Source organism: Pleurodeles waltl, chromosome 10 (assembly GCF_031143425.1).
Source record: "Pleurodeles waltl isolate 20211129_DDA chromosome 10, aPleWal1.hap1.20221129, whole genome shotgun sequence".
Classification (NCBI taxonomy): Eukaryota; Metazoa; Chordata; class Amphibia; order Caudata; family Salamandridae; genus Pleurodeles; species Pleurodeles waltl.
Genome location: NC_090449.1, coordinates 341,091,017 through 341,163,105, shown reverse-complemented (window position 1 = coordinate 341,163,105; position 72,089 = coordinate 341,091,017). Strand labels below are relative to the sequence as shown.

The 72,089-nt window shown below is 45.3% G+C and overlaps 1 protein-coding gene across 1 annotated transcript; it reads right to left on the bottom strand.

Moving 5' to 3' along the window:
- Positions 1-14,089: 14,089 nt before the first annotated feature.
- On the bottom strand, positions 14,090-57,112 carry ANTKMT (adenine nucleotide translocase lysine methyltransferase). Its single transcript, XM_069210556.1, has 5 exons — positions 56,951-57,112; positions 38,392-38,496; positions 34,927-35,067; positions 16,332-16,382; positions 14,090-16,195 (listed from the first exon to the last, which is right to left on the bottom strand). The coding sequence occupies exons 1-5, from the start codon at positions 57,110-57,112 to the stop codon at positions 16,007-16,009; spliced, it is 648 nt and encodes a 215-aa protein (XP_069066657.1). The 3' UTR covers positions 14,090-16,006.
- Between the last annotated feature and the right edge of the window lie 14,977 nt (positions 57,113-72,089).

Here is a 72,089-nt window from a genome sequence, read left to right as displayed (position 1 = left end):
GGATTGTCAGGAATCCCTGGTGGAGTGGAGACTGGTAAATTATACCTTTGAATGTGCCACTAAACCTAAATGTCTTTTTTGCTTTTAGTTTAGCTGCTGCTAATGTGTTTTCCACCTTTTTCATACCTACAAACTTATAAATAATTTTATATTTTGTTTTATAGTGGAAATTTGTAGCATTGTTGTTTCTCTCGTATAACTAATAGTTTAAATGTTTTTTGTCAATACAGGATTTTTTCTCCATATTTTACATTTCTTTTTCCCGTGTTTGTTTGTATGAATGTATTCTGTTGAATGTAAGATTACAGGTTTCAATCTCCATCAAAATGTACATAATGTTATGGTGCATAGAGTCATTCAATTGTTGCGAGATTTTATTGAACTATCTGCGTTAAGGTGTTTTCTACAATTTACAAATTACTTTGGGCAAGCTGCCATGTGATGAGGAGCGAAAGTATATGGAACTGTGATTTAAGATGGTCAGCTCGTAATAATTTTAAAATAACTATAATGTAAATAGGTGCATGCTTCACTGTACCTTGAATGCTGTGTTTATATGATTTATTTGTAGCCAGTGATAAACTATTAATGAAATAAATAACCCCACAAGGATTCTTTCTTCAGGGCAATACACTTCAGGTGCAGCAGTACAATCACGCTACTGCTTTGAAGAAGCCACCCCTGAAAACAAAGCTCAAGCAGGGCGGATGTCCAGCTTAAAGCACGGAAAGTTCCAGCACCCGTATTGCTAAAAAAAAAAAAAAAGAATCTCTGACAGACCGGCCATGGTAACGTATAAGGAGGCCCTGAAGTGGCCTACTAAAGGTGACATGGTCCCTGATACAAGCAAGCCATGCAAGAAAGGGAAAGGGCACCTCATCCCCTATTCTGGTTAACTATTTTGGATCCGGGGGGGTCCTCACACCGCTGGACCCGGGCCTGCGCTGCACCTGTTGCACGTTCAATAGCAACGCCCTCGAGACCCCATTTCTGGAGCTGCAGTATCAGCTTTTACTTACCATAATTTATCTTTACAAGCATTCTTAAAATTATTTTCTCGGAGTTGTTGCAAAGGAGCACCTCTTTTTAGGTGCCACTAGCTTGCCCTGCTGTCATGCTTTCAAGATTTCTATTGAGTAAGCATCCACACAAAGACATACTTTCAGTATCTCTGGCTGACAAATGAAGAACTTTAAACTTTAAAACTATATTTATTGAATACGAAACAAAATCAAACTGTCAGACACGAGTGAATAAATATACTGTGCACCTTATAAAGCATATGAAAACATAATGGGCCGTATTTATACTCTGGTTGCGCCGAATTTGCGTCGTTTTTTTCGACGCAAATTCGACGCTAAACTAACGCCAACTAACGCCATATTTATACTATGGCGTTAGACGCTTCGGGCGCCAAAGTGCCCGGAGTGTGCGTCATTTTTTAGCGTGAACCCCTTCCTTGCGTTAATGATATGCAAGGGAGGCGTTCCCGTCTTAAAAAATGACTCCCAGGCCTTTACGTGGTATTTATACTCCCGGGCAAAAATGACGCCCGGGAGTGGGCGTGGCCAAAAACGGCGCATTTGCGCCGCTTTTTAACGCCTGGGTCAGGCATGGCGTTAAGGGACAAGTGGGCTCAAAATGAGCCCAGAGTGCCCTCCCCTGCCCCCAGGGACCCCCCCTGCCACCCTTGCCCACCCCAGGAGGACACCCAAGGACGGAGGGACCCATCCCATGGACATTAAGGTAAGTTCAGGTAAGTTTTTTTTATTTTATTTTTTGTGGCATAGGGGGGCCTGATTTGTGCCCCCCTACATGCCACTATGCCCAATGACCATGCCCAGGGGACAGATGTCCCCTGGGCATGGCCATTGGGCAAGGGGGCATGACTCCTATCTTTACAATGATAGGAGTCATGTTGATGGGGGATGGGCGTCGAAAAAAAATGGCGCAAGTCGGGTTACGACGATTTTTTCGACGTAACCTGACTTGCCCCATTTTAAGACGCCCATACGCCATTTTCCCCCTACGCCGGCGCTGTCTGGTGTACGTGGTTTTTTTCCACGCAAACCAGGCAGCGCCGGTCTGCTTGCGCCGGCTAACGCCATTCCATAAATACGGCGCCCGCATGGCGCTTCAGAATGGCGTTAGACGGCGCTAAATTTTTTGACGCTAAACTGCGTTAGCGCAGTTTAGCGTCAAAAAGTATAAATATGGGCCAATATAAGGTCAGTGCGAGTTATTCACCACTTTTTATATGAAAGGGGTCAGCTTCTCCCGCCTCCTCCCCCAGATACACTCTGCTGTGCAACACTGGAATTGCCGTGCTGTTACCAACCTTTATCAGGGTAACAGAGAGGCTAAGGGAATAAAGAGGATTAACAGGAAGCAAGGCAATGTTCGGTGATCTTTTCATGGGCGATGTTTAGTGCTCTGTACTTTGATAAAATTCCAGTTGCATTAAACCCTAATTTGTCTGTACAGTTCTATTTTGAAACAGAAAGATGTGAAGGAAAACCTAACCAGAGATTATCTCCTCCAGGTCTTGCCTATGCGATATGTACAGTAGTGTAGCTGCTGTTCAGCATGGCTAAAAGTAAGTGACGCAGAGGGGGGTGGGGTGGATAGACTATCGTAGACTTTGGTAGAGTCGAATAGGGTAGATAGGGGTAGAGTGGAGTGGGGTAGATTGGCATAAAGTGGAGTGGGATTACAGTGAGGTAAAATGGAGTGGGGTAAATTGACGTAGGTTAGAGTGGTTAGACTGGAGTGGGGGAGTTGGGTAGATTAGAATGGGGTAGATTTAATTGGGGGAGATTGGGGTGGAGTGGGGTAGATTGTGATGGCATGGTGTAGATTGGAGTGGAGTAGATTGGGCTAGATTAGAGTGGGGGTAGATTTTAGTGAAGTGGGGTAAATTGGAATGGGGTAGATTGAAGTGGAGTGGGGTAGATTTGGGAAGAGTGGAACACAGTGGATTGGGGTGGACTGGAGTGGGGTAGACTGGAGTGGGGTAGACTGGAGTGAGTGGGGTAGACTGGAGTGAGATAGCTGGCAGTGGGGTAGATTGCGGTAGACTGGAGTGGAGTAGGTAGTCTGGAATGGAGTATGTTGGAGTGGAGTTGGACGGAGAGGTGTGGGGTAGACTGAGATGGGGTAAAATGGACTGGAGTGGGGTAGAATGGGTTAGGGTGGGGGTAGACTGGAGTGAAGTAGATTTGATTGGAGTAGATCAGGGTAGACTGGAGTGGGGCAGATTGGATGGGGTACACTGGAGTAGGTTAGTTTGGGGTTGAGTCGGGTTATGTGGATTGGAGTGGGGTAGATTTAAGCGGCATTTAGGAGTATGGAGTGAAGTGGGGCAGATTAAGTAGAGTAGAATGGAGTGTGGTAGACTGGGGTAGAGTGGAGGGGGATATATTAGGTGAATAGACTAGGTTAGAGTGGTGTGGGGTATACTGAAGTGGAGTGGGGATGTACTGGACTGTGGTGGAGTGGAGCTGGATAGATTGGAATCGAGTTGAGATTGGAGTGGAGAGAGATAGGTTGGAGAATAGTGTAGTGTAGTGAGAGAGATTAGGGTGGAGTGGGTGGGATTGGACTGGGTGGATTAGAGAAGAGTAGATTGGAAAGGAGTGCAGCAGTTTGGAGTGGTGTAGAATGCAGAGCGATGTCTGGAGTGGGGTAGTTTGAAGTGGGGTAGATTGGAGTAGACTGTGGTAGACTGGAGTAGGTAAAGTGGGTGGGGAAGATTGCAGTGGAGTGGGGTGGAGTAGATTGAAGTGGGGTAAATTGAAATGGGTAGATTGGGGTGGAGTAGGGTGGAGCGGGTTAGACTCGAGTGGGGTAGATTTGAGTGGAGTGGGGTAGATTGTAGTGAAGTGGAGTGAGTGAGTAGAGGTAGACTGGAGTGATGTGGGACAGATTGGAGTGGGGTCAAGTGGGATAGATTACGGTGGAGTAGAGTGGGGTAGACTGGGTGGATTAGAGTAGGGTAAACTGGATTGAGTGGGGTAGATTGGAGTGCAGTGGGGTGGCGTAGATTTCAGTGGGGTGGGGTGAACTGGGGTAGAATGCTGAGGAGTGGAGGAGATTGGAGTGGAGTAGATAGGGGAAGATTGAGGTGAGGTACACTGAGGATGGGTAGACTTGAGTAGGGTAGATTGGGGTGAAGGGGAGTTAGATTGGAATGGAGTGGGGTAGATTTGAATGGATTGGGGTATGTTTGGGTAGAGTGGAGTGTGGTAGACTGTGGAAAATTGGAGTGGGGTAGTTTGGAATGGAGTGAGCTAGACTAGAGTGGAGAGGAGTTGGATAGATTGCAAAGGAGTTTGGAATGGAGTGGGTGAATTGAACGTGGGTAGATTGGAGTGGAGTAGAATGTAGATTAAAGGGTAGTAGATTGATTAGTCTGGGGTACACTGGGGTAGGATGGAGTGTGGTGGGTTGATTGGGGTGGGTGGAGTGGTTAAACTGTGTGGGGTAGATTGGAGCGGAGAGGTGTGGGCTGGAGAGGAGCAGGGTAGACTGTGTCGGTTTGGTTGGGGTACATTGGGGTACACTGGAGTGGAGTGGGATATACTGGAGTGGAATGGGGTACACTGTAGTGGGGTAGAGTGGAGTGAGGTAAGTAGTGGAGAGTGGAGAGGCATAAAATGGAGTGGCATGTTGTGTCATGGAGTGAGTGGCGTAGGATGTAGTGGCATGGAGTTGAGGGGGTGGTGTGTTACAGAGGCGGTCATTCTGACCCTGGCGGTTGAAAACCGCCAGGGCAGAGTGCCGCGGAAGCACCGCCAACAGGCTGGCGGTGCTTCATGGGCAATTCTGACCGCGGCGGTAAAGCCGCGGTCAGAAAAGGGCAACCAGCGGTTTCCCGCCGGTTTACCCCTGCCCCAAAGAATCCTCCATGGCGGCGCTGCTCGCAGCACCGCCATGGGGATTCCGACCCCCTTCCCGCCATCCTGGTCCTGGTGGTAAAAACCGCCAGGAACAGGATGGCGGGAACGGGTGTCGTGGGGCCCCTGGGGGCCCCTGCACTGCCCATGCCACAGGCATGGGCAGTGCAGGGGCCCCCTAACAGGGCCCCATAATGATTTTCAGTGTCTGCCTAGCAGACACTGAAAATCGCGACGGGTGCCACTGCACCCGTCGCACACCAGCAACTCCGCCGGCTCCATTCGGAGCCGGCTTCATCGTTGCTGGGGCTTTCCCGCTGGGCGGGCGGGCGGCCTTTTGGCGGTCGCCCGCCCAGCGGGAAAGTCAGAATGACCGCCGCGGTCATTTGACCGCGGTGCAGTCTTCTGGCGGTCTCCGCCCGGCGGGCGGTGCCCGCCGCCCGCCGGGGTCGGAATGACCCCCAGAGTGTCTTAAAGTGGAGCAGCATATTGCAGAGTGTGGTGGAGTGTCATAGAATGGAGTGTTGTTGCATAGAGTGGAAGGGCACAGATGGAGTGGCGTAGTGTGGAGTATGCATGGTGTGGTAACGCTCTGCCATTACAGAAAGACATTTCAATTGAAATAACCATTACATTTGCACCAAAATACAGTTTTATTGTGCACAAACGATGTGTGAAAATGTCATCACCTAGTGTATTGCAGTGTTTTGATCGGATTCAAAAATTTGTTTCCACCACACTTTAGAATTAGAAAAAAGTGCTTCATTTATAATAATTCGGATATATTATGAAACGTCAGCACAATTCATTTTTTTTTGTTATGTGCTAGAAAAATAAAGAACATTGCTTCTCATCTTACATGGGTACTCAGCAGGATTGTCACATAAATCCTCTCACTTTGAAGTTAGATAAAGAGAAATGAACACCAAGCTCCCTGGAAGAAAGAGCCTGACATTTTGTCTATATCTTTGAATGCACAGCAAATGTGACAAGATGAGAACAAGATTTAAAGGCCTGTTTACAGAAAGCGAGCTCATGGAAGAATACAGTAAACAAGGTTTGTGCAATGGGAGGAACAAGCTGGACAGCCTAAAGTAAATAAAAAGCCAGAAAATATGAGTTACAGATGATGAAGCCAATGGTAAGCAACAGGCAGTATGCATTCCTAGGTCAGTTTTCTAAATGTCCCCAAGATGCCTTTAGCAAATCCGATAGACGACATAAGAAATGAGTGGCTAAGGAAACCCAACGCCTCTCAGTAGAGGATATCTCTCCTGGCAGACCAATGTTTACTGGGTATGGAGACTGACCACTATCTCACTCATTAGATTAGAATTTTCCTGATATGCGAAAGTTTTAATGCTTACAGATACAGACTACTCTCTCACCAAAGGTTTCGGCTCCAGACACCAAGGTTTTAATGAGTATGAAGGTTTAAAGGGTATGAAAACGGATGTCTTTCTCACTGGGGGCATCCCAAGAGGTCAACAATTTAAACTGGATGGAGAAAGAACTCTCTTACAGTTAATAGAGTGTATCCTTCCTGAGAACCCACATAATGCATGGATAAGAAGGTAGAATCTACATTTGCTTAGTACAGACAGTCCCACGAGCCCAAGCATAATGCACGTTAGCACACTGTTCTTGGAGGAATAGAAGGGTTCTGTGTCCCATACCCATTGCCTGCCTGCAGCTTATGCTGTTCCTGCCCTAGTGAAAGGGCTTCCAGTCTAGCAGCTTTTATCAATGCTAACTTCACAAACAATACATTTCAGGAAAACCTGCACCACATAAATATATAAAGAATACAACCATATTAGGAAACTTTGTTCTAAGATAAATATGTTTTATATATATATATCTCTATATATGTACATTTTTCAGGACACCTATACACCACCAAAAACAAAAATGTTGAAACAAAACAAGATTAAAAAGTGCAGTAAAAACAAGCAACTGACCGTTGTACAACTGGGTTGGGATCTGCTTTCTAGATTAGTGACTTCCATTTTTTTAAAACTCGGAGTGTGTGAACCCAAGGAACTCTGTAGGAGGTGATGGATTCGTAAATGACCTCCAGGGTGTTTTCTGTACGACGAGTTCCCAGAGAGTTAATTCTTTTCAGCAGGAAAGCAATATGTAGAAGTACCGCTGCTATTTTTACTTTAAAACTAGAGGCGGGTATAAGATGCCCCTCCAATCACACTGATGTTTTGCATAATATATAAATATGTTTTAATAAGCTTGTAAAGTTTTGCAAAGCTCACAAAACTTCACTGACCTATGAAATTTCTTTTATAAAGGTTTCTGCAGAAACGTTCGCCCTGCGGAATTTTTTTTGAGAATTTCCTTTAAAAAAGCTCTTTGCTGATCATTTCTCCCCCCAAACATATTTTTGTTAGATTTCCCCAAATGTAAATGTTATAGCCTTTATGAAATTCGCAATAATTTGATAAAACGTTCTGAAATGTTCTCAAAGTTTGTGGAGGAAAGTCTCTGCACGTCCCTTTTCACGATAGCATGTGCAAACTTCTGAAGTAGAGAGTGATCATGGGACTAAGCACTAGATTTAATTGCAAAGATTCCTAAAACGTTCTCAATTTTACTTTCAACCAAGCTAGATTTACTAGCGATAGAGGGTAGGTGAGCAGTTGCATTCTTCACAGGGATCTGATGTTCGGGTAATCTACTCCTCAGGGGGCTCCATCTGGTGCCCATTGAAAGCCTTAAGGAGGTAACAGAGAGTCTTGGTAAAAGGCCTCGCTGCACCATATTGTCCCGATCTTCCTGGGAGGGGTCGCACTGGGAAGCTTTCTCAGTTGCATGAAGATCTAGAAACCTATAGAGTATTGTTGTAGGGGACTTTCTTTCAAGTATATATTTAGCTTGAACTGCCCATTTGACAATTAGCTCCTAAAACGGGTAGTGGAAGTTCATGGGCTAGTTCCACATAAAGCAGACAAGACATTTTGTTATACTTTCCGTAAAAATGTACTACCAATAGCAAGGAATTTCTAAAACTTGATCTCAAGAGCAGAAGTGCATTGCTTCATGCTTCCGCCACATAGCTGCAAGGACAAGAGGTTACAAAATTAGTGTTTTCTATAACTGTATCAATGCAACCTAACACTAGCTATATTAACAATTTCTTAAAGAGTTTATCATACAGCACGTTGGCCATTTGTAAGTGCTGTAAATAACTACTGCTAGTATTACTCAATATAATGGTGCTGAATCTACCGACCTGGAAAGGTTGAAAGCAGAGCGATCCTGCTGTGATTTGAACTTGCAGCCTGCTGATTGTCGCATATTTCTGCAGCTAGCATTCACCTTACTGAGCTATCCCGTCGGCTACTAGGGTTAGTCAACCATAATCTTTACCATTACAGATTCTGTAACTCTCATGCTTCCTGAACTCAGGTGCTATCCCAATTAGATTCCTATCCAGAGAAGCATTTTTAATCAGAATTCTTACCTTCAGTTGGAATACTTGCATTGGTTGCACTACTAATTGTTTCTGTAACCCTAAACTTGACTGATATGTTAACCATAATATTGAACTGTAAATGTAATCATAATCCTGGTCTTAATATTAATCCAGGCTGTTACTGTAACTATCACCATAAAACGTCCTGTAGTCCTAAATTAAGCTCAGTGTTAACTCTCATGTTAACCCTCAACAAAGATTTTATGACAAGACCGGAGACTCCTATTATGCAGTTGTCTTTTCTTTATTTTCAATAGCAGCTCCAGTCAAGATTCACTACAACTCTCATAAGGCAAACCACAAGTAGCCAATGGGAGAACAACAGTAGTCCATAACAGTGCACCAATCACCGTCGATTCCACGGAATAATACCCATCTTGACTGAAAACAGCCCTCTTTTCTTGCTGCTCCTCAGTCAAGATAAGTATTATTTCGCGTCGTACGGCCGCGCTCCGGGGATCGCTGAGACTTGTCGGAGCAGGCTTTTGGATCAATTTCACTTTTGGATCAATTTCATTTTGGATCAATTTCACTTTTGAATCAATTTCATTTTCCGGCTTCCTTTCTTTAGGTCAACTCTGCCTGTGGACAGGGCTAGATATCTCTTTTTCCTCTCTGGGTGAGAGGTTTAACCCTTTCCCTTTCCGGCCAGATACTTTCTTTTCTCTCTGTGTGAGAGGTTTAACCCTTACCTGGTTTTGCTGAGGGAGGATTGTGTTTCATCTTGTTACTATGGATAGTTCTCAGCCTCAGTTAACTTATGAGGAGGAGGAAGATGTTTTAAAGGAACATTTAAATGATTTTATTCAGTCTTCTGTGGATCAGGCTATGGCTACCTCTTGGCAAAAACTGTCAAAAAATTTGGAAAATTCGGTAGTTAATATCGTGTCCAAGACCATGCTGGCCCATTCTGCGGGGGAAAGCAGAAAGCGTCCAATCTCCTCAAAAAATAAAAAAGAGACGCTAACTGGAAGTGACAAGGTTTCACACATGGTGGAGGACGTGGTTCCTCATGGGCCTCCTAATAAGGAGGGGTTAATAGCTAAGTCTATGAGAAAATGCATGGTTAAAACCAAACACATTTCTTCTCCTATCAGAATAACAAAGATTTTGGACACGGATGAGGAAGAAAACGCTCCAGAGTCGGATGAGGGTAGTTCAGATGAGGATGTTGGAGGGTTACTTTTCCCTCCTCCTCTTAAAAAGCAGAAATATGTTTCGGAGTCCTCAGCCATTCTGGATTCTGAAGGGGTGCCTATGTTTGATCCGGGAGATATACAACATCCGAATTCCACAGAGTGGCTTCCCTCAGAACATGTGGCGAATTATGTCACTGCAAGACTTCGTACTCCCTTGGATAAACAGGTCCGGGCGAAGTTAAAATCGGAGTGTCCCCGCCCGGCTCTGTCTTCTAAGATAACGGCGACTCCAGCGATTGATTCTTCGCTCCTGACTTTCTTTACCAGATACGGCAAAGATCCCCGTAAAGGAGTGGATAAGGCCTGGTCCACATGTCAGGATAAGCTTTTGGACATCGTGGGTCCCTTGACACGTATTTTTGATATAGCGGAAGCAGCTCGGCTGGAACAAGTCGCTATTGACCCTGAAGAGCTCTCTTTATGGGCGCAGCGAGCTGTTTGTTTGTTAGGAAATGCTAATTCCTCTATTACTCACGAGCGGAGGAAAGGACTCTTGCTCAAGTTGGACCCAAAGTTGGTTAACTTAGCCGGTTCGGATCCGGGGGTGAAGGCAGAAGGATTATTGTTTGGTGATTCCTTCATTAAACAGTTAAGCAAGTATGTGACCACTTTTTCTTCGTTGGATAAGGCACAGCAATCTTTGAAGAAGATGTTCGCTTCTCGGGTTTTCACCAGGGCCGGCAGAGGTAGGAACCGCTTTGCCGGCCGAGTTTATGCCAATCAAGGTTCCCGCGGTGCCTACCAGAACACCTATCAGGATTACAGGCCTCAATTCTATCCCCAAAGAAGCAGGGGCTTCAGGGCAAAAGGAGGACGTAACTCCAGAGGTGCGACCCAACTCGGTAAGTCAGACTTCCTTTATTCCGGTGGTGGGGGGCCGCATTGCGCTATGTCTATCAAAATGAACTCTTGTCAGAGCCTTTTCAAGAGGTTTTTCCTCCGCCTCCTCAGTTTTCAGATCAAATGACAGATTTAATTTAGTTGGAGATTCAATCTCTACTGCAAAAACAAGCTATTGTTCCTTGTTCTCTAGATCCTTCAGGTTTCCTCAGTTCTGTTTTTCTGGTTCAGAAAAAGAACAAGAAAATGCGTCCGGTCATCAATTTGAAACAGTTCAATCAGTTTGTTCTTTATCAGCATTTTAAGATGGAGACTATTCTTCATCTCAGAGATACCCTTCTTCGGGGCGATTGGTTGGTGAGGTTAGATCTTCGGGATGCTTATCTGTCAGTTCCCATTCATGCCGTCTCGCAGAAGTTTCTCCAATTCCACTGGGCAGGTCAGTATTTTCGTTTCACCTCTCTTCCTTTCGGCCTTTCCTCCGCCCCGTGGTGCTTCACAAAGTTAATGAGGCCAGTGGCGGCTTTCCTCAGAGCTCGAGGCATTCGTCTGGTGATTTACTTGGACGACATCTTGATCATGAGTCAGACTCGCAATTTGCTTTTGTCACAAGTGCGTCTAGCTTGCGCTCTATTGGAAGATCTAGGTTTTATCGTAAATTACGAGAAATCTTCTCTAGATCCAGTTCAGCAAATCGAGTTCCTAGGCTTTCTGGTAGATTCCATATCAGGTACTCTCCTTCTACCGTCATCAAAGATCAAATCCATAAAGTCCGAAATTCTCTTAATTCTTCGCAGTTCTGTTTTATCCCTCAGATCTTTAGCAAGAATCGTGGGTCGGCTTTCGTCCTCAATTCAAGCGATTTTTCCGGGTCCCCTGCCTTATCGGGCATTGCAAAGACTAAAGATTCGGCATATCCAAAAAGGCCTAGCTTATTCAGAAGTTATAGATCTGGATCAGGAGTCTAGGGCAGAACTCCAGTGGTGGATAGACCATTTAGATGCCTGGAACGGCAGAACTATCTTTGCATCAGCCCCAGATCTTGTATTAGAGTCAGATGCAAGTCTGACGGGTTGGGGAGCCCGGTGTGGTGCAATCTCGACTGGCGGTTCATAGTCTCTAGAGGAGTCAAAATTGCACATAAACTGTTTAGAGATGCTTGCAGGCTCCTTTGCAATCAGGAGCCTCGCAAGAGACAGGATTTCTTGTTCAGTTCTGCTCAGAATGGACAACATTTCGGCGGTGCGTTACATCAATCGGTTAGGAGGCACAAAATCCAGGCCTTTAGCGGAATTAGCGAAAGGGTTTTGGGAGTTCTGTCTTCAAAACAAAATCTCGGTTCAAGCCGAATATTTTCCGGGCAATCTCAATTTGGTAGCGGACTGGTACTCCCGTTTCTTTCGGGACTCCAGCGACTGGATGCTCAACTTACAGGTGTTCAACGCCCTACTACACAAGTGGGGACCCTTCCACATAGATCTCTTTGCTTCACGGTTAAACACTCAACTTCCACGATTTTTCAGTTGGCTTCCAGACCCTCTAGCTCTAGCCTTCGATGCGTTTACTCAGGATTGGTCGTCTTCCCTCAATTACGCCTTTCCTCCTTTTATTTTGATTCCCAGAGTTCTGGCACAAGTCAGACGTCAGCAAGCTTCTCTAGTTCTCATAGTCCCTTTTTGGCACTCCCAGGTGTGGTTCCCTTCCCTCCTAGAACTGTCAATCGAATCCCCGATTCTGATACCCTCCTTTCCAGATCTCCTGACCAATCATCAAGGCCTCCGTCACAGTTTAATTCTTCAAGAGTCCCTGATCTTGTCGGCGTGGAAAATTTCGGGGAATCTCGATCTAGCGTTTCAATTTCGACAGAAGCTGCAGCCTTCATTGACCGGGCTACAGCTCCTGGGACAAAGAAGGCTTATAGATCAGCTTGGTCTCTCTGGTGTTGCTGGTGTTTGGGAAGACAAGTTGATCCCATTACAGCGGATGTGTCTTTGATGGTCAATTTTCTGGCATCGGAAGCCAGTAAAGGTAAGTCCTTTCGTACTATTAATTTATATAGATCTGCGATTTCTTCGACTCATGATTACTTTCAAGGTAAGCCTATTGGCGAACATCCACTGGTTTGTCGTCTATTAAAGGGAGTAAAATTTTCTAACCCGCCAAAACCTAAATACAGTTGTTTATGGGATGTTAATACAGTTTTAACGTTGTTTGTCTCTTGGCCCGACAATCCTTTGTTATCTTTGAAGCAATTATCGGCTAAGCTAGCTATGCTTTTATGTTTGGTATCTTTTAAACGGTTATCCGATGTTAGAGCTCTCGACGTTACTGCTCGCTATTTTACTCCCTCCGGAGTTCTGTTTAATGTAGTGAGACGTACCAAAACTAACCTTTCTTCAGTTTTTTATCCCTTTTTTCCTGATCATCCCAAGCTCTGTGTGGGTCAATGTTTAAAAGTTTATGAACAACGGACAGCCGATTTGAGAAAGTCTTCTTCTACTCAGTTATTGATTTCTTTTAGGAAACCTTACAATCCTGTATCCTCTCCTACTTTGGCCCGTTGGGTTCGCTGGATTATGACTTTAGCTGGTATTGATACCTCTGCTTTTGGTGCGCATTCAGCTAGGGGAGCCATGGCATCTAAAGCTTTTTGGGCTGGTTCTCGTTTAGAGGATATTCTCAGATCGGCTGACTGGTCTAATGATAATGTATTCAAAGTGTTTTATTGCAAACCGATTCAGCATGCTTCATTTAATGTGATTGATTCGCTTTAAAATTGCATAATAGGAGCCTCCGGTCTTGTCATAAAATGTAGATTTTCCTAGTAATTTATGAAGGAAAGTCTTAATTTTATTAAAGACACAGAGGCGAGTATTATCCCACCACTATAAATTCTAACTCTGTGTTTTATTGCCCTCCCTTTTAGCTTCTACTTCAACACAGCAAACCTCTGCATAGAGATCGTTTAGGTGCGGTGGCTTCCCTGATGTTTCCTTTCAAGGAATCTCAAGCGACGAGTCGACAAGACCTGCCGGTTTTCCTCCAGAGACTTATATTTTATCTGCAAGAAGTTTTCTCGCTTTGTTTGGCTTTTTGTGTTTGTTGGGTTATTATTCCATTGTTTACTTCTTATTGAGTTTCGCACAAGAAAAGAGGGCTGTTTTCAGTCAAGATGGGTATTATTCCGTGGAATCGACGGTGATTGGTGCACTGTTATGGACTACTGTTGTTCTCCCATTGGCTACTTGTGGTTTGCCTTATGGGAGTTGTAGTGAATCTTGACTGGAGCTGCTATTGAAAATAAAGAAAAGACAACTGCATAATACTCGCCTCCGTGTCTTTAATAAAATTAAGACTTTCCTTCATAAATTACTAGGAAAATCTACATTATTGGCATAAATGTGGTGCCGTTTTGCCTATGGTATATTAACTGACAGTCCTAACAAGTGCTTCTTTCTGCTGATGCTGCAACAGATGCGTTCAGGGTTTCAGAAGGTCAGATGCCCAGATGTAATGAAAGAAAGTGTTGACTTGTGTCTCTGTACCAGATCTGTCATAGATTCACACCCGAGTATACTCCACCTGCTGCAGAGGCTTTTATACCTTGACACATTCAGTTCAATGTAATGCCTTAGTCCATGGCTGCATTTCCCGATTTTGTTTTTTTTGGTAAAGGAATTATATTTACTAATTAATGGGTGCCTAATACATTTTTGGAAATAGTGGATTTCCATTGGAAATTTTTGCTTGCTGACAATTTCGGACCATCACGTAAAATCATCTCTAAAGGTATATTGAAAACAATGAAGGATTCGGCTCAAAGCTTGCCTTCTGATTCCAATACAGGGCGATTAACTATTTGTGAATGGTTTAAAAACAAACCAAAGAAAGTCAACTGCTGCCTTGCAAAGACAATTCAGTTCGGTACGTCTGGCTATCCAGTTTATGAATAAATGAGAGCAACTGAGACCTCTGACGTCACTGCTACCCAAGTAGGATTAACATTAGTATTAGTACTGGGACATGGTATCCGTACTTTTTCATTTCGGACATACTTGAAAAAAACAAACTACCCAACTGTCTACACTTGGGGTATGCTAGGGATATGGCATCTTCTTGAGTTTGTAAAGTGGCAGGGTACGTTTTTCACTGTTGTACAGTTTAAACGTAGGGATATCACTTTCTGCTTTCCTCTTCTTTCAATACCATCCTAATCTGGTTTATTGGATTATATTTTTTAAAGACAGCACATTTTGCCCCCCATATCTATATGTTCTTACTAAAGTGGTTTTCAATTTGAAAACGTGTATTGGAAAATATGTCCTGACAGGTCCACACATATATGTGTATGTTCCACCTTTTTCTGTGTGTCAGAGTGAGCCTTGTAATAGAGAATCCCTGTTAGAGGTAAGTAACTACATTGCAAAGTAGGTCAAAATGTGACGTTAACTGCTAAGGGCACATTGGGATTGATCTGCCATTGAACTGATGGGTAGATCGATTGTCACGTTTTTTGATGGTGCATTCCTGACGTACCAGAAAACTATAAGGCTCATAACAGCAAAAGTTGAAGTTACTTATATTGTAGCTGTCAGATTCCAGACAGACACCACAGGACCACACTGAAGCCGCTGAAACGTCTTGTTTGTCTTGTCAGTGTTCATTTCAAGAGGGCATGCGATGCAAGCATATTAACTATCTAGATCTTGGGAATTGGCTCCTTTTACAATCAATGAAGCCATTAAGGCCCAGTTTGGCCTACTGCAATATCTCCATCTTAAAAACATAACCAGCGAGGATGTTTGCCAAGACTGGGCTACTGCAATATCATCATCCTAAAAATGTAACAGATGCTTGTCATCTACAATTGTTAAGTGCAAAGTAAAAAACACAGTTATGAAGCGAACGAAAGTGAGGTGAGTCTCCCTTATTGTAGAGGACTACAGACAGGCATGTACAGTACTGAGACAAACACTTCAGGTTGGCCTAACTACTGGCACTGAGGCACATTCAAAAAGATAATGGCCTGGAACGTGGTCCCAAGAGATCACCAGTGGCTGAGACTAATTGAAACATTCCCTCCATCGCCTTATTTATTGCAGTGGATGCCATCAATGAGACGTGGCTCCTGTGTTCACTGTGTCAGGTAAATCAAGCTATTTCTCACTGAAAAGACCTACATTGGTTGAAAATGGTTAATTGAGTTGTCCCCATGATGGACCTGACCTGGCAGTCTAGGGTATATTGTTCTTATTGGAGCAGGACCAAGAATGATGAGCATATGGCACGTTTCTATCTAAAGTGGCACAGTGTGCAAAAAAAATACAATGGCTTGAAATACAACCTGAGCAGTAGCCACTGACTACGATTAAATCAATCATTCCTTACATCACCTTGTTGTTTGCTCCATACAAATGGAGAGAACTCTGCAATAAAGAATACAGTATCAGAAATGAAAATAAAAGTCAGATGAAGCCTGGCTCAGGCACTGGATGAGAAAGACCTAAATTCATTGAACACAACTCCTTTATATAACTTCTTTCAGAATCCTGGGCTTGTTCGTTCTTTGGGAAAGGTTCTAGGTGTCAGACCGCTGTCTCTGCAGGTTGGCCCAACCCAGCTTGCCGTACCGTTTGGATATCGTAGGCCCAGGCTCTGTCTACACCATCTCCCAGGATGCTGCTTGGAACCCAGGTTGGGAGAGGGAAGCGCCCAGTGACCACCCGTGCACCGTCTGGGAGCTCCGCCAGCAGTTTGGACTCCAATAACCCCAGCTGTGGGACAGAAAGTAACATAGATTTGTTTATGAATTATTTGAAAATCTCCAAGATACAGCTAATATAATTCTGGGCAGCAAATCACAGTTTTTCCATGTTATCTCTGGTGGAAAGGAAAGGAAGTCTAACATACCACACTGGGAGCCAGGAACACTGAGATGTTGTTACAGTCGTGCAGTCTGACCTGTAAAGAAACAAATAAATTGTCACCAGTGGGCAAAAGGTCTTGTGCATCCGTGGAAGGAAATGGAACAATAAGTTAAAGATTCTTCACATCCCTGGCATTAGATTGTTTTTGGAATGCAAAGCTTCTACCTGGAATTGTAGTACTAAATCAAGACCCTCTGCCCTATCCAATAGATTTTACAATTCAAATGTGAAAATAATGAAATCATATTTAACCGTTTTTAAAGCAAGAACACACAAAAAAGGTTGCACAGGCAATGCTCTCCTGACACTTTCAAGCCAACATTCTGCAGCCCCCTCAATGCTAGGAACCAGACAACGCTCAGTTCTGTAGAAGTTCCCAAGACACACTGTAGACTTGATTGACAAACGTGAGGTTGGATAGGTGTTCATAATTAAAGAAGAAATTGATGATGATCAGAAAAGACTTACTGACCATTGTCATTGTAGTACAGTAAGAGTTATAAATAAAGGAAACCCTTTTGGCTACTGAAAGACTCTGTAGAGCTTTGACGTAAGTGTTAGAATGGAGTGAAGTGAATGCAGGTTTATAATGTTGAGTTTGCGGCCATACGCAGATGAATAAAGACGTATAATACCAATCTCTATGTGTGGCATAGTCACTGGTGGGCATCCCGGCTGAAAAATTCACTACAGTGGTGATGAGATACTGGATAACTAGCCCGAAGATCAACAGTGCTCTCCCAGAGAGTTTGCAGTGGTCCAAGCAAACTGTTTGTGCGTGTAATGTGTGCCTTCGTCGAAGTGCAGTCGACAATTGGCCCATGTGGAGTCAAAGCGCACTCCAGCTGGTGTGAAGCGTTTGAAGATAAAGAAAGTTTCAATAAGAAGTCTACACATCAGTGGCAAAGGACCTTCTAGCTAGGCCGTAAAGAGGGGTACTGCGTTATTACACAGCATAAAGCTATACATCATACGGAGTGATAAAGCTGAAGGCAGATACAACCAGGTTTTGAAAGTGCAGCAACAGCAAACTGCAAGATAATGCTAAGATCAGAAGTGCTACAAGGCAGAGATCAGCCAAGTGTCAATAGGCACAAAAGGACACCTGAAAACACAACAACTCAGATACAAGAAAAGGTTATCTGCCTTCCAGAATTGATTAAACATAGCCATCATACTGCAGCACTGGGAAGCGGCATAGGGAGAAGTACCCAGGATGGATAAGTTACTTACCTGTAAATCCTAGTTCTCTTCCAGGGGTATCCTCATCAATGAAGAATGAATAAGAATGATGGATGAGTTCTTAGAACAACTCTATTTTCATGGAAAACCGTGTACGCCTTTGAGGACAAAGCCTGAATCTCACTGACACTCCTCGCCGAAGTAATGGCTACGAGAAAGGCTGTCTTCCATGTAAGGTGTTGCAAAGAAGTTTTGTGGATAGGCTCGAAAGGAGGGCCCATAAGTCTAGATAATACTATGTTCAGTTCCCATGGAGGCAAGGGTTTTCGAATGGGTGGAAAAACCTTCTTTAAAACTTCTAAGAAATCCTTGACTACTGGCATTGTAAAGAAGGATTCCTGAGAAGGTGACTTACGATAAGCTGTAATGGCAGACAAATGTACCTTAATAGATGACACTTGCAGACCTGATTTCGCCAGATGGAGCAGGTAAGACAATATGACCTCCTCCTGAGCCAGAATAGGAGTCTGACCCTGCTGACGACACCATATGTAGAATCTCTTCCACTTGAACGTGCAACAGCGCCGCATGGTAGGCCTTCTGGACTCCTTTAAGATGTTCATGCATTCCTGCGAGAGCCCTAGATGCCCAGACTGCAGGAATTCAGGAGCCATGCCGTCAAGCTCAGAGAGGGAAGGTTGGAGTGAAGAATCTTGCCTCCCAGCCTGCGAAGGAGATCCGGTCTGCATGGCAGCCTCTTGTGTGGTTGTTCTCACAGGTTGAGGAGATCCGTGTACCAGAACTGACGAGGCCATTGCGGGGCTATGAGAATCATTCTGGTGTTGGATCTGTGGAGTTTGTTTATCACCGCTGGTATCAGGGGAATCGGTGGAAAAGCGTAGAGAAATATCCCTGACCAGTCGATCAACAGGGCATTCCCTCGAGACCCCGGACGGTAGAACCTGGATGCGAAGTCTGGGCATTTTTTGTTTACCTCGTCTGCAAACAGATCTAACTGAGGCTGACCCCATTGAACGAAGATGTCTTCGACGACCTCGTCGTGAAGAACCCAGTCGTGGGCGTCCTCGAGGGTTCTGCTTAGGAAGTCCGCCTCCACGTTTTGCTGCCCTGGGAGGTGAATAGCTGTAAGAGATATTCCCCTCACTATGAGCCAATGCCAAATGGCTTGAGACTCCCGAGACAGGGGCCGGGATCTCGTCCCTCCTTGCTTGTTCAGAAATACATTGTCGTCGTATTGTCCGTCTGCACCAGGAGAGACTTTCCCTGAATCGATGGAGCAAATGATTTGAGAGCCAGATGAACCGCTCTGAGCTCCAGCAGGTTGATATGGTACGACTTCTCTTTGCTGGACCACAAGCCCTGAGCTTGAGAGAACCCAGATGAGCTCCCCAGCCCTGAAGCGATGCATCCGTTACCAGAGTGTCGGAAGGGATTGGATGGTGAAAAGGAACTCCTACTGATAGGTGATGTCTGCGCATCCGCCATTGTAATGATTGTCGCGCTCCTACCGGAAGAAGCATTCTGCCCACCCAGTGGCCTGTGTGTTGATTCCAGTTTTCCTCTAGAGCCTCTTGAAGAGGTCTCATATGCAATCTGGCGTTCAGGACAATGAAAATGCAAGAGGCCATGGAGCCCAACAGAGATGTCACCTGACGGGCTGTAGGCGCGGGGGAACCCAGAAGATCGCTACACTTCGCCCTTATTGATAACAGTCGTTCCTCCGAAGGATACACTCTTTCGAGCTCTGTATTCAGTATCGCTCCCAGGTAGTGGAGGGTTTGTGTTGGGGTGAGGTTGGACTTTTGGAAGTTGACTTGCAGACCTAGAGATCAGAAAACACTGAGCACAATGTCTAGATGCTTTTTCGCCTGTTCCGGAGAGGATGCTTTCAGTAGCCAGTCGTCTAGGTATGGATAAATGAAGATTTTCTGCTTCCTTAAATGTGCCGCTACCGTTGCTACACACATGGAGAACGCGCACGGGGCATATTTTAGGCCGAAAGGAAGCACCTTGAACTGATAGTGTTGGGAGGCTATCACAAATCGTAGGAATTTCTGATGTTTGGGAATGATCGGGATATGAAAATATGCATCCTGTAGATCTATGGAGCACATCCAGTCTCCTCGCTGCAGTTGAGGGAAAATCTGATGAAGAGCCAGCATTCTGAATTTTTGCTTCCTTATGTATTTGTTCAGCTGCTTCAAGTCTCGGATGGGTTTGAAGACTCCTTCCCGACCCTTTTTTGCTACTAGAAAATAGCGGGAGTAAACCCCCTTTCCTCTTTGGTCGGCTGGCACCTTTTCTATCACTCTTTTCTGTAACAGGGCGGGAACCTCTTTGCGTAGTAAGTTCATGTGAGCAGGTCTCATCTTGGTTGGTGGCAAATGAGGCGGAGGTTGTCGGAAAAGAAGAGAGTATCCACTCTCTACAATGTTCAGCACCCATTTGTCTTTTGTTATGCCATGCCACTGGTGAGCAAACGCTGTAATACTTCCCCCAACCGGAGTGGTGTACGGTATTAAGGGAAGCAAACCCTCATTGTTTTGCAGGGGCAGACTGCTGAGGTCTGCTTGATCCTCGGTCTATTGTGGCCTTGCGAGACTGGAAGAGAGGACGCCCTTGCTTTTGTTGAGGTCTTTGAGACAAATGAGGGGTTTGAACCCTCTGTTGGAACGGGCGCCTGTTGTAATGCCTGTACCTCCTTCTGAAGTCTTTCCTTCTTTCGAGGCCCACTGCCTTCATTGTGCCGACCTCCGCCTTCATACGTGCCATCTCGTCATCCGTGTGGGTTCCAAATAACGAGTTTCCATTAAACGGAAGATTCATGATACGCTGTTGCGCTTCCTGCTTTAATCCTGTGAGCCTCAGCCAGGAAGATCTTCTCGCGCAAACCCCATGCACGTATCCATGTGCCGCCAAGTCTGCACTGATGATTTGATTGGACACCAGACTTCCCTTCTGAAGGATCTCCTGAAAGTCCTGCCTGTCTTCTCTAGGCAGCTTTTCCGCAAATCTGGTCAGCGAGTACCAGAGGGATCGATCATATCTGCCTAGGAGTGCTGAGGCGCTGGAGACCTTCATCATCGATGCCGCCGTGCCACACATCTTCCTCCCCAGAGAGTCCAGATTTCTACTCTCCTTGTCCGGTGGAACCGTAGAGGATGATGCCACTGAATGCGTCTTGCAGGCTGCGGCTAATATGACTGAGTCTGGTGGTGGATCAGCCCTGAGAAACAAAGGATCTTGATCAGGGGCCTTGTATTTTTTCAAAATCCTAGAGGGAGCTGAACGAAGGTTTGCTGGCATTAAAAAGTCTCCATGGTTGGCTGGAGAAGACCAGGCACTTCTTTGACACCGTCCTGTGTTGCAGGGTTTCAAAAATTACTGACGAGGAGGTTGAAGGTTCCGGGACATCAATATTAAGCTTTTGTGCTCCCCTGAGCAGCACCTCATTGAAAGTTGTTATGTCATCCACCGGGGAAACTCTAGCTGGTGGAGAATCCGTCAGAGTCGGGGAGTAACCTCTTATGGAAGACCTCGACGATGTGGACCAAGAAGGAGACCTTCAGTGATGGCGCGACCTTGACCTAGACCTCCTCTGGGAGCGTGACCTGCTCCTAGATCGTGTTGTAGTACGCCGAGGCCTAGTGGCAGACTGGCGGGACGTACAACGAGCCCGTTCTGTATGCGTCGTTGGCGATGGTGTCCCCGGAAGCGACGCTGATGGTGAATACATCCACGAGTATTGAGAGTCTGGAGAAGCAGGCACCTTGTTAAGACTCTCCAATCACCTTGGCGATAGGTTTATGGGCGAGATGTGCCCTGATGGATGGGGCCCTTGACCGTCTAGACGATCCACTCCTTATGGAGACCACTGGACTTGTTGGAGTGACATTCTTGTCAGCCGGTGGTTGCTGACGCTCTTCCCCTTGAGAGATAGGCAGTACCTGTCTCGACATCGAAAGGTGTACCGACGTCGAAGGAAGTACCATGGACTGCTCAGGTCTCGGCGTTGAGCGCCTCGATGGCGACTGGTGGTCTCTTGAAGGTGCGCGGCTCGACGTCGTATGCTTCGCCGTCGAGTTATGGGCCGCTGACGACGGAAGCCTCCTCTCTCCCTGTTGAGGCGATCTCGACATCGTCTTCCGTGCCGTCGAGGGGTGTGATGCCTTCGACGGCGTACGAGCAAGGCGGTGCTGGCTCGACGTCGATCGGTGGGTTGCCGTCGACGGAGATCTGTCCCGATGATGGCTGTGCGCCTTCGACGTCGTATCCTTCGACGTCGGTCGGGTCGCCGTTGACGGCGATATGCGATGATGCGACGGTGGCAGCGATGAAGTCGACGGGGAACAGACAGGCACCTTCTTACCAGCTGACGTCGATCTAGCCTGTCTCTCCTGAGAATGGCTTGTTGACTGCCTGGGAAGCGAAGAGGACGATGTTTTCTGCCTCTCATGAAGACTATGAAGTCTGATTTTCTCTCTGTCCTTCAGAGTCCTTTTGGACATGTTTTTACAGTGCCTGCATGTGTCAGGGCAGTGGCTCTGAGGCAAACACACAATACAGAGAGAGTGTGGATCAGACTGGGCCTTCTTCCTCCCACAGGAAGGGCACTTCACAAAAAGAGAAGGCATTTTCCAGTCAGGAAACAATCCCCTCACTCAGAAAAAGGTGAAAAACGTCGAGTGAAGGTAGAAAAAACAATGTTTTTGAATATTTTTCTGTGAAAAACTCCAAAAGAATTTGAGAGCTCAATGCTCCAGGATCCTCTCACAAGAAGCCGGAAAAAAGAACTAACCTAACTGTGAACCAACTGTCACCTCTCCTTCACCCCTGAGGCATGGTGGGATACTGGAGGTGCTCAGTGTCTTAAAGGCACGGTGCCAAATTTTGTGGTTCTGCTGTATTAACCTGCATGCAGCCTATTGGCTAATAATGCTCTATTGTTTTCAATGTAGTTTTTTCTATTTTTTCACATGTGTTACTGGTACTTCTTTTTCTGTGCCCGGCTATGGGGCTTTAGAAAGTTTTTTCTTGTAATTATAAAGGAGAGTGTTTTAAAAAAAAAAATCCATAGAAATAAAGCATTTTAGCCTGTTTATCATTATAGTCTGCATTGCTGTTATACACATGTATACATGAATCTGGTATGAAAATTGTCTACTAAAAAATGCTATATTTTTCATATATATTTCATACTTATACATGTGTGTGTTTTGTATATGCTCCGGGATCCCCTCACGGGGGCGAGAATATTCAGTGTTTATGACTATTGATGAGGATCCCCTGGAAGAGAATGTGTTTATACCATACCTGAAGAGGGGACAAAAAGAATCAAAGACTCTTCTTCCAATGGAGACCAAGAAAGAGGCCACCTTTCCCGCAGCTATCAAACATGACCCAGAGGCCAGCACATCGCAAGGGCCCAGATATGATGTGCATGAAAAAGTTCACCAAGATCGCCAGAGATGATGTGCACGAAAAAGTTCACCAAGATCGCCAAGTGGAGTGGGAAATAACTCAATTTTCATTGTCAGACAATTCCATAAACAGTTATAATGTATCCCTCTTCCAGAAACCACCACCATTTGATACTACCAAAAAGCAAAATATTGGTGATAGAGAGACTGCTTGTATAGAGACATTTGATGACTTCATTGATGCACTAGAAGAAACAGATAACAAGAATATTATCAAATACCCCAAGAATCTTGCTGTTGAAAGTATAAATGAAGTTGCACAGAACATGCAGTGAGCTGATGAAGTTATATAATGTCAAATTAAAGAGGCCTTGAATCTCAAGTTCAATCCAATACCAAATGTAAATTACAAAAGGCACATTTTCAGTCATTACATTTTCAGTCAAGAACAAAAGAGTTGGTGAAACCATGGACAAATTTGTTGAAAACTGGATACATTCATGAAACACTAAAGGTTTAATTAATTCAATGATGAGGAAGCAATACGTTATTGACAGATGCCTGTCAAATTAATTCAGACAACCAATGCTTAGAGAAACTCTTAGTCTGGAACGAGTTCTCATGGCTGCTAGAGATGAAGAGTGTGCCAATCAACAAGCTATTGACATGGAGGCTGGAGATGCCCAAAGTGAGTCAGTCATGAACATGGAAAGCAAGCAGAAACACAAAGATGAAGGACACAAGCTGATGTGTCCACAAAAAAAGATGTTGTGTTTTAGGTCTGGATTGTTATTTCCACACCAAGGTAAATGTCTTGCCATTGGACTGATTTGCAAAGGCTGTGGGGAGGAGAACCATTTTGTAATGGTTTGCAAAGTGAAGGAAAAAAGTAAGAGCTTCACAGCGAGAAGACAAAAAGGCAGCCGGAACCTTCCAGAAGCGATGTTCAGCGCATGCCCACAAGGCCAATCGACAACACCAGTTGAGACAAATCAAAACCAAACAAAGTTTATCATCATCTAAATCATCAAAAATGTTGTCAGTATCATTATCAAGTAAAAGATAATTGTGCAATGTTGATGGTTTACAGAGAAAAATGTGAGCATGTGGGAGTCGCTGCATGTCAATGAGAATTATCAGTCAAAGAAAAATTGACATGAAATAGCATCAAAGTTATTCAAACATTGTCTGAAAATTATACAGAAAATAAAGAGCTGTTCAATACCTCTCATTGTCAACAGTGGTGGTTCGATAAACATTATGCCGGAAGAGAAATATAATGAAATATTTCCAGTTCTACAACTGACACCATTGAAAACTACAGTATACACACAGGGCTCTTCGACACCATTGAAAAGTCAAGGATCATTCATAGCAATGATTAAGCACAAGAAGCCAAAATTGCAAGTGCCCATTCAAGTGCTTCAAGGTACAGCATCAAGTCTCTGTCTACTCAGTTTTAGCACAGCTGCTGATATGGGACTGATCTCAGTGAACTACAATATGAATGCTTATCACCAAATAGTAACTTGGTTCCCCTCTTTGTTTCATGTTAAAAGTTAAGATTATGAAGGTACAATTGCATACTAATGAGGATGTACGTCCTGTTACACAAAGACACCGAAGTATTGAATTTCATTTACAAGAGGCTGTTGAAAAGGAACTTGAATCATTACTTAAAAAATGATATAATTGGGTGCTCAACTGCTCCAACGCCATGGGTTTCTCCCATAATGATAGTACCTAAAAAGGACACTGAAGTAGCTGCACGCATGTGTGTGGATATGCGTCAAGCGAAAAAGGCAATTGAAAGAGAATGGCATCCATGTCCTCACATTGCTGACTAGATAACACAACTGAGTGGTACAAAAAGCCTTCTCTCATCTTGATTTAAATAAAGGATATAATAAGCTGGAACTCAGGGAGAATTGCAGGTACCTTACAACCTTTTCTACACATATTGGTCTATTCTGATATAAAAGACTAAGGCCCTCATTACAGCCCTGGCGGTAAAAGACCGCCAGGGCTGTTTTGGAGGTTGCACCGCCAACAGGCTGGCGGTATAAACTCGCATATTACGACCGCAGCGGTCGCACCGCCGGGACCGGCGGTTTTCCGCCACGTTGGTCCCGGCAGATTTAATCCTCCAGGACAGCGCTGCTTGCAGCGCTGCCCAGGGGATTACGAGTCCCCTTCCCGCCAGCCTTTTCATGGCGGTAGGAACCGCCATGGAAAGGCTGGCGGAAAGGGGAGTTGCGGGCCCCCTGGCACAGCCCCATAAAGCTTTTCACTGCCTGCACAGCAGACAGTGAAAAGCGCGACGGGTGCAACTGCACCCGTTGCACGGCCGCAACACAGCCGGCTCCTTTTGGAGCAGGCTCCCATGTTGCGGCCGACATCCCCGCTGGGCCGGCGGGCGGAAACTCGGTTTCCGCCCGCCGGCCCAGCGGGGATGTCATAATGGCCACCGTGGAAGTGTGGCCGCATTGGCGGCCGCACGGCGGTTACAACTTGGCAGGCGGCGGTTGCTGCCCCCCAAAGTTGTAATGAGGGCCTAAGTTTTGGAGTGTCAACAGCTGTAGAGATGTTTCAAGATGTCATTCGACATATCATACAGCTTGTCATGGATGCTTTTAACTACAGTGATGACACATTAATTTTCGGAGATACACAGAAGGAGCACGATAAAGTTCTGAAGCAAGTGTGTCATTTACTGGTTGATGCAGGTTTAACTTTGAATGTTGAGAAATGTGAATTCAATAAGACAAAGCTAAAATTCTTTGCCCATTTCTTTTCTGATGGAGGTTTGACACCTGATCTCGCTAAAGTGCAAGCGTAGTTGTTAGACCTGACAGCCTTAGGGTGGTCACCCCTAACTTTTTGCCTGCCTCCCTCCACTTTTTAGATACTGTTTTTGCTGGTTTTAAGACTCTGCGCACTTTACCACTTCTAACCAGTGCTAAAGTGCATATGCTCTCTCCCCTTAAACATGGTAACATTGGATCATACCTAATTGGACTATTTAATTTACTTATAAGTCCCTAGTAAAGTGCACTATATGTGCCCAGGGCTTGGTAGATTAAATGCTACTAGTGGGCCTGCAGCAATGATCGTGCCACCCACTTAAGTAGCCCCTTAACCTTGTCTCAGGCCTGCCACTGCAAGGCCTGTGTGTAGTTTCACTGCCAATTCGACTTGGCATTTAAAAGTACTTGCCAAACCTAAAACTCCCCTTTTTCTACACATAAGACACCCCTAAGTTATGCCCTAGGTAACCCGTAGGGTAGGGTGCTGTGTAGGCAATAGGCAGGACATGTACTTGTGTAGTTTACATGTTCTGGTAGTGTAAAACTCCTAAGTTTGTTTTTACACTGCTGTGAGGCATGCTCTCTTGATAGGCTAACATTGGGGGTGCCCTCATACACTGTTTGAGTGGTAGCTGCTGATCTGAAAGGAGTAAGAAGGTCATATTTAGTATGGCCAGAATGGTGATATAAAATCCCGCTGACTGATGAAGTTGGATTTAATATTACTATTTTAGAAATCACACTTTTAGAAAGTCATAATTTCTCTGCACTTAAATCTTTCTGTGCCTTACAATCCACGTCTGGCTGGGTTTAGTTGACAGCTCCTTGTGCATTCACTCAGACACACCCCAAACACAGGATACTTACTCAGCCTCACTTGCATACATCTGCATTTTGAATGGGTCTTCCTGGGCTGGGAGGGTGGAGGGCTGAACACTTGGATGTCAAAGGACAGTAGCCTGCCCTCACACAAAGGACTGCCACACCCCCTACTGGGACCCTGGCAGACAGGATTGAGCTGAAAGGAGACCTTGTGCACTTCTAAGCCACTCTTTGAAGTCTCCCCCACTTCAAAGGCAAATTTGGGTATATAAACAGGGCCTCTGCCCCTACCAACTCAGACACTTCCCGGAGAAGAAACTGGAACCAGAACCTGCATCCTGCCAAGAACTGACTGGCTGCCCAAATGTCTCACCTGCCTGCTTTCTTTGAAGGACTGCTGCCTTGCTGTTGCCTTGCTGCCTTGCTGTTCTCTGGTTGTGGTGGTGAAGAAGTGCTCTCCAAGGGCTAGGATAGAGCTTGCCTGCTGTTCCCTGAAGTCTCAGGACCAAAAAGACTTCATCTCTACAAGTAGGACTCCTTGTGAGTCGAAATTCAAAGCACAGCCTGCCAGAAATGACGCACAGCCTGCACCGCGGTGAAAATTTCACCGGACGCCGATCCGGAACGACGATGTCACGACTTACGTGCTGCTTTACCCTGGAGGCTGCAGAGCGAGTGGCATGAATCCTGTTCTGGAATGTTCGGCCTTAGCCCAAGTAGGGGCGACTCTTTCTGGTAGCCACGGTGCTGCAGGCAATGGGTACGCCAAGAGCAGGCTGTGTCCCTCAGAAGTAGTGCCAGAGGGAAAAAAACCCTGAAAGGGGGAAAAAAACCTCAAAAAAGATAGAATCCTGCAACAGGAACAAAAAGAATAGGTGACAGCAGGAACAAAATACTGGAAAATACACTGGAACCGACGAGAACCAGCACAGGAATACAAGGAAGCAGGAGCGAAGACACCATCCAAACAGAAAGTGTTGCAGCGCAAGGAGAGAAAGAAACACAGCCCTTAAATACCAACAAACAGGAAACGACCAACAGGAAGTAAAAGGACACCATCTTAGATAGGGAAAAGCACAAAGAATAGAATGGACTAGGAACCACAGAGAGTAGGGAACAAGGAATGCTGGGAAGAGAAGGGTACTATGGGAAAGGGGGAAAAACATAAAAGAAGGCACAACTAGATGACCAGAAAAAAGAAGAAAAGAAAAGAACAGGTGAGTGGGGGGGTCAGACCTGCCTAGACATGCGGTGCGCTAAAAAGAGAACGAGGCCCCATGCCCAATTTGGGGCCTCGTAAGGTACAGAGCAGGCTGGGGGCGCGGCGCGTCTTATGACCGCGTGCTGCGGCCCGAGCCAAATGTTCGGCTTGTGCCACGCGCAGCGGCGTGACAGACGAAGCCCGGCTTTGCAATGAGAAGATCGACACAGCGCCAGCGCCAGCGTAGCGACAGGAAATTTGGCGCACAACCCACCGGAACGACGCACAGCCGACCGGAACGACGCAACCCGACTTCCAGAGAGGAATAAATGCAGCGTCTGCCGTGCGGTAGAAAATTCGACGCAGCTCCTGTGACTTCATCCTGCTAGCACAGGAAATCCATGCATCGTCCCCAGGGCATCTGAAAACCCCGCAACCCGAAGAGGATCCACGACCGAGCGCCCGGAAATCAACGCACGGCCGTCCCTGTGTGAAAACTAAACGACGCATCGCTGTGTGCAGCCTGAGAAACCGACGCACACCCCTCTGTCTCCACGCATCTCCTCCTCTGCGGTTCTTCGCAGAGATTTTTCACGCGAACCAGGTACTTTGTGCTTGAAAGAGACTTTGTTTGCTTCTATAAGACTTAAGACACTTTATATCACTTTTCAGTGATATCTCAACATTTACTTATTGCATCTTTAATCGTTTTGACCTGCATTTATCCAGATAAATATATATTTTTCTAAACACTGTGTGATCTATTTTGTGGTGCTATATGGTGTTATTGTATGATTTATTGCACAAATACTTTACACGTTGTCTTCTAAGTTAAGCCTGACTGCTCAGTGCCAAGCTACCAGAGGGTGGGCACAGGATAATTTGGATTGTGTGTGACTTACCCTGACTAGAGTGAGGGTCCTTGCTTGGACAAGGGGTAACCTGACAGCCAACCAAAGACCCCATTTCTAACATTGGTGATCAGCGGTGAGGATAGGACTTGTATTTGTGCAGTGACATACAGTAGCTAAGTATTTCACTACCTACCCACAGTTAAAGGTCAACTTGATTTTTTTATCTTTTTCTGCAATTCCTTTTTTCCACCTGACAATTTTTTAACTAAAAATCCTCATTTAACATGTCTCTGGCTGAGTCTCAAGCAAAAGACGAAGATTTTGGTCTGGCTATGCTGGGGACCTACACAGTTAAACAGCTGAAGGGGTTCTGCAGGGATATGGGTGTAGCCTCCAGGAAGGAGGAATTCCAAATGGCGCTGAGGGCCTGGGCAGAAGCCCATTCAGAAGAGGATGTTGAGGAGGAGGGTCCAGAGGATAGCCCCTCAGAAGATTTTTTGCCATCAGTGGATGATGTTACCACTGCAATTGTGCCCCGTGCTAAACCAGGGAGTCGTGTCTCTAACCAAGGCCTGACCACAGAGGAAAGGAGAGAGGAGAGAGAGTTTCAATTGCAGATAGCAAGGTTGAAAATTGATGCTCAACAGGAGGAAAGGAGGGCAGAGAGAGAAGCCAAACAAGCTGAGGCTGAAAGAGCAGCCAAGCAGATTAAAGCTGAGAGAGCTGAAGATGCAGCTGAGAGAGCCTTGGCTGAGAAGAAAATTTTGTTGGCTCATGAACTAAGTCTCAAGGAGCTGGAGATCAAGGCGAGACAGTCCGAGTCCAGCACTGATGGTGGCAGCACACATGCAGGACCTGTTGAGGAGAAAAAGGTTTGTATACCCAAGAATGTGGTGCCAGATTTTGTGGTGGGAGATGATATTGACAACAGGTTGGCTGCCTACAAAGTTGCACTAAGGGCCCCTGGGACCTGTGCTGAGCAATGGGGGGTGGCCTTAGTGGTTTTATGTACCAGCAGTGGGGAGGGACACACTTCTTACTCTAGCTCCACCTGATAGGAATATCTATGCACCCATGAAAGCCACTTTACTGGCCAAGTTTGGGCTGACCCCCGAGAAATACCGTCAGAGATTTAGGGACAGCACCAAACTTTCTACACAAACTTGGGTAGATTGTTTTAATTTCTCCAATAAGGCACTGGATGGATGGGTGCGGGGCAGCAAAGAAGATGATTACAAAGGGCTATAAGACTTGATTCTGAGAGAGCATATGCTCAGTATTTCTTTTACAGAGTTGCGCCAGCACTTGGTAGATAGTAAGCTGACTGATCCCAGGAAGCTTGCTGAGGAGGCGGACCTCTGGGTTAGCGCCAGAGTGTCCAAGAAGGCATCTGGGGGGGACACCCACAAAGGTGGTCAGGGTTCCCATCAGAAGAAAGAGGGGGGAGATAAACTTAAAGATAAGGAACTCTCAAAAGGCCCCCAAAACAATTCCCAAGGGGGGGTGGTAACCACCTTTTCTAGATTTGGGAAGAAACCACAGAAAGTTAGGGGAGTTCTTACCCAAATGTTCAGAGTGCTACCAGCATGGACACTCTAAGGGTGACTCCCAGTGTTCCAAGAGAGCATAGTCCACCTCTGGACATCCACCTGGGTTGGCTAGTGTAGTGCTCGGGGGGAGATAGTCCCAGTTAGCTTTGGGGGGCAGACAGAGGTATCCATAGTGTCCCTGAGAGATATAGAGATGTTGCCTAAAGCTCACATGCCTGCAAATACTTCAAAGTATAGGCAGTGGGTCACCTTTGATGGGCAAAGGGTGGATGCTCTGCGTGACACAGGAGCCAGTATGACTACTGTCAAGAGTCAGCTGGTGTCAGCAGAGCAGATGGTCCCTAATACATTCCACCAGGTCATAGTTGCTACAATCGTGAGAGTCACCTACCAGTGACTCTGGTTCTCTTTGAATGGGGGGGTCTCTGGTGCTCTGAAAGTAGCTGTGAGCCCTGCCATATCTGTAGATTGTCTGTTAGGCAATGATCTTAAGCATACTGGTAGAGCTCAGATCCCACCTGGAGATGTTAGGTTTGCCTGAGTGGGGCTGCATGACCACAAGGTCCATGGCTGCCCGTGAAGGGAGCCAAGGGCGTCTGGAGCCTGGAACAATGGCCCAGACAGCTGCAAAGAGGAAGGGCAAGAGGTGCAGGAAACCCACCTCAGATGTTCCCACGGTGGTGAACGGGGCCCCTGAGGAGGAGGAGGCCCCTGAGCTGACTGGAGAGGACATAGCTGACCTGGGCAACCTGTCTGAACTTGCTGGCTGACAAGTAGAGGGTGGGCCAACCAGGGCAGAATTCTGCAAGGTGCAGAAGGAATGACCCACCCTTGAGGGTCTGAGGCGACAGGCCGCAGCCCAAGCAGCTGGTGAAGCCTCTGGCGATCACTATCTCTACTGGGAGAAGGATCTCCTTTACAGTGAGCCTAAGTTTCCGGCCATTGGGGCAGCACGTGTGCTGGTGGTCCCCCAGTGTTACCGGGCCTTCCGACTGGGTCTGGCTCACGACATCCCCCTGGCAGGACTTTTGGGCCAAGAAAAGATCTTTGCCAGGCTTGTCACCCAATTCCATTGGCCTAGAATCCGGGTAGCCTCAGATAATTTTTGCTGGGCCTGCCCCACCTGCCAGGCTAGTGGGAAGACAGGGAAAAGGATTAATGCCCCCCTGATTCCACTCCCCGTCGTTGGCACCCCCTTTGAAAGGGTGGGCATCAACGTCATTGGTCCCTTGGACCTCAAAAAGGCCTTGGGCTACAGGTTTATCCTGGTTTTGGTGGACCATGCCACCAGCTATCCAGAGGCAATCCCTCTGAGAACAGTGACTGCACCGGTGGTGACCAGAGCCCTGATGACCAGAGCCCTGATGGGAATATTTACCCGTGTGGGATTCCCTAAGGAAGTTGTGTCTGACAGAGGCACAAACTTCATGTCTGTGTACATGAAGTCCATGTGGGATGAGTGTGGGGTGACCTACTTTACTGGTTTACCACCCCTTATCATCTCCAATCCAATGGGCTTGTTGAGAGATTCAACAAGACCCTTAAGGGCATGATCACTGGCCTACCTGAGGCCATGAGGCGTAAGTGGGAAGTCCTCTTGCCGTGCCTGTTGTTTGCTTACAAAGAGGTGCCCCAGAAAGTGTTGGGGTTGGCCCCTTTGAGCTTCTCTATGGTCACCCTGTCAGGGGACCGCTAAGCATAGTCAAGGAGGGCTGGGAGAAAGCTTCCAAGACACCTCCCCAGGATGTGGTCAGCTATATGCTGGCCCTCCGCAACCAAACCCAAGGCTTTTGGAAGCAGGCCAAGAGTAACCTTGAGGCCAGTCAAGAGGTGATGAAGGAGTGGTATGACCGGAAGGCCACTCTGGTTGAGTTCTCACCTGGAGACAAGGTTTGGGTAATGGAGCCAGAAGAGCCTAGGGCTCTCCAGGACCGCTAGTCTGGCCCATTTGAGATCAAGGAGCGGAAGGGGGAGGACACTTACCTAGTGGACCTCAAGACCCCTAGGCATCCCGTAAGGGTTCTTCATCATAACAGACTGAAACCTCATTTTGAGATATCTGAGGTAAGTATGCTCCTTGTGACAGATGAGGGCATGGAAGAGGAGAGTGAACCAAAGAAGGTGATGGTCAGTGGAGGGTGTCAATCTCTCTGACTCTAGATCAGAGAGGATACTGCTATGAGTTGTTGGAGCAGTTCTCTTCCCTGTTTTCCCTTACTACTGGACTCACCCATCTGTGTGTCCATGACATTGACACGGGAGACAGTCCCCCTGTAAAGAACAAAATTTACAGGTTGTCAGATAAGGTGAAGGCAAGCATCAAAGAGGAGGTCTATGGTGTTATTGTATGATTTATTGCACAAATACTTTACACATTGCCTTCTAAGTTAAGCCTGACTGCTCAGTGCCAAGCTACCAGAGGGTGGAGACAGGATAATTTGGATTGTGTGTGACTTACCCTGACTAGAGTGAGGGTCCTTGCTTGGACAGGGGGTAAACGGACTGCTAACCAAAGACCCCATTTCTAACTGTAGTCAACTGCAAGTCCCCCATAAGATGTTTCCATGTAACGTTCATTGCTTGGAATGACCAGTTACTGTTTCAGATACATACAAGACTTTGCCACTTTGACTGCTCCATTGAGAGACTTGACAAAAAAGAATGTTTCATTTCATTGGTCACATGAAAGCAAGCAAAGCTTTAAGGGAATCAAACAAGCTATTGAGAACGCTACTGAAATGGCATATTTAGATCCAAAGCTCGATAAAGAAGTTGTGGCTGATGCTAACCCAGTCAGGATAGGCACAATCCTTGCACAGCACAGCGGACAACCAAAAGCTTGAAGACATTTGGCATATGCAAGCAAACGCTTGGCCCAAACTGAATGTGCTTATTCACATCCTGAAAAAGAAAGTTTAGCAGTGGTATGGGCTTGTAAACATGTCCACGTGTTCTTATATGGAAAGCCTTTAAAGCTTGAGACAGATCATCAAGCATTGTTGACCATCTTTGGCAATCCAAAAGCCAAGATGCCTCCTCGCACTAAACGTTGGGGTTTAAAACTATACGAGTACAGCTACACAATAGTGCCTAGCCTGAAGAACGATCACAACCCGGCCGACTACTTCTCCAGAGTGCCTGTACAGTGTCAGAGTACCCCTTCTAAGACAATTGAAGCCTACACAAACTGCATTGTGAAGGCAAACATACCAGCTCTCATATTGTTGGAGCAAATTATCACTGCCTTGAGTCAAGATGGTGACATGTTAAAACTAAAATGCATTATTATACATCAGTCTTGGAATCAGCACACTCAACCTCTTGCCAGTGAATACCAGAAGTTCAAGAAAGTCAAAGATGAATTGTCAGTGACTTAAGAAGACATTACCCTGTGAGGTTCAAGAATTATTATTCCAGAGAGTCTAGACAACAGATAATTAAATTGGCCCGTAAAGGACATTGTGGAATACTTGCGAAGAGAGTGAGTGAATCAGACTTTGGTTTCCTTATCTTGATGAAAGAGTTGAAAGAGAGTTGAAGGTCTGTCATCTATGCAACTGCCTGTCATTGAAAACCACTCAACGCCCCTTATGGAAAAGAATTGTCCTGCCCCGCTGCATTTAATGACCAGCGGGGTGAAGACCCAAAATTTCATCTGGCTTTGCTGGGGGACGACATGAGTAAACTTTTAATTTGTAATGGTTTCAGCACTGAATATGCCCAGTTGATTTTCATAGGTGTAAAATAAACTGGCAGATTATGACACGAAAATTCGATTCTTTCTGGTTTAAAACATCGTTGTAGTAGCTAAGGGTGATTGGTAGCTGTTTGTGTTACAGGGTCTTGGATTGTTCTCCAGGCTATCAGAAAGTTTCTTCTTAGTTTTCTCCTACACAAATTCTTCGTCTTGATGATGACCCATTGGTAATTTGCTTACTGCTGGGGTGGAAATGTCAATAGTATTCTCTGTGGACTGTTTACAATTACTTTGTTGAAAATCTGTGGTGCACAAGATGTGTGTGTGTTGCGTGTGTAATGAAGAATATTTTTGACAGCCACATTGTTATGTATATACTTGTAAATATCACTGGTCCCGTTTAAGTTCACTTATACTTGATGTGAGCACCTATATACATTTTAGTTTGCTTGTTTTTAATCTTGAATTTTTGATGTCACATGATACGAAATTGATAAACGACAAAAAAGGAATTGATTGTGCATATGAACAAAGAAATAGTATTTAAATAAAGTTGATTTACAATACGCTACCGTAGGGAGGAGTTGTTGTACTACTGCTGTGGAAGTCGAGGCTTACACTTTGAAACTATAGCAAGCAAAAACGCAGTCCCCTATATCACGAACTTAAACTGACATGCATGAGGGACCTAAAAAAAGAGTAAGTGATAATAAAAATCATACCTGGATTCAAACCCCATGCAGAAACCATACAGGGAATAGCATGAATCAAACGTTTTAAACATTTTAAATATCTTAGAACTACTGGTACCTTTTTCACAGTTATCTTATTGTTATTCAAATTTTTTTTTTTAAACATTATCCAAACTTGTTTTAGCTTTACTAAAATCCAGCTGTGGTATACTGTATGACAATCTCATCAACGGCAGATCTACAGGTGGTTTAAACAAAGAAAATTGGTCGGTAGAAATTAAACAAGAGGATACAGCTGCCAAATATAGCAGCAATAGTATATAGGCACTTACTTTCCACAGGTCGTTTCGCAGGTAAGATACCTCATGACTGTAGCCTGCTCTCCAGGCATAAAAGCGGGACAGACGGATCAGCCAAGGGTTCAATTCATAACCAACCGCTGGCTTGAAACCCTTCCTGCAGGCCTCCAGTACCTAGGAGCAAAGGCAGATCGGAAATGCATGAATGTTCTACAGAGAGGTAGAAGACCATGTGTTAGCTAGATGTGAACCGCCAAAAACCCACTGCTTACTGCCTTTACTGCGAGCACCCCTGAAATGGATGACATAGAGTACTTATTGTGAGGAAGATTAAAACGTGCCCTTTATAGACCACAACTAGATTGAGGTACTGTTGTGGATGATGTTAGGCCATTGCAAATGCTAAAATGCACCTCTGCAGTTTCAGCTTGTACCAGTAGGAGGGGCTGCGAACTATGTATTGGTAGCTCTGAATTTGCTATTATTTACCAGCAGAAGGTGCCGCGGTAAAGTGTCGGACCAGCTGCTTGTTCCAGTGCACCCATGTAGTCTTTCTCACTAAGGTGTGTGCTGGACCAATAATACAGTAATACTGTCTCTGTCGCAATTCCCCGTGGCCTCAAACTCTCCCAAGCCCTAGATCCATTCCAGACCACCTCTTTCTACTCCAGAAAACAGTGCATTAGGTTTGATACAGGAGCCACTTCGTGGCATAGTGGAAAGTTGGCAGTCAATGCTGCCACTTTTCTATTTTGTCAGGGAATCAGAATTATATATTAATTCTGGTGAAATGTTTTGAAAATTGCCTTAAATGCCTAAAATGTGGTTGTGGAGTAAGCATAGCTGTTGTCATCAATTTGTAGAACACGTATTTGCTAGAAAATGTTGGGCCATTGAAGTAATCTCTGACAAATAGGTTTCCCTTATATCCTATGAAATTAACGATTTCCTGCACAGGACTGGATTCAAGCATGAAAGGTTCTGGTATGATTCGCAAGCGAGTGGTCTCGTTGTGACGATAAACTGTCTGATTAAAAATAGTTTTCACTTGTTAGTACAATCAGCATTTCAATGAACAGTTGTGCAGTCTACTTCAGTTGTATATGACTATAAACCTTCTTTTATCACAATATAAACTTTTTTTAAATTCTTAAAAAGGACAGCGGATAACGCGATGTTGCCCAAGCTGGTTATGCAACCTGGCGCAGGTTGTCGGAGAGTGGAGAAGAGGCATGGGGGGTGGCCAAACCAATCAGAATAGAGGGCAGCTGTCCTGAAAAGTATATAACGAAAACTCTGATAACAAGACAACTACTTACAAAACTGACATGCAGCCAGGTAATTGGTTGTATGCCACAGGCCATCATTTGTGTGTAGAGGTCTGTCTATGTGGTCAGAAGTTGTAAACGTTTTGAGGGTGAGGAAACTGTTGAGGTAGAAGTGGGTGAAAAACTGGAATGTGGAAAAGGCACATTTTAATAAAAATGTACAGAACCAAGAGAAGGTTAAAGTGGGCTGCTGTACCTGGAACATGTGAGTTTTGGTATGGTTAGTTATGGTAAGGATCGAGGCCTTATTTGGAGCTGCGGTCACTGCGTGGTAGATGTTCTGTCCGTCATATTATAAGCACAACTGACCATGTTTTGATAAGTATGCTGCTTCCCAAACTCTAAATAAGGCCCGAAGTCCGTACAGGATCAGGCAGTGTCTTAACATGTTGTACTTTATGAGCAATGAGTCTCCGTGCTTCGAAGGACTAAGACGAGATGTGGTTGACAATAGTGTGTCTGGCTGTAGCAGGGACGTTGGAGGCAGGAGCAAAGAAAGCTTACACGTTTGTTTCCCTAACTTTGATATGAGTTAATGACCACAGAATTTCGAGTTTTATCTCCAATTTACATTCTGTGGGTTTGTTAATGCGCTTTGGTTCTGTTCTTTTGGTGCTTTGTTTGAGAATGTTTTAAGATACGATATGTTACCACTCACGTTTTATTTGGCACTGGAAGTGTTTTTGGAATAATAACGCTTTGTGATTGTATTGGATGTCCGGATGAGTGCGTGTATTTCGTGTATAAAGGCTAAGGGAGTATCTGTAATGGACAGGATGCATTGGGGATGAGCAGACGGGGAGCCAGTTAATACATGAGGACCGGACTACATGTCTTAAAAACGTTTAGTTTAACAAACTTTTCATGTAAAATGATGGCCAGAAGGCACTGGCACGCTCAGGACAGGGACAGCTGAGTGCACACCTTCTACCAGTGCCACTTGTACTATCGTCTAGCTCAGTGACAGTCATAGATTTCCACGAAGTCCATAAAAAATAGACCAGGTATTTAAAATGACGATCTTAAGGGCTTGCTTTCTACAAGTACCCAGTAACAGTGTTCGCCTGGCCTGTGGTGCATTTTGAAACTGCCAAATGGGCCTGCTGCACACACCCAGTGTGGGGGCTGCATTTGTTTTGATCCAGTAGGCTAAAGTGAACAAAAGAATCGGCCAACACACTAGCCCTTTCAAGCTGGCCCATTTGGCCTTGTCAGTCCAGCACTGCCTAATAACCGAAACGAACTGTGTCAGATGCATGCAACATTCATGACAGCTTGAATAGTATGTTGTGGTGCACAAACACCTCTCGTTGTCTCCAACAAAGCTAGAGGAGGGGCCGCTCTTGCCTAGCACGCGTTTCGATGCCAGTAATTTGTTGAACGTGTTTGTGACAAGCAGACATTACTAACTCAGATGCCACTGTCCCTCCAATCCCATTCTTCCACTTCCCTCTGTCGGCTGATCTGTCAGAAATAGAACAGCAGACCTTTGTAGGACCACTGGGCTATGCCCTACACGGAGTGCCTCGCATTGTCAGTGCCTCTTATACATCACGAATCATCATAACGAACTTTGTAATTCCGTCTTTATGTATGTGATGCTATGTATCGAGCCTGCTCAGCGTCGTCATTGTGCCTTTAACACAATGTTAGCAAGCACTATTGTTTGTTATTTTTCTTATTTTCTGTACATGTGCAGCTTGTCTGTAGTTACTGAAAGTGTATGAAAACTACCAAAATGACTACTGTGTTGATAACTTTCTACAGCTGCCAAAAATCATGCAACAAGCGGACAACATGTTGCTTTCATTGTCTTTCACAGGGGAACTAAGGCTCGAGCCAGTCATGAACTGATCCTTAGTTAACACCCGAGATCACGATAGGTCGAAGATGCTCAACTTGTCTACCCCAAACGTAGTTCACACGATTTTTCTATTAATATGCATTACAAAACAAAAACAATTATACACTTTAATCACTGACTTTTCAATTTGATTGGTCATTGTTACACTATTGTATAAACGAAAAATAATCGCAAATTCCTCCATTTGGGTTTGAATACAAAATTCCAGTTGTGATTATTTTAGTGTTTTCTAGTTTAGATAGGTGAGGATGATACACACATGATCTTTCAGTTGTCAATTCCCTGGACAGTGGGCACTTCTCTTACAATTCTGCCGTCACCAGAGCCTAAATCCACCATCTTGCCGGAGCGACCATGCAATAGGGCCATTACGTTCTTCACCTGCCCGATACTTGCAGGCAAGTATGGCACCTGGAAGAGAGAAAAGAAAGGTCAGATAACTCACACATCGCCCTGAGACTCACACATCCCCAGTAGACCATCAAGGATCCCCTAGCAGGCCCTCCTAGAGACCCCGAAGGCCGTAACACTCAATAACAGATTTATCTTCACTCAATACATCCTAACATAGACACAACAGACCCTCACACAGACTCACATAAAAAGTCGAAGGGATGAGTGCGAGGTTTCATCCAAGATTTATTGGAGCGCAGAGACATAAAGATAATGTTGAGAGGTTGGCAGAAGTGGCTTAACAGGCACAGCATGACGTTGTGCTAACCGTCACTGCTCAAAGGTACATACCCTATATGTAAAGCATATGCACTAGTACTTTAAATAAATTGCACAATGAAAACACATCTGACATCCACCTCTCACAATGTAATGTATGTAAAACTTTCAACGCTATTCAGCATTGTAAAAAGCAAAGCCATTGGAAAAGCTGATGCTTCCCAAAGGCTAGACATATTGGCTTTGCCGGTGCTTGCTTCTTTTATACTGTGGAAGAAGGTCGTCCATTCTGAGATCTTATAAATCTGCGGGTGGGATCAGGTGTAGAGAAAGGGTGATGGGAATCCCAGATCTGCCCGGATATACTGCATCATGGTCCCCCTTGATGCGACTGGCATTATAAGATGTAATTTAAGGAAATATGCCATACGTTACTATTCAGGACCAGCGGGGCGGACTGAGTTGGAGTCCTCTTGTGACTATCAGCAGATCTCTCCATTCTTCACAGATCTCTTTGGTTAATACTATGTGGTTAATTGAGCAGGCTAGTATAGCCTGTATCTGTGCCCTCCAATTGCCACCAATGTCCTTTCATACATAACATGCCTGTCACTTTGAAATTACATTTCCTTTAGTAAATTAGGATATGTTAACATATGCTGACATAAATTACATCTGATTGGGACCAGAGGGACTGTCACAATGATTAGAGTTACTGTCCTCTATTTCGGTTGAGAGGAAAGGGTTAGGGCAGTTATGGACTTCTATTGCCAGTGAAGGGTAGGCTGGGACTATGGTTAGAGTTCTCCATCTCATAATTCAAGAAGTACGTCTTCAGCTGCTGAGTGCCTTGCACACTTTTATTATTGAGTGAAATGGCATATCTCACGTGTGAGATGTCATCGTTTTTATATCCTATCTGTATACTGAGGTCACTGCAACACTATGTTGGGCTGAGGTCCCCAGTTTGGGTAGGGTACCTTTATCAGCTTAATTGGCGTGGAGTGGTGGTCAGGACTGTTCCATAAATCTGGACACAACTTATTCTGATAGGAAGTATTATCATTCTGGGTTCTATCACAGGGTTGATGTAATCATCAATCATCTCCGGCACAACCTGCTTTTCACCTCTTTTGAACTTCATATTTTCCTGAATGTTTTGAATATTGGCAGGCGATGAGTTCTAGAGGCTGGCGTCTGTACTGAAATACTGATAGCCTCCTATGCACTACTGGTTGTAAGGTAGCATGACGATCTCTGATGCTAATCTTGGGTTGATTGTCCTATTTTGTTTGTATTGCTTACATTTAATGTGTAGGTATGTTGGTCCTTTTCCTTGCATGGCACTGTGGACAACGCACATGCCTCGAACCTGATCATCCAACTATGGGTAGCCTTTGGGGTGCTTGCAGGACTGGTGTCATATGCTCTCTGGATAGAAGGCGGAGGAGGAATCTTGCTCGATTTAGGATTCATTGTACTTTGCATATCACGAAACTTGGAGCACTATGGTATACATTTTTGGATTAGCAGAGCTTGGAGAACAGAAATGTGATAGCCTGTAGCGTAGTTTGTATCCAAGATAGGATAAGATGCGTCAGGTGGTTTCAATGTGTTGAAGGTGCTTCTTGTGACCTTGTTGGCATGGCAGTGGCCTTTCCATGTTGGCATGTTTATAACTCAAGCAACTCAATCTGTGTTTCCATACTGTCAAACACATAAAGCACACATTACTTTTGAAAATGACCATATTCAAACGTTTTTTTCTGAATCTCATGTAGTTTGATTCAACTATTAGGTTTGAATTTAGAACCTGGTAGGCACAATTTGTAATTTTTTTTTAATTATCTATAAAACAGCTGCTCATCTATTTGGTCCTTTTCCTGCATACTGGAACATTGCCACAATATATTTACATTACCCTAAAGCTGGATAGGTGATGGCCTCAGTGTCAGTGCACCCAATGTAACAACTTAGACTAGATCCCTTAGTCTACCAGTCATCAGTTATATTTCCATGTAATCTGTCAGGGGCTACGAACCATACTTTGAAATATGTCATCCTTGTATATATTCTCCCTATGCCGGATTTACAGGGGGGTCTCGGAGAACTAATATACAAAAAAGTACCAATAATCTCATCAAGCCAGGAATTTGTCTTTGCAGTGCCCATGTGTTGGAAATGACTGCACAATATAATTATTCGTAGGATTTATATTTTCGACAGAAAATGTAAGTTTCCCTGTTTAGGCTGTTTAATCTTAGACATGTAACTGATTCACTAGCTTTGTGCCATTCAAGTGATAGTTCTTGTTGATGTTTTGCGATTTGTGAGCTTTTAAACTCTGCTTGGTTTACCAGTTCCAAATTGATAACCTCGTAGTATTCAAGCCTTATAGACCTTCTGTGTTTTGTGGTATTATTTTTTAATACTCCATGTACTTTATGCCTCAAGGGAGAACAACACTGAATGGAATTGTTAGGATATATATTTATAATTGACTTGTTATGATGCCTTTGTGTATTTTTATTGTATTTTTTACAATTAAAATAAACTTCAGTTGAAAATGTTCCACAATATACCTTTGTATCCAGAATGTAGTGGGATCCACGTCCACCAGAAGAAAAAAAAATTCTCTTGCACTCAAATTAATGAATTACCAAGCTCTTTCAACCGGATAAACGCAACTTCAGTTTGGCCTTATTTATCTTGTACTTTGAACTGTTGGTTTGCTAGGCCTTATAATTGAAGGAGATTTCATATATAGTACACAATGTAAACTGAGTCACCAGTAGGTAAGGCATGGGGCGGCGATTCAAGCTTTAGTCTCTTGATCATGAAGTCTAAAAATTAATGACTAGAGCACACAACCACCCTTCCACTGCAACTATAACTCTTACTTCACTTTGGACTAACTAGACATTGCTTCATGGCTGGAGAGGCTGTGAACCTCATTGGCCAACTTTTCCAAGCACTACTGGCGGGCTATCAGTTTGGGATAAGATGTGGCACAGTGCAAGGCCTGTGTTGTGGGACTCTACTCAAAACAGCAACATGAAACACCGGAACAGCTTTTGTGATAATGGCATTCTACGATGTATGGGGCACTGTAGGGTAAGGACCGTAGTGAGGGGTGTATTTTGGGACATTGTAAAACTTGCATAGAGGAACACGTTTTATGACAGTGCAAAGGTACAGACACACTTTGATCGGCTATACCAGATGGCAGCACAGCATGAATGGATAGTCATCGGCAACAAATTATGGCATTTTATGGCACTCAAAAATGCTGGTGCGTTGTGAGAATTTTAAGTTGGAAGTTGGAAGTGAGAGAAATGATCTGGGCCCAGTACAAGGCATGCAGTCTTGTAAGTTTCAGGATGCAGAACCGCAGAGTGTTTGATATTTTCTACGACTTTTAGTTTCAAGCGCTTTCTACAAAAGAGCACGGCTTGTTGTGTGATTTGTGGTGCTGAGGCACTTGACACACTTAGGACTTAAAGAAAAGGACACAGAGTTTGTTATAAACAAAGAAAGATACAATATAGTGGAAACTGTTTTGGTGTTTCATTTCACTAGACAATCGCACGTGGTTGGCTTTCGTTGACAGACTGTACTGGGAAAAGGCATTTTTTATTTTTTATGTTAAGAAGTGAAAAGAGCATCTTGGACCAGGGTCTTAAGTGGAAGATTGCTAAATTGTGAGAACTTGCTTGGTTGCATTTGGATGACATATGACCACAAGCAGTCATGGAGGCAAGAATGGTAGAGAATACACATGGAATCATTTAACCAGGCTGTGAGTTTTGAAACCTATGAGAAAGAGAGGGGAAACAGGAAACCAGAAGGTGTTGATCAAGAAATTATGGGAGGGACCTGATGTAGCCTCAGTAAGAAGGAAGGAACAAGATGAAGAAGGATACTTATGTGTAAAGCGCTCGCATCATAGTAAATTACCATGTCAGACACTAAACATTTCATGGGGATGTTGAGAGGTGAATTTATTTTCCCCCTTACAAATCAGTGTACAGTTGATTTACTTTTATAGTATGGCACGGAGGCCAATATTATGCATATCCTCTTTATTGCCTCACACACAGCAGCAACGAAGACAGGATGTTAAAACTGAATCAGAACCTTAAACCATTCCAAGCATTTATAAATACTCAGAACAAGCAGCCATCCTCCTTTGTTGCTGCTCACGCACAGATACGTACTTTGCATTAGACTGATTATTTATACATGTTGCAAGACTTAATTTTGGGTCTAGATTTTGAGAGGTGATGTAATTATGTTGTTTGCAGTAGTTTGTTACTTGAAGGTGCGGAGACAAGGTTCTTTAGATTATATTGTTGGGTTTGTTAGGATTGTTTTGTTTGAATTCACTTCTTCTTGAGGTGTTTACAGGTTTTTAATTTGGGAGGATAACATGATTCATCTTGTGCTCCGCTGTAGTTACAGGAGGGTTAATTATTTTTTTATCTGACTCACGGTTGCCAGCATGTGAATCTTTGGTTGAGGGGTGTTTGAGAAGAGCCTTGTGCTGCCGGCTTACATATCATACTGGCGGCCTACGATACAAGAGTACAGTGTTTTCTCATGCGAGTCGTGAGTGTGGAGTTGCTCACATTTTCATTCTTCACTGGGAGGAGATGTGTTTTGGGTTTGCTGGAATGCTGTAGAAGCATGCCTCGGGCTTCTGGTGGCCATTTTGGATTAGGCAAGTTAGGTTAAACCCTATGGTATTGATGGCAGCCAAGTTTTTGGGACTTACGGTGAAGAGATTTTTAACGCAAGACTGCGCGGTGAGGAGACTTTGATCTGATAAATCTGGGAAGTGTTGTTCCTTAAGTCTGAATTAAAGAGGCCTGTTTTTGACCTTATGTTTTTTAAGGTTTTGTGAGATATGAAAATGCAAGGTTATGAGGAACGTCAGAGTCTAGGTGATAAGATGCATGCATGAGTGGACAAGGCTTTCTCGGTTCGGCTTCACAGTTGTTTAAACGATTTTGTGATTGTGTGGAGAGATTAAAGCCTGCATGGGGAGTAGACGGGATAGGATTAAGGAGGAGCAATTTTTTCACCAGCTGAAGAGACTGAGGTGAAGGTGGGTGTGTCGACTGAGGGTCGCAAGGTGTCTCAAAAAAGGAAACATTTGTGAGGAAACAGGGAGAAAAACTCTAATTTGGGAGGACCTGATTGTCCCAATGGAAGGAGAAAAAGTGCAACTCTCTTGGAGTCGAAAGATAAGGCTAAAAAGGCCACTAAGGGGGCTCACAAAGCAGTTTCTTGTGACGAGTCAACCAATTGGTGATGTGGAGATCAGCTGTTCTGATTTGGAAGAATTTGATCTGGAAGAACTGAATGCAAAGAAACAAAAAAGAGATAGTAAAAATTCTGAAGAGAATAAGGGTTCATTGGATCCTTTTGGAGAGGATATGTTTGATCCATACCTTATTTGGCACCCACTATCTCCACAATTGACTCCAGTATATCACAGCTCAGTATTTTGTGTTTGGGGTTAGGCTGCAAATGCCTTAAGAAGTAAGGAACCAGTTACGATTGGAGTGCCCCAGGCCAATGTAGAGTCAAAAGGTGGCTTATACTCCCGAGCTGAATTGAAAGATGATGGCCTTTTTAAATAAGTGTGGTTTGGATCCGAGGAAGGGATTGGACAAGGGCCTTAAACAGGTCAAGATAAGTTGATGGATGTTTTTGGACCCCTGACAAAGGTTTTTTATATATATGCAAGAGCACATATTTGAACATGACCAAAATTAATGTTGAGGAGATGCACCAATAGGTGCAGAGGAAAGTTTTTTATTGGGTAACACTAATGTGTCCATTTGTGTTGAACGGAGGAAGAGCATCCTTATGAAAAAAGATCTTAATTTGGCTTATGTGGCAAGCAACGAGTTGAAAGCCAACAGTTTACTTTTTGGTGAGGACTTAGTGAAGGATATGTCTGGATGTTAAAGGACGTTTGATTCAATTAAGAAGGTACAAAAAACAGTAGCAATTTTTTTGAGGGGCTGGAAGAATGTGGGGTCCATTTCCCAGAGGAGGATTTGGAATCATGTGGGCTTCTTTTGCGGAAGGTTTTAGACATTGCAGTGGATACCAGATGGCTGGGTTCGTGACAGAAGGGCCATCGGCCCCGGGACAAATTGTTTGGGGTCAAGGGCAACAAGCTTTCATGCTTATTTAGTCCTTGGGACAAGTAGGCCCAATCCCCTGCAGTGCAAACCATTTGGCTGCCAGTTTACAGAGAAGGGAACTGTCTGCAGTTGAGTTAATACGTGTGTCCATATGTTAATGCTGTTCGAACTTGTATTTATGGTTCATTAATGAAAAACCTTCATTATTAGGGTGAGTGCTGTAAGTAAACATTTTAAGGTCACACTGCACTACTGACAGTGGTTCCAGTAAAAAAAAAAGTTTGAAAAACTTAACAATATGAGGCTAAGTATAACGCCCCCAAAATGCTCTCTAATTAGATGCAAATGTTTGCAGAAGCCTGTTAGCAAAAGTGATGATTCTTTGCTTTCAAAATAAAATGTTCAGCAAAAAAAATGCAAGTAGGAAAAAAAATGAAATTTTAGGTGCTATTTCTTAGAAACGTCATTTAATAAAATTTGTTGATGCATGCTAGTATTTCCAAAAAATATTCCTAATGGAAAATCAGTGTAACCATTTTCAACAAGATGATGGGAAGCATGAAAATAAACAAGGACTGGCAAAGCCAACCGACCCTGCCCTGAGTGAGTCTGGAGAGGGGAGGTTTCATGTTCTTTGCAGGAGGCCCCCTCCAGTTCTGTTACGCCACTGATTGCCACTGTGGTTCCTGTCATTGAACAAAACTATTTTGTGTGCCACTATTTTCCTTGTAGAAGAGCAGAATGCGATCACTCATAGTAAAGCCAGGCAATAGATAGAGAGAGAAATAGCAGTTTAATAAAACCAAAATGTCTTTGTTAACACCAGACCTAATTAGGGACCCAATGCATAAAGAAAGTCACAAAAGTGCACTCATGGTATATGTCTTTGAATTAGTGGCTTTCATGAATTCACAAGAACTTACAGAAGATGACCAGGAAATTGTACTCCTAGAAAAATATTTGTGAACAGTATTTCAGCACAAGCAAATATGCATGTTTAGATTTGTTCATGTGAAAATCTATTGAGCGTTTACAAGTTTACTTTTCCTCCAACTACTTTTTTCCCAGCCCCGGAAGAACTTCTACGTCTGCTATTGCCAGGAGTACATTTCCAACCTTTCTCATTTTGACAAAAAAGATTTGAGAAGAGTGGGTGAAAATCCTTAAAACATGAAAGTTAGTAGGTTTGCAGACTCAAAAGCATTCCGGCCCTGGAACTATTGCTTACTTCTTCCTCCAGCCCCAGTATGTAGATCTGCAGAAAAGTGGAAAAATAAGGAAATTGCTAATATAGGGATTGAAATTGCAAGTAATCAAGCCCTTCTATAGTGTTAGCCCTGGCATAATCAGAGAGGCTATTATCAGGGCTCTTACATTATGAGATTGCTGCCATAATTTGACGCCGCACTATATGGCACCAAAGGGACAAGTCTATTTTTTTACAGGACAAGTAGATTTAAGAAGAAACCTATCCCAAGGAAAAGTAGATCGTTTTTTTAAATTCCACATCCCTGGCCTGAGGATTACAAGGTATGTTTGGCAAAATACCATATATGTATTCTTATAAAGTTGGGTGGTAGACTCACCCAGATTTTGTCACATTGGAAAGAGATTATGAAAGAACACACAGTGTTGGAGAATGTTCAGGGCTACTGTATAAAATTTGCATGTTTGCCAAGGCAGAAAAGGAGACAGGAGTTTCAAAGGAACAGGAGTTATGATCAGTCAGGAGGTGAAAGCTCTTAGGATAGAGAGCTCTTGGAGAGGTGTCAAAAGAGTTTGTAAGCAATATATTTATTATGGAGAAGAAGGACAAGGGATTGAGACCAGAGATCAATTTAAAGGATTTGAATGATTGAGTTTAATACGATCATTGCAAGATTGAAGGCATTAATCTATTGAGAGATCTTCTGAGGAAGGGAGACTGGTTAATGCATATGGATTATAAAGATGTATATTTAACATTACCAATATGTATGGAACACAGAAATTATCGGAGGTTTCAAGGGCAGGGGTTGATGTGGAGGGTCACATGTCTCCCATTTGGTCGACACCAGCTCTGTGGTGCCTCATGAAGGTGATAAGGCCAGTAATGGCCTGGTTGAGGTCAAGAGGTGTATGTTTAATATTGTTTTTGGACAATGTTCTAATTATAGCATAGACAAAGAAGATGGACCAAGAGCAAATATAGTGAGCAGCCCATGTTTCAGAGGATCTAGGTTTTGTAGTGGACAGAGTAAAGTTGTGCCTCGTGCCGAGCCAGAACACAGTATTTTTAGGTTTTCATATGCAGACATTGAATTGTGTTTAAGGTGCCAATGGAGAAGGTGGGGAAAATCCAAAGGGAATTTAAGAGGCTTAAGATGACTGAATTAGTGTCTCTACAGAAGGCGGGTAGATGTTGGGTTTTCTTTTGGCATCAATTCAAGCAATCTTTCCAGCCCCGTTAAATAAAAGGGCTATGTAGATATTGAAGGCTTAGCATATTTGTAAGGAAATGCCTCCTTTGCATGGTTACCCCCTGACTGTTTGCCTTTGCTGATGCCAAGTTATGATTTGAAAGTGTACTGGGACCCTGCTAACCAGGCCCCAGCACCAGTGTTCTTTCCCTAAACTGTACCTTTGTCTCCACAATTGGCACAACCTTGGCACTCCGGTAATTCCCTTGTAACTGGTACCCCTGGTACCAAAGGCCCTGATGCCAGGGAAGGCCTCTAAGGGCTGCAGCATGTCTTGCCCAAAGCGTGAGACTTTCCACTCTGCACCAACGCCCCGGCTCGACCTGCTGAAAACTAACACTACAGGGAGCATCCCCTAGCGACTGCGAGCCTGTGAGTAGCCAGAGTTGACCCCCCAGAGCCCCTCAGCGACGCCTGCAGAGGAAATCCAGAGGCTCCCCCTAACCGCGACTGCCTGCTACAAGGAACCCGACGCCTGGAACTAGCACTGCACCCGCAGCCCCCAGGACCTGAAGGAACCGAACTCCAGTGCAGGAGCAACGCACAGGCGACCCTCTGCTCTAGCCCAGGAGGTGGCTACCCCGATAAGCCCCCCCTGTGCCTTCCTGCATCGTTGAAGAGACCCCCGGGACTCCCCATTGATTCCTATCAGAAACCCGACGCCTGTTTGCACTCTGCACCCGGCCGCCCCTGTGCTGCTGAGGGTGTACTTTCTGTGCCTGCTTGTGTCCTCCCCCAGTACCCTACAAAACACCCCTGGTCTGCCCTCCGAGGACGCGGGTACTTACCTGCTGGCAGACTGGAACCGGGGCACCCCTATTTCCATTGAAGCCTATGTGTTTTGGGCACCACTTTGACCTCTGCACCTGACTGGCCCTGAGCTGCTGGTGTGGTAACTTTGGGGTTGCCTTGAACCCCCAACGGTGGGCTACCTTGGACCCAACTTTGAACCCTGAACCTGTGAACTTAACATTTACTTACCTCCCCCAGGAACTGTTGATTTTTGCACAGTGTCCACTTTTAAAATAGCTTATTGGCATTTTTGTCAAAACTGTACATGCTATTGTGATTATTCAACGTTCCTAGAATACCTGAGTGAAATACCTTTCATTTAAAGAATTGTTTGTAAATCTTGAACCTGTGGTTCTTAAAATAAACTAAGAAAATATATTTTTCTATATAAAAACCTATTGACCTGGAATTTGTCTTTGAGTGTGTGTTCCTCATTTATTGCCTGTGTGTGTACAACAAATGCTTAACACTACCCTCTGACAAGCCTACTGCTCGACCACACTACCACAAAATAGAGCATTAGAATTATCTCTTTTTGCCCCTATCTTACCTCTAAGGGAAACCCTTGGACTCTGCACACTATTTCTTACTTTGAAATAGTATATACAGAGCCAACTTCCTACAATATTCGAATGGGGATGAAATATTTGCAGAAGATTAATCTAGATCTGAATGCGAGGAAGAATATGGATTGGTAGATGGCCAACTTAGAGGCTTGGAATGGAAGGGCAGTTTATGGAGAGGTTCCAGATTTAGTAATAGATTTGGATGCCAATCTTCAAGGATGGGGCGAGATGTTGTTCTTTGAAACACAGGTGGGAAATGGTCTTTGTAGGAGAAGCGGATGCATATTAATTACTTGGAATTCATGGCAGATTCTTTTACGATCAAATCAAATCGGAATTTGTAAAGCGCACTACTCATCCGTAAGGGTCTCAAGGTGCTGTAGGTGTCGGATCTCTGTGCTTCAGTTGAAGAGGAGCCAGGTCTTAAGGTCCTTCCTGAATTTAGGTAACGGTGGTGGTTGCCGGAGGTGAAGAGGCAAGGTGTTCCAGCTCTTTGCCACAAGGTAGGCGAAGGAACTTCCTCCAGCTGAGGTTTTCCACATGCGGCGTACGGTGGCTACTGCCTGTTGTGCGGAGCGGAGAGGTCTGGCGGGGGAGTAGAAGGTGAAGGGGAGATTGAGGTAGGTTGGTCCTAGGTCATGGAGAACCCCATATGCGTGGATGAGGAGTTTGAAGTTGATCCTTTTCTCGACGGGGAGCCAGTGGAGGTCTCGTAGGTGTCTTGTGATGTGTTCACAGCGGGGGACGTCAAGGATGAGTATGGTGGAGGAGTTTTGGATGTGCTATAGTTTCTTCAGATTCTTCTGGTTGGTGCTGGTGAAGAGGGCATTGCAGTAGGCGAGTCTGCTGGTGACAGGACATGAGTTACGGTCTTGCGGCAGTCATTTGAGATCCATTTGAAGATCTTCTGGGGAAGTCAGAGTGTGTGGAAACAGGAGGATGCAACAGAGTTGACCTGGCGGGTCATTGTGAGTGATTAATCCAGGATGAATCTGAGGTTACAAGTGTGGTTTGTTGGGGTTGGGGGTGGGTGGGTGCCGAGTATAGCAGGACACCAGGAGTCACCAGATTGCTGATGTGGAGGGTCCCAGGATGAGGATCTCGGTCTTGTCTGAGTTGAGCTTGAAGCAGCTCTCCCTCATCCAGGCGGTGACGGCTTCCATCCCGGTGTGGAAGTTCTTCTTGGCAGTTGTAGGGTTTTCGGTCAGTGAGATGATCAAATGGGTGTCGTCGGCATAGGAGCCAACGTTCAGTCCCTGGATTCTGACGATGGACGCGAGCACGGCCATGTACATGTTGAAAAGTGTGGGGCTCAGGGAGAAGCCCTGTGGTACTCAGCAGCTGATCTCTGTAGGTTCTGATAGGTATGTTCAGGAAGGAGCGTATCCAATGTAGGGCCTTGCTGCGGATGCCAGCTCCGTGGAGTCTGGAGCAGAGGGTGTGATGGGAAACCGTGTTGAGGGCAGCCAATAGGTCCAGTAGGAGGAGGGCTGCTGTTTGGCCGCAGTTGAGGAGCGAGCGGATGCCATCTGTGGCGGCGGAGAAGGTGTTCTCCGTGCTCTGGTTGCTCCTGAAAGCTGATTGGTAGATGTCCAGGATGTTGTAATCCTCAATGTGTTTGTGGAGCTTTGCGTTGATGGCCTTTTCGAAAGGCAGCAGAGAGATGGGGCTGTACTTCTTGCGGCCGTGTATTTCTTCAGGAGTGGGCAAATCTCTCTGGGCTTCCAGTCCTCGGGAAAGGTAGCCGTCTCCATGGATCAGTTGAGAGTGTGGTGGAGTTCAGGTGCAATGCAGGTGTTGGCTTTGCTGAAAGTTTAGAAGGGGACGGGGATCAGTAGGGGCTCCGGAGTGGATGCTGCTAATGATGGCACGGGTCTCGTCTGTGGTGAGGGTGGTCCAGGAGTGAAGGATCTCTGAAGGTTAGGAGGATCCGAGCTGGAGGGTTGTTGGTGGGCTCAGAGGGTCTTGGGGTCCGAAGCTATCATAGATGTCCTTGATGTTTTGATGGGAGAAGGTGGCTAGTCTGTTGCAGAGGTCCTGAGATGGAGGGATGTTTGCAGGTTCCGATTGGGGTTTGGCAAACTCTTTAACCACAGCAGAAAGATCTTTGGTATTGTATGCGGTGGTTCTGATATGATCCTGCAGGGTGGCTTACCTAGTGGAGCTGATGAGGTGGTCGTTGGATTTAATGGTGGATTTGAAGGCCGCAAGGACTCCAGGGACTTGCTTTGTCAGAGACCATGTTAAGTGCTGTTCTTTATTGAAGATGGACATGTGTCAGTGGTCAGGTATGTAAAGAGAGTAGGAGGTTCTCGGTCAAAGGCTTTGAGGATTTGGCAAGGGACTTTTGGAACTTTTGTCTGAGCCAGAATATCATGGTACAGGCTCAACGAATTGCAGGAATCAGCAATTCAGTGGCGGATTAGAATTCAAGGAATTTGAGGGATTCCAACGATTGGATGTTGGACAGAGATATCTTCAACACTTTAGAGAGTTCGGGTCTGTTCAAGAAGGATCTGTTTGCCAGCAGGCTGAATGAACAGACTCCGGCCTTCTTCAGTTGGAAGCCAGATCCAGAAGCGAAGGTGGGGGGTGCATTTGTACAGGGTTGGAAGTTGGGACAGAGTTTTTGGTTGTCTTAGGTTGGGCTTCCAGATGTGATGGATTTGTTGATCGATGATCAAGTAGTTATTCCATGTTATCCAGGGTTGTTGGTGAATCAGATGGAGTAGTGTCACAAGCTGGTGTTGCAGGTGCAACTGCAGGTGATGGAATGGGTGATTTCAGGAGATTATGGCAGGAGTCAGGCTTATCCAAGAGCAGGGGTCTTCAAACTGGGGGGCAGCCCCCCCCCCCGGGGGCCTCAAGTAATTCCACAGGGGATGCCAGTCCCTGGCCAAAAGATGGATTATGCAGATAATAGTGCTTTGTTTTGAGTAGAAAAATGTTTATTGCTTTTGTAAAAAGGTAACAGAACTTAACTGCAATGTTTAAATAAGGCTAGAGTTATTTAAACATTGCCAACTTAATAGAATAGTTATGAAAAATTCCGAGGGGGACCAGATGATTTATTTTTTCCCACGGGGAAGGTGGAGGGGGCAGCATTAACAAGTTTGAAAACCACTGTCCTAGAGGCTACGAAATTCATCAACGGATCCTGGGAACCAGGTACTATGAAGTCTTATATACTGGCACAGAAGAAATGGGTTTGTTGGTGTTCTGAGAGGCGTTTGGATTCCCCATTCCAGCATCTGTAGTTTGTGGTAAATTATCTCACAGAAGTGTTTTCAGGAGGCATTTCTTATAGTCCAGTGAATTTAAGCAGGTCATTTGTTAATGGATAGACTGATGTTAGGGCAGCATGATATGGAAAAGGGATTGATTAGGAGTTGTGAAAGGTTCTTCCGTTTCCGAAGTATACATCACTTTGGAATGTTGATCTAGTTTTGAAGGAGTTGACAGGTTGGGGTGAGAATGAGTTTTTGTCTTTGAATGCTTTGTCATTTTAATTGCCAATATTACTTTGTTTGGTTTCTTTCCAGCGGGTGTCTGATATTCGAACATTGGAGGGTTCTTATAGGAGTTATCTTCCAGAGGGAGTGTGCTTTTTGTAAAGAGAACAACTAAGACTTAAGGCCTGATTTAGAACTTAGTGGATGGGTTACTCCGTCACAACGCTGATGTAGGAGGCTGTCCTGGCTTGTAGTGGGTACCAAAGGTACTTACACCTTGTGCCAGGTCCAGGTATCCCTTATTAGTGTAGAAGAGGTGTTTCTAGCAGCTTAGACTGATAGAAGGTAGCTATGGCAAAGCAGCTTAGGCTGAACTAGGAGACATGCAAAGCTCCTACTATACCACTTATATCATATGTACAATATCATAAGAAAACACAATACACAGAGTTACTAAAAATAAAGGTACTTTATTTTTATGACAATATGCCAAAAGTATTTCAGTGAGAACCCTCAGTAAGAAGGTAAGTAATATACACAAGTTATATGTACACAAACCCAAATCAGGTAAGTAAGACCAAGAAAAGTAATGCAAACAGTGTAGGATTACAATATGTTGCAATAGGCAAGCATAGGTATAGGGGCAACACAAACCATATACTCCAAAAGTGGAATGCGAACCACAAATGGACCCCAGACCTGTGTGAGTTGTAGAGGGTCGCTGGGACTGTAAGAAAACAGTGAGGGTTAGAAAAATACCCCACCCCAAGACCCTGAAAAGTAGGAGTAAAGTGCACCTACTACCCCCAGAGAGCACAACAGTCGTGATAGGCGGATTCTGCAGGAAAAACAAACACCAGCAGTGCACTGACAACGGATTTCCGGACCTGAGGACCTGCTAGGCAAGGGGACCAAGTCCAATAGTCGCGAAAGTGTCCGGGGGGGGGGGCAGGAGCCCAGGAAACCCCAGAAGAAGATGCAAGGAAGCTGCCTCCGGTTGGAAGAAGCTTGGAGTTCTGCAAGAAAGAAGAGGACTAGGGACTTCTCCTTTGGAAGACGGATGTCCCACGTCACAATTAAGCTTGCAGAGGTGTTCCCACGCAGAAAGACCGCAAACAAGCCTTGCTAGCTGCAAGGGTCGCAGTAGAGGCTTTTGGGTGCTGCTGAGGACCAGGAAGGACCAGGAAGGACCAGGATGTCGCCTTTTGGAGAAGGAGACAGAGGGGGCGCTCAGCAACTCAGAGAGCCCTCACAGAAGCAGGCAGCACCCGCAGAAGTACCCCAACAGGCACTTAGAAGAAGTGTGAACCGGAGTCAACGCGAAGTTACAAAAGGGGGTCCCACGACGTTGGAGGACAACTCAGAAGGTTGTGCACTGCAGGACCAAGTGCTGGGGACTCAGGCTAGGCTGTGCACATAGGAAATCCTGGAAGAGTGCACAGGAGCTGGAGCAGCTGCAAATCACGCAGTACACAGCTTTGCAAAGGCGTGGGGAGGCAAGGACTTACCTCCACCAAACTTGGACTGAAGAGTCACTGGACTGTGGGAGTCACTTGGACAGAGGTGCTGTGTTCCAGGGACCACGCTCGTCAAGATGAGAGGGGACCCAGAGGACCGGTGTTGCAGTCTTTTGGTGCCTGCGTTAGCAGGGGGAATATTCCCTCGACCCACAAGAGATTTCTTCGGAGCTTCTGGTGCAGGGTGAAGGCAGGCTACCCCCCGAGCATGCACCACCAGGAAACAGTCAAGAAAGCTGGCAGGATTAGGCGCTACAATGTTGCTGGTAGTCGTCTTGCTACTTTGTTGCGGTTTTGCAGGCATCCTGGAGCCGTCAGCGGTCGAGCCTTGGTAGAAGGTGAAGAGGGTGATGCAGGGGAACTCTGGTGAGCTCTTGCATTCGTTATCTGAAGAATTCCCCAAAGCAGAGACCCTAAATAGCCAGAAAAGGAGGTTTGGCATCCAAGGAAGGAGGATTGGCTACCAAGAGAGGTAAGAGCCTAAAAGAAGGAACCTCTGACGTCACCTGCTGGCACTGGCCACTCAGAGCAGTCCAGTGTGCCCCCAACACCTCTGTTTCCAAGATGGCAGAGGTCTGGGACACACTGGAGGAGCTCTGGGCACCTCCCCTGGGAGGGACTGGTCAGGGGAGTGGTCACTCCCCTTTCCTTTGTCCAGTTTCCTGCGACAACTCAGAAGGTTGTGCACTGCAGGACGGAGTGCTGGGGACCCAGGCTAGGCTGTGCACGAAGGAAATCCTGGAAGAGTGCACAGGAGCTGGAGCAGCTGCAAATCACGCAGTACACAGCTTTGCAGTCTGGCGTGGGGAGGCAAGGCCTTATCTCCACCAAACTTGGACTGAAGAGTCACTGGACTGTGGGAGTCACTTGACAGAGTTGCTGTGTTCCAGGGACCACGCTCGTCAGGATGAGAGGGGACCCAGAGGACCGGTGTTGCAGTCTTTTGGTGCCTGCGTTAGCAGGGGGAAGATTCCGTCGACCCACGGGAGATTTCTTTGGAGCTTCTGGTTCAGGGTGAAGGCAGGCTACCCCCAGAGCATGCACCACCAGGAAACAGTCGAGAAAGCCGGCAGGATTAGTCGCTACAATGTTGCTAGTAGTCGTCTTGCTACTTTGTTGCGGTTTTGCAGGCGTCCTGGAGCCATCAGCGGTCGATCCTTGGTAGAAGGTAAAGAGGGAGATGCAGAGGAACTCTGGTGAGCTCTTGCATTCGTTATCTGAAGAATTCCCCAAAGCAGAGACCCTAAATAGCCAGAAAAGGAGGTTTGGCTACCAAGGAAGGAGGATTGGCTACCAAGAGAGGTAAGAGCCTCTGACGTCACCTGCTGGCACTGGCCACTCAGAGAAGTCTAGTGTGCACCCAACACCTCTGTTTCCAAGATGGCAGAGGTCTGGGACACACTGGAGGAGCTCTGGGTCAGGGGAGTGGTCATTCCCCTTTCCTTTGTCCAGTTTCGCGCCAGAGCAGGGTTGGGGTATCCCTGAACCGGTGTAGACTGGCTTATGCAGAGATGGGCACCATCTGTGCCCATCAAAGCATTTCCAGAGGCTGTGGGAGGCTCCTCCTCCCCAGCCCTTCACACCTATTTCCAAAGGGAAAGGGTGTAACACCCTCTATTAGAGGAAATCCTTTGTTCTGCCTTCCTGGGCCAGGGCTGCCTGGACCCCAGGAGGACATAAACCTGTCTGAGGGGTTGGCAGCAGCAGCAGCTGCAGTGGAAACCCCGGAAAGGCAGTTTGGCAGTACCCAGGTTCTGTGATAGAGACCCGGGGGATCATGGAATTGTCTGTATTGGGGGTGACAATTCCATGATCTTAGACATGTTACATGGCCATGTTCGGACTTACTATTGTGACGCTATACATAGGTAGTGACCAATGTATAGTGCACGTGTTATTGTGTCCCCGCACTCACAAAGTCCGGGGAATTTGCCCTGAATGATGTGGGGGTACCTTGGCTAGTGCCCGGTTTCCCACACACTAAGTAACTTTGCACCCCTCCTTCACCAGGTGAAGGTTAGACATATAGGTGACTTATAAGTTACTTATGTGCAGTGGTAAATGGCTGTGAAATAACATGGACGTTATTTCACGCAGGCTGCAGTGGCAGGCCTGTGTAAGAATTGTCAGAGCTCCCTATGGGTGGCAAAAGAAATGCTGCAGCCCATAGGGATCTCCTGGAACCCCAATACCCTGGGCAACTCAGTACCATATACTAGGGAATTATATGGGTGTATCAGTATGCAAATGTGAATTGGTAAATTTAGTCACTAGCCTGTTAGTTACAAATTTGAAAAGCAGAGAGAGCATAACCACTGAGGTTCTGGTTAGCAGAGCCTCAGTGAGACAGTTACGCATCACACAGGGAACACATACAGGGCACATACTTATGAGCACTGGGGCCCTGCCTGGCAGGGTCCCAGTGACACATAGACTAAAACAACATATATACAGTGAAATATGGGGGTAACATGCCAGGCAAGATGGTACTTTCTTACAGCTGACAGATGTCCTGTCTGCCAAAATCTAAATCCTGTTATATCCAATGGGATTTAGATTTCAGCGTATGGGATATCTGTCACTGTTGTGATGGAGTAACCCATCCACCAAGTTCCAAATCAGGCCCTTTGTCTAGAACCTATTTTTATCCCAGTACGGGGGACTAGGAGAGTGTGTGTGTGTGTGGTAAGGGGCTTGAGGAAGTGTAAGAGGGGGACTGGTGGTTTGAGAAATCAGGGTGACTCTCAATTGTTGATTTATTTCAGCTGCCCGCTTAGGCCAGTTTCTTGTCCTACTTTAGCGAGAGGAGTTAAGGTAGTTATGAAAAGGGCAGGTATTAATGTTTCTCAATTAATTTGGGAGCATTCTGCAAGAGGTGCTATGGCCTCAAAAGCATTTCTGGTGGAATTAAGTTTGGGAAGTATTCTTCCTTTGGCATACTGGGCTACTGATTCTGTGTTGAAAATATTTTTATTTCAAACTAGTGGAGAATGCTACGGTGAATGTTATGGCAAGGCTTTGAACATGCATAATATTGGCCTTTGTGTCCCGACATAAAATGTACTTTTATACAACAGGGGTGGGTAGAAAATCAGGATTTTATTAAAGGTACTGAGGCTAATATTATCCCTCCTGAGTTGAATCCCACCCTTGTCTTTCTTGATTCTTTGTTTGAGGACAAGTATACTGTCGGATTTGTGATGCGGATGGCATTGGAGTCTTCTTCATATTCAAATAGAACACATTTACCTGCAATTTTAATGGCACCCTCCTGAATCCTGGCATGAGTAAGACCGCCCACACAGCGTAGGAGGCAAACCCGCAGCACCCCGCCATCTGCAACAGCTTCCATCCACCAATTGGCTTTCCATGCAGCTGGGCTCGGACATCCTCTAGATCATCCTGATTCATGTCTGTGAAAAAGAGACAATGTTTCAGACCCTCTTAGATCCTGTGTCGAAGGACATCACCACAGAGGGAACGCAACTCACTGCTAGTTGACTGGTGGTGCTAGTTTCAGAAGACTAAGCCAAAAGGAGCTGTCTGTTCCATTTTTCTTACCAAGAACATATGCTATCAACATGTTATTGGAGTGTAAGGAGTGTGTTCTGTGCTGCTTTTGGTACACTATTTTAGACTAATGCTTCCAGATGGTCGACCTCTATAATGCTGTTTCCTCTCTGCCTGGCAGCTCAAATGACACACTCTGCTATGGATACACTGCATAAAGCAAGTGTCACTGCTTCTGCATGTCTGTGCTAGACCGAGGGAATTTAACAGATTTCTGTTAAGACCCTTCACTGTTTTGCAACTGGCACACCTTGGGCCACTGAGCAGAATACATCTTATGACTAATTGATGTAATATGATACGATTCTGTCTGATTTAATGTGATTTCTCAAAATGAAAATATCAGCTTGTATTGCCTCGTGGGTGCTAGGAACCTGCAGTATTTAATGTCTAGGAGTCATGCGGAACAGATTAGGGCTAACAAGGGATAATGGCAGATCAAGTTGTTATTTCCACCTAAGTAACATATGGAGCAAAACAGGATTTGAATAGGGTAGTTATTTTTAAGAGATGAGGTGCTCAAATGCCTTGAAATGATGACATATGGTGTGTCTTTAGCACGTGGGCGGACGCTGCTATTACTTTTTAAGAAACAGCAGCTTTCTCACCAGTCCATCTGAATGATTTAGACAACCATTTAATCGATACATCTGATTATCATTCCAGAAATCCACTTTTCTGAATAACATGAAAACAAGTTATAGATAGAATATAAAATTAATCAAAAAGATACTTAATTATTGTATTATTATTACACGTGAAATACCCCAAATTGTGGTGTATAAATCAATTACATTAATTGTGGGATGTGCCTTTAACCAGAGCCGGGGCAGTATCTCTAGCCGCAGAACTCTTTTGCTCCCAGGAGGCGGAGCCACGTGAATTTGGTTCGAGCAGGCACCGCTGATCAGCAAGGGCTCAGGAGGCAAGGGACACGCTTTTAACCAGAGCAAGGGGCAGGACTTCCAGCCTCAGAACTCTCTTGCTCTCAGGAAGCAGTGCAACCCTGATTCACCTTGAATCAGCAAGTCCTCATTGGTGCACGGGGCGCACCTTTAACCAGAGTCAAGGACAGGACTTCAAGCCCCAGAACTCTGTTGATTCTATGGCAGGACCGGAGGCTCAGATTATGCTTCTCTTTCTTTACTACTCAAATTTACAGCAGACAATCAAAACACAGAAAAAACTTAACTACATTTCCCATCATGCCTTAGACAACATGTCCACCAATCATATGTCTGCAGACCCTATTAGAGTCCATAACGTCAGCTAGAACTCCGCTTTCTTTGCTGCTCATCAGAAAGATAAGTACTCTTGCCTTTCGTTTGGTTTCTCCCTTGTGGTTGCCTATACGTCCGTTTGTGATTCCTGTAGTGGGGATCTTAGGTCGGGTTGTTGGGGTGACGCGCTGCTGCCGCGGCGACCTTGGTGTTTGTTTTTGGTGTTTATTTGGCAGTTTATTTGGCAGGTTACTTGGCAGTTTTCGCTGCCGGGCAGAGTCGCCACGTCCAATCGGCACGCCCACGCCCGCCGGCCTTGCAGGTAGGATCCTTTGCTTTCTTGGGGGTCCCCGGCCCTTGGGGGTTTCTTTCCTGTGCTATTTGCGCTTTAGCACTTGCCTGGTGCCTTCCCTTGTGTGGCTCGACCTGGAGAGCGGAGTCGGAGCGCATAGCCCAATTAGGTGTTTTGGTAGATTTTGGGCTGCGCGCAATCTGTTGTCAGTTTCTCCTCCTCCCAGCCGTTGACAGCACTTCGGAATTGCGTGTTTTTCACATTCCTGACGTGCCTGTCATCGGAGTAGATGCCGAGCTCGGGCTGAAAGAACGGAGCAAGCCCTTCAATTGAGCGGTGTGCACGCTTGCTTGATTATATATCTGACGCTTATAGGGACTCTCCTTGACGCCCTCAGAATCCATTATGGGGCTGCAATAATTTTTTCAACAGCTGTGGCTGAGGAGCCCCTGTTTAAGGATATTCTCTCTTGTACCTGGGGTGGCTCCCCCCTTTTAGTCCAGTTGTCCAACTGGGTTTATTCTCATAGCTGTTTACTCAGTATGTTATACTAGCAATGACCAAGTGGATGCCCTTTGAGGAGGAGGAGTTTGGGCAAGGTTATGAGGAGGTCCTCGGTCCTCAGTTGGGAGAAGGTCAGTCTGAGGTTATTAATGCCACAGTACAGCAGTCTCTCAGCAGGGCGTTGGCGGTTTACGTACCACAAAAAATCAATCAGGCTGTGATGGCAGCCTTGAAGCCTCTCACGCAACAATTTGAATGTTCTGTCAAAAAACAGGGGTTGGTTCCCTTAGCAGACGATAAGTTGACGGAAGAGGGTCCTTCGGTTTCGGCTAAACCAAAACCTCAAGCTCCCTCGTGGCCTCATGACAGAGCCATGTCAGCCTTGGCCCAGTTTTCAGCTTCGGATCATGTGTATTGTTCCCTTCCTTCTACTTCTAAAGGGTCCCTTCTGGAGGTTGAAATTTCATCTGTCTCGGACTCAGCCTCTTCCGACTCTTCTCACTCCAGCAGCTCCTTGCGTAAGCGCAAGAGGGCAAGGAAGTTGGGTTCTTCCCGCATGAAGGAGAGGTCCAGGTCTCCTCCCAATCCGTTTCAGTTTAATCCTGAGGATATAGTACATCCTCGGTCAGCAGATTGAGGCCCGGCACAAGCCGTGGCAGATTATTTGCATGATACGTTACAGAAGGGTTTTGACAAGGAGGTGCGTAATAGACTGCAGGCTGAGTGTCCTAGGCCCGAAATTCCTAACAAAGTAGCAGAGACGCCGGACATTGACCCTAGTATGCTCACCTTCCTCAAGAAGTTCGCCAAAGATCCCAAAAAAGGCAAGGGCCTGGCGCTCGTGGCAAGACAAACTATTGGACCTTTCGGGCCCTTTGGCTAAGATTTTGGAAATGGCCTTAAGGGCTAAGGAAACTGGCGGTCCTATTGATCCGCATACCCTGGCTGAGTGGACGCAGAGGGCAATTTGCTTTTTAGGTAACGCTAACTGCGCCATATCTACGGAAAGACAGAAGTCTCTCCTTATGAGAATAGACGGCACCTTGACCTAGCTGGCAGCGGCGGACGCAGGTCCCCTTGCGGAAGGTCATCTCTTTGGCGACAAGTTTGTTAAGGATATCGCTAAGTATGTGACCACGTTTATTACTTTCGACAAAGCGCAGACAAACTTAAAAAAGGTATTTCACTCGGGCCTTTTTCAATGGGTCGGGTGAACTTCCAAGGCTCCCAGAGGGGCTCCTTCACCCGAGGGCAGGATTATACAAGAGGAGGCGCTTTCTTCCCCTCCTGCTTCCTTTGTCGACATGGCCAAAGAGGTGGTTCAAGAGCCAACATCCAGTCAAGTTTGTCCACAGGTGAGGCTTACTGATTGTTCTCTCATTCAGTTGGGGGGTCGTGAGCAGTATTTTCTCCACAACTGGTGTCGATTGACTCAAGATGCATGGGTGTTGCAGAAGGTTCAGGGTTTTTGCTTGGAGTTTTATCAGACCCAGCAGCAGGGGAATCTTCCTCTTCCTCTCAACTTTTCCCTACAAGACCCCAGCATGATCGATTCAGAGATTCAGGTCTTGTTCTAGAAAAGGGCACTTGCTTTCTGTGAACCCCATCCTTCTGGGTTTTGCAGCAATATTTTTCTGGTACAAAAAAGGAGAGGAGGGCATCGGTTGGTTTTAAACCTCCAAGAGTTCAATTCCTTCATCGTCTACAGGCATTTCAAAATGGAGGGTCTTCATCTGTTGCCAGATCTTCTTCAGACGGGAGACTGGTTGATGCGATTGGACCTCAAGGGTGCATATCTGACTATCCCCATTTGGCATCCTCACAGGCCATTCCTCCAGTTCAGGTGGAGGGGCAGTTGGATGGAGTATTTCAGGCTTTCATCAGCGCCTTGGTGCTTCACCAAGCTGCTCAAACCGGTGGTTGCGCATCTGAGGGAGAAAGGGATTTGCTTGATCATATATCTGGAGATATACAGATCATGGCGCAATACCAGAAGTTGCACGGTTTCACAATGATCTCCCTTCTCCAGGATCTGGGGCTTGTTATAAACGAGAAAAAATGTATTCTTATGCCGTCCAGGACGGTAGAATTCTTAGGTTTTGTGATCGATTCAGAGAGGTTCCTATTGGTTCTTCCCAAGACCAAGCTTCGGGACATCAAGAAGGAGCTTCGGGTACCAATAGCCCAAACCTCGTTCTGAGAAAAATCGCACATATTGTGGGCCTGCTGGCCTCATCAATTCAGGTGATTTTTCCGGGGCCCTCGCTACAGGGCCTTACAGAGGCTCAAAATACGCCATCTTCAGAGAGGCCTGACTTATTCCGATTTGGTTCCTCTGTCGGACGAGGTTCGGACGGAGCTCAGTCGGTGTTTGACGCAAGTCGATGCATGGAATGGCAGGGCTATATTCAGCTCCCAGCCGGAGATAGAATTGGATGCCAGCCGATGGGGCTGGGGAGTGAGATGTGGGGACATCTCGACAGGAGGGAGATGGTCACAGCAGGAACTTCAGTTGCATATCAATTGCCTGATGTTGCTAGCAGGGTCTTTTACGATAAAGACTGTCTCCCAAGGTTTTGTGCTCCCTTCGTCTGCGGATGGAGAATATCTCGGCAGTCAGATACATCAACAAGTTGGGGGGCACCAGGTCGTCTGCCCTGGCAGAGATAGCCAAAGATTTTTGGCATTACTGTTTGGAACTTAGACTTTTGGTGACGGCGGAATATCTTCTGGGTCAGGCCAATGTGGTAGCGGATTGGAACTCCAGGTACCTCAGGGACTCCAGCGACTGGAAGTTTCTGCCTCAGTTATTCCATCCGACTCAACAGCTGTGGGGCAGTGCAAGATAGATCTATTTGCCTCATGCCTGAACAGGCAGATAGAGGATTTTTTCAGCTGGAGGCCGATCCTTTGGCGAAGGCCACGGATGCCTTCCTTCAGGACTGGGCGGGTCCTTCAATTATGCTTTCCCTCCTTTCACCATGATTCCGAGGGTGCGACTTAGATCAAGCGGCAGAGAGCAGAGATAGTGCTGATTACTCTGATTTGGAGAGCTCAGCCTTGGTTCTCGTTACTTCTGGAGCTGGTGTGCGACTCTCCTCTATATCTTCCTTGGTCTCCAGACACGCTATTGGGTCCGAGGGCAAGAGGCATCCCCTAGTAATAGAGAGTCAGTTGCATCTGATGGCTTGGAGGATTTCAGGCAAAAGTGGCACTTGTCAGGCATTTCGGGATTGGCTGCAGAATTTATCAATAGAGCATGGGCACCATCTACTAGGAAGAGGTACTCCTCCGCTTGGAGAATTTGGCGACTGGAACGGCATTTGGATCCTGTGGCAGCCGGGATTGTCCAAATTGTGAATTTTTTGTCGTACAGGTCAGTAAATAATTTTCATTCGGCCATTTCAGCTGGCCATGTCAAGGTCGGTAGCATTCCAGTAGAGATGCATCCTGTGGTAACTAAGCTTCTTAAGGGTGTGAGAGTTTCCAACCCTCCTACTCCAACGTATACGTGTCTGTGGGATGTGAATTTAGTTCTTAACTTGTTTGAGAGCTGGCCAGACAATTCTGTTTTGACAAGGAAGCAATTGTCAGCCAAGTTAGCAATGCTTTTATGCTTGGCAGTCATGGATGTGGAATTCCTATCGCCCGACGCCCGGGACATCTTGTCTGGGCAACAAGTTTTTATGTTTACTTTGTCCTTGGGACAAGTAGGCCCAACCCTCTGCAGCACAAACCCTTTGGCTGCTTTTTTACAGAGAGTGGAACTCTCTGCAGTTGAGGTAGTGTGTTTCCAAAAGATAATGCTGTTCGAACTTGTATTTATGGTTCATTATTTGAAGGCCTTCCTTATTAGGGTGAGTGCTGTAAATAAATGTTTTAAGGTCACATTTCACTACTGACGTTGGTTCCAGTACAAAAAATAAATAAATGTGTATACACATGTCTGAAAAGTTTAAGTTATGAGGCTAAGTATAATGCTCCCAGAATGCTCTCTGATTCGATGCAAATGAAGTGTAATTTAGTAAAATGTGTTGATGCATGCTAGTATTTCCCAAAAATATTTCTAATGGAAAATCAGTGTAACCATTTTCAACACGAATATGGGAAGCATGAAAATAAACAAACACTGACAAAGCCAACTGATCTGACATATTTTTATAAGTCTTTTAGTTTCATCAATGCGTGTCTTGTTTTGACATGGCTTTTGTAAAATTTTATTGTTGTGGGAGCTACCAGGCCCTCAACATTGTAACACACACTGGCAAAACCCCCCGAAAAAGTTTTTGAACTCTAAAAGCACACGTTGCCACCAGTGGCATAACAAAGGCCCCGCAGCCGCCCTCCAGGGGGCCCCTTCAGCACAGCACCTGCCCTGAGTGAGTCTGGAGAGGGGGCTCCTCCATGTTCTTTGCAAAGGGGCACCCTCCAGTTTCGTTATGTCACTGATTGCCACTGTAGTTCCTGACACTGAACAAAACTACTTTGTGTGCCAATATGCTCCTTGTGGAAGAGCAGAATGCGATCACTCACAGTGAAGCCAGCCGAAAGAGAAATAAATAGAAGTTTAATAAAAACAAAATGTCTTTGTTAACACCAGACCTAATTAGGGACCAAGACCCACATGTAGGTAGCTGTTTGCATGTCGCAAACAGCGACTTTCGCTGTTTGCGACGTGCAAAAAGCACATTGCGGTGCACAAACCCAGTTTTGCGATTCGGTAACCTGGTTACCGAATCGCAAAATGGGTTGTCGCAATTAGGAAGGGGTGTTCCCTTCCTAATTGCGACTAGCAGTGCAATGTAGGATTGTTTTGTGACCGCGAACGCGGGCGCAAACCATTCGCAGTTTGCACCCATTTCAAATGGGTGCTAACACTTTCGCAAAAGGGAAGGGGTCCCCAGGGGACCCCTTCCCCATTGTGAATGTCACTGTAAAAAAAAATTCAGATCAGGCAGTGGTCCTTGGGACCACTGCCTGCTCTGGAAAAAATGAAACGAAAACGTTTCATTTTTCGTTTTTGTAATGCATCTCATTTTCCTTTAAGGAAAATGGGCTGCATTACAAAAAAGAAACTGCTTTATTGAAAAGCAGTCACAGACATGGTGGTCTGCTGTCTCCAGCAGACCACCATCCCTGTGAGGGCCGCTATTCGCAAGGGGATTGCAAATTGCGACCCACCTCATGATTATTCATTAGGTGGGCATTTGCGAAGCCCTTGCGAATCACAGATGGTGTCAGGGACACCATCCTACATTCGGATTTGCGACTCGCAAATTGCGAGTCGCAAATCTGAACCTACCTACATGTGGCCCCAAATCCTTAAAGAAAGTCACAAAAGTGCACCCATGGTATATGTCGTACCCCTATAAAATATTTGTGAACTATATTTTAGCATGGGTAAATACGCATGTGTAGATTTGCTCATGTGAAAATCTATTGACGATTTGCAAGTTCATTTTCCCTCCAGCCACTTTCTTCCCAACCCTGGAAGAAGTTCTAATTCTGCCATTGTCAGGAGTAAATGTCCAACCTTTCTTATTATAGGAAAATATTAGAGAGAAGCTGGTGAAAATCTTTAAAACATGCAGGTTAGTAGGTTTGCAGACTCAAAGGCATTCCAGCCCTGGAACTATTGCTTACTGCTTCCTCCAGCCCCAGTATGCAGATCTGCAGAAAGGGGGCAAAATAAGGAAATTGCTACAGTAGAGATTGAAACTGCAAGTATTCAAGCCCTACTATGGTAGTAGCCCTGGCATAATCAGAGAGGCTATTGTCAGAGCTCTTCATAATGAGATTGCTGCCATAATTTGTCGCCACACTACATGGCACCAAAGGGACAAGTAGATCTTTTTACAGGACAAGTAGATTTGAGAAGCAACCTGTCCCCTGGACAAGTAGATATTTTAATAAATTCCACACCCCTGGGACGTGAAGGCTCTGGATCTTGCAAGTAGAGTTTTTACGCCAGAAGGTGTTTCTTTCTCTGTCTTTAGGAGGACTAAGACAATGTCTACGAGTATAGAGTATTTTGAATTTCCTTTTTCTAAAAAGTTGTGTGTTGTTTATTGCTTAAAAGCGTAGGTCTGATCTGACGGGTCAAATACTGATTTCATTGGTAAGCCTTTTAAGCCTGTTTCTGCAGCGACCATTGCGAGGTGGTTACGTGTTGTAATGGTCGAAGAGGGTATTGATACTCAATTATTTGGGGCACACTCGATTAGGGGTGCGATGGCATCAAAATCTGTGCATTTGGGAGTGCCTGTGCAAGATATTATAAAATCAGCTGATTGGTCTTCGGATTCTACTTTTAAGCAGTTTTATTATAAACCAGTGGGTGATTTTGTATCTACAGTTTTTCATGCAGCTTTGAACTAGCATAATCTGAGCCTCTGGTCCTGCCATAGAATGTAAAATGTGCTAGCATTTGCACCAAGAATTTTCAATTCTATTAAGGACACAGAGGTGAGGATTTTCCCTCCCAAGGTATTTATTTGCGGTATCATGTAGCAATATGATAATCACAGGCTATGTTGGATATATTTTAATGTGCCCTTCTGAGACATGAAGTTGGTGTATATGATTACCATGGTACTATTATTTCAATGTTTTCTCTTAGGATCTGAGCAGAAGTCGGAGTAACAGGAGAATTCTTTCCAGCCAGGAACGGTGGGATGTGATATATTCAGTGGATTACCTCCTTCATGCATTTGAGTTTCCTTTGCAGATGTCTTCCAAGTTTAGGGTTTAATGGTTCATCGTGATGCAGTTCGGTGGAGCAAAGAAAGAGGAGTTCTAGCTGACGTTATGGACTCTAATAGGGTCTGGAGACATATGATTGGTGGACATGTTGTCTAAGGCATGATGGGAAATGTAGTTACGTTTTTTCTGTGTTTTGATTGGATGCTGTAAACTTGAGTAGTAAAGAAAGAGAAGCAGAATCCTCGCCTCCGTGTCCTTAATAGAATTGAAAATTCTTGGTGCGAATGCTAGCAAATTTTACATTCCAGGTTGCAATGTCACATAAATTTGCACAGAGCAGGTGCTGTTAAGCAGCAAGGCCTTATCGAGGTGTTGGAAGCGCCTTTAACCACAGCCGGGGGGGCAGGACTTTATGCTCTAGAACTTTCTTACTCCCAGGGGGCATAGCCACCTGGATTGGCACCAAGCAGGCGCTCCCAATCAGCAAGGCCTGACTGCGGTGCGGCAAGCATCTTTAGCCGGAGCCAGGGGCAGGACTTCAAGCCCCAGAACTCTCTTGCTCCAGACGGTGAAGCCACCCAGATTCGTGCCGAGCGGGCACTCTTAATCAGGAAGGCCTCACCGCAGCGTGGGACGTGTCCAAACACATGCCCAGGCAAAGCCCGGCCTAAAAGAAGGCCCATCTGCCCCCATTCGTCATTGGGCGAGGCTGGTCTGGGCTAAATCCCTTGGTCCCCACTTTTACAAACTTGTAGGGCCCTTTCTGGTTTCCATGAAGAAACACACAACATGGGTAAGAGGAAATCTGCAGCACTGTCTAAGTCTTCCAGGGATTGTCCTTTAACTGCTACCTTACTTAGTAACACTATGGGTGTTCTCAATTCATGTGTGGAAGAAAGACTGGATGTAACAAAAATATGCATTATTAATGTGTGTGGACAACAGTGTTGTAATAGACCCTACCCACCCGACAATACCTCCTCACGTACAGAACACACAGGGGAGGCATCTAACACATGTGTTTTTAATGGGGATCCATTGATTGATACCAATAATATTGTAACTGATAGCAATGAACCTGTGGGATGCCCTCCACTTAAAAAGAAACAAGGTAATGTTTGGCTGGTTAATTCACGTGTGAGGAGACTGCCTACCAGATCCAATACCCACTACTGTCCGTGACCAATATACCCTCTCTAAAAGGGGCTGTGGGGTAGAGGTTTTGCCAACAAAATTGCTAAGCACGGGCCAGTGAGATGGCCTAATTCAAACTGATCTTATCAAAGCAGTTCAGGTAGCTCTAGTAAAACCATTTGAGCCTTCTCTTGCTGTACTCAAAAGCACAGACTCCTCACTCAACCTGCTTTTAGATCAAGGGACCACAAGACAGCAATTAACAGCCCAGAGACTGCCGCCCCCCTGCGCAGTGTTAATGACTCTAGACCTGTGGGTGGTTATGTGGGAAACACTGGAGATATGGTGACTGAATCCTTATCAACAGAGTATGGTTGATCACATATGAGACAGCACAGTAAGCAACAACCAACCCCCTATGTTGATTCTTACTTCCCAACTGAGGTACTTGAGTGTAGCTTCCCCTTGCCCCAGCATCACAATTAAGGAAGTCACTGTTGGGTAATCTTACACATGAGGGTTCTGCCCTCAGGCAACACAACAAGGCATTGCAATTGCCCCCAGAAGCCACTCTAGTGATTGTGCTAAAAAACGTTTCTGCTTTACAAGCAAATTAAACTGAGGGCAAAGTTCAGCTAAAAAACAAAGTTGTACACTGGTTGGACAGAATGCTGAACTTTTACAGTGGTGACATATTATACAGTGACATTTTCGTGCGGAGTGTCATCTGGGTGGGAGCCAGGGGATTGTGGGGTAATTAACTTCAGTGATGCACATCTGGTAGTTTTGTTTTACTACACATGTTATTGTGTTCCAGAGCAGCACTAGGCAGGTTCCTCTTGGTTATTTTTACAAACCAGCTAATGTTATACCCCTCAGATCTACTGCACACTCAGCGCATACCATTCTGACACGTAATAGCTTTACACCATTAGAGCAGGTTGACTGACTCATTAGCACAATATTGCCAGTGGGTAAAGGGTTCAAGGCGAATCAATCCATGAGTCAAAAGTGTAAGCTGGCAATGATGGGTCAGACTTAATTTTAAAGGACCAATTTTGATTCTAGTTTTATGTCTATATTAGGGCCAGATGTAAGGGACTTAAATTCCCCTCCACCAGCTCAACATGAAACAACTCCCCCTTCTAGTGGAGAGGTGAAAGACTCTAGGCATGATTTAGGGTTTGGTGGATGGGGTTACTCTGTCACAAACATGATGGATATCTTGTCTGACATATTACTATCCCATTATATCCTATAGGAATCATAATACAGCAGACGGGATATCCCTCACATTTGTAGTAAACCGTCCACCAAACTTTAAATCAGGCCCTCCGTCACTAATGCCCCGGCGGCTGTGGACCTGCCAGTGCAACTTGGAAATGTGCCTACTATCACATCATAGTATCTGCATCAGACTTTGACTTTCTGTTTTAGAATGTGGCTGGCCTTTTGAGAAAGCTGAATGATGTGGGATGGAACGAATTGAAGAAATATCATATAGTGTGTTGGCAGAAGACCTTGGCTTGTAACACTGTGTCTACATTGATGGGTTTACCTCTGTGTCAACCCCAGCTGTTTACTCTAGGTTCGGGCACCATACGGGTGAGTTGGTAAATTTAGTTTCTTCATTCTCCACATTATGATTGGCACTTGTTGCCAAGCTAACATTTATCATTAATTGTTATCACAATATAATTTTAATTCTTACAATACAGATATTTGCAGACTTATTAGACCGGTCTCTAAGCAAGGTGTTGGGAGAATTAGAGGGGGTTTATGTTGTAATCTGTGAGTGGGGTTGGAGGGCGGGGTGATTTCAAGAGCAGGCTTTGCTCATTTTCGAGAAATTCTGTATGTGGTTCGATGGGATGTCACAATGTGGCTTATTTGCACTTTCAACATAACTCATGCAGCAAATCTTTAAATACAATCATTACCTAGCTACCAGTCCAGAAAAAATCAGTTTCACTGGAAAGGGCTTTATCAGCATGACTGCCTTGATGCCATCTCAGAGAGCTGTAGTAACAAGGTTGCCGGCTTTTCCAATCTCCAGAATCTTATGACCGACCACGAACCTTTGTCATTATGGTTGTCCATGGGTTTTGCACAGCTTCAGCATATTCAATCTATTTCACTAGTCGAGGTTAGTAACACTAAGGGCATTCTATGCAAGTGGGCCACTGTGGATTCTAGACACTTTTTATTTAAGCGCATGGCTAGAGACAGGGAGCAGTTGATGATGTGTTTGGAGCTCAGGTGGCTCCTTCCTGCCTTGTAAGGGAGTAAAATGGGATTTGCAGGATCATCACTGAACTTGTAGCCATCACAAAGACCCACATGGGAGACCGAAGTCAGAAATGGTTTGATGGGACCTTTCCTCATTGTAGGAAGTTGGCTCTGTATGTACTATTTTAAAGTAAGAAATAGCATGCGCAGAGTCCAAGGGTTCCCCTTAGAGGTAAGATAGTGGCAAAAAGAGATCATTCTAATGCTCTATTTTGTGGTAGTGTGGTCGAGCAGTAGGCTTATCAGAGGGTAGTGTTAAGCATTTGTTGTACACACACAGGCAAGAGGAACACACACTCAAAGACAATTCCAGGCCAATAGGTTTTTATATAGAGAAATATATTTTCTTAGTTTATTTTAAGAACCACAGGTTCAAGATTTACAAACAATACTTTAAATGAAAGGTATTTCACTCAGGTATCTTAGGAACTTTGAATCAACACAATAACATGTACAGTTTTGGCAAAAATGGCAATAAGCTATTTTAAAATTGGCCACTGCAAAATTCAACAGTTCATGGGGGAGGTAAGTATTTGTTAGTTTCACAGGTAAGTAAAGCACTTACAGGGTTCAAAGTTGAGTCCAAGGTAGCCCACAGTTGGGGGTTCAGGGCAACCCCAAAGTTACCACACCAGCAGCTCAGGGCCGGTCAGGTGCAGAGGTCAAAGTGGTGCCCAAAACGCATAGGCTTCAATGGAGATAGGGGTGCCACGGTTCCAGTCTGCCAGCAGGTAAGTACCCGCGACTTCAGAGGGCAGACCAGGGGGGTTTTGTAGGGCACTGGGGGGGACACAAGTCAGCACAAAAAGTACACCCTCAGCGGCATAGGGGCAGCCGGGTGCAGAGTGCAAACAGGCGTCGGGTTTGCAATAGGTTTCAATGGGAGACCCAGGGGTCTCTTCAGCGATGCAGGCAGGCAAGGGGGGGGCTCCTCTGGGTAGCCACCGCCTGGGCTAGGGAGAGGGCCACCTGGGGGTCGCTCCTGCACTGGAGGTCGGATCCTTCAGGTACTGGGGGCTGCGGTGCAGTGTGTTTCCCAGGCATCGGGTTCTTGGAAGCAGGCAGTCGCGGTCAGGGGGAGCCTCTGGATTCCCTCTGCAGGCGTCGCTGTGGGGACTCAGGGGGGCCAACTCTGGCTACTCACGGGCTCGCAGTCACCGGGGAGTCCTCCCTGTAGTGTTGGTTTTCCGTAGTTACGAAATACTGACATTGCTATGAACAGAAAGTATCTATCTCGACTATTGCAGACTGAATGATCAACTCCCAGTAAAACCATTTGAGGTGTCAGATAGATAGACTGTTTCAAGATTTTCTTCAATATATCGGATATCCCAGTAATCAGACTTCCCAGTTTTACACACTGAAAGAACATATGACAGAGATCTGCTTTCGGGCAACCGCATCGTGGACACATAATTCCCGCCGTTTTGCCCCAGCTCGCAATCTTAGCAGGTGTATAATATAAATTATACAATACCATAAAATGTTGAGCTTGCGGGCCAGCAGACACTAAAACAGTCCGTGCCATTTCCATAGACTCACAAACCTCTGTCTCTTTAGCTCCAACCCGTGCTTCCCATTTTTTAACCAATGTCGCCAGGTCATCTTGTATAGAATTTAAGAGCAGTGGATACAGGTTTTTAATACCGCAGCTAGTGGGGTGTCGTGAGACTTCCATTAGCTTAATCTTATCCGTGTGCCAACCTTGGGTCATACTAGTTAGTAAAAAGGCTCTAATCTGTAAAAATTTTAAAAAGTCTATTTTTTCCAGCGCAAATTCCGCACTCAGTTCCTCAAATGATTTGAGGTGGCTGCCAGAGTGAAACAAGTCCCCGACTTTGTGAATACCCCGATTACTCCACCTCAAGCAATAGTGGTCTTTAAATATTGCTGGAAACGTGGGGGTAGTCCACAAGGGAGTGTAGTGGCAGATTCGTCCTATACCTATCTTGCGCTTAACCTGGGTCCATGCCTTAAATGCAGCATAAATTACCTTAAATGTAACCTTTTTATAGTAGCTGGGTTCCAGAATCCGCAGAAAGACTGCGTCTGCTTCTTTGCCCAGAATCAGGGTATATATCGAAGGGAGAGCGTCTTGCCCGGGTCTATCCGTAGCATAAAGTATCTGTGCATACTGAAGCACTGCTGCCAAATAATAAAGTTTAAAATTGGGAAGTGCCCACCCCCCTTGCTCTCTTGGGAGAGTCATATAATGGAAAGCCCGGCGCGGTTTTGTATAGGACCAAATGAAACTATTAACCAATCCCTCTATTAATTTAAACCAATCTTGCCCAATCTCTAGGGGGATTGTTCTAAAGAGGTAGAGTACTTTGGGTAGAAACACCATTTTTATCACATTACAGCGTCCCATGAGTGACAAGTGTAGATTGTTAATGCGAGGGAGATCTTTCCTAGTCTTTGTTAAAATTGGGACTCTTGTTTATTTTCACCACTTCGTCAAGGTTTGCTGTAAGTTTAACACCTAAATATTGTACCTGTGTCAGCACCCGCTCGTCCTTAAAATCTACTGATTCATTCACCAATATTTGGCATTTACTCTTGTTCAGCAAATAACCGGATCTTTTCCCAAACTGCAGGGCTTCCTGCTCTATTTCCAATATAGCAGTCCTGGGGTCCGTGGTCACCACCGCAATATCGTCTGCATATGCTAAAATCT

Coding starts and splice junctions, on each gene's coding strand:
- ANTKMT (XM_069210556.1), bottom strand. CDS start 57,112: ATGAATCAGGATGATCTAGAGGATGTCCGAGCCCAGCTGCATGGAAAG. Junction 38,497..56,950: donor GGGTGCCATTAAAATTGCAG/GTAAATGTGTTC, acceptor TCTCTCTTCCAG/GTGCCATACTTGCCTGCAAG. Junction 16,196..16,331: donor TGTTCCTGGCTCCCAGTGTG/GTATGTTAGACT, acceptor TCTGTCCCACAG/CTGGGGTTATTGGAGTCCAA.